Source organism: Myotis myotis, unplaced genomic scaffold (genome assembly GCF_014108235.1).
Source record: "Myotis myotis isolate mMyoMyo1 unplaced genomic scaffold, mMyoMyo1.p scaffold_m19_p_39, whole genome shotgun sequence".
NCBI lineage: Eukaryota > Metazoa > Chordata > Mammalia > Chiroptera > Vespertilionidae > Myotis > Myotis myotis.
Genome location: NW_023416345.1, coordinates 933699 through 1005787, shown reverse-complemented (window position 1 = coordinate 1005787; position 72089 = coordinate 933699).

Genomic DNA, 72089 nt, shown 5'->3' with positions numbered 1-72089 from the left:
CAGAGAACCACCCTTCTCGGTCCCTGGTGGGCGTGGGGTTCGGCGGCGTCTCTGGAAGGAGCGCTTCCGGAGGCCCCGCGGGAGGAGGGGATGTAGCAAAGGCTTTGCTTTCCGAGCTTTGCTTTCCTGGGGTTCGCAGTCCCGCTCCCCTGGGCCCCGTCCCGGAAAAGGTGCGGCTGGGGCTGCGGAGCCCGAAGCAGAGCCAGCGCCCGAGCTCCTGCTCCCGGGGCAGCTGGTCCCGGAGCATCAGGCTGGTCTCAGTCCATCGGCCCCTGTGTGGACCCCGCGTGCCGGGAGCCACGTGGGGAGGGCAGGGGGTGTCCCTGCACCTGGAGAGCCAGGAGCCCGTGGGCAAGGGAGATAAGCGCTGGAGGGAGAACGCCTCTTGTCAGGGGTTTAAATGCTTTAGACCAGTGGTTCTCAACCTTCCTGATGCCGCGACCCTTTAACACAGGTCCTCATGTGGTGGTGACCCCCAACCATAAAATTATTTTCGTTGCTACTTCATCACTGTCATGTTGCTGCTGTTATGAATCGTCATGTAAATATCTGATATGCAGGATGTATTTTCATTGTTACACATTGAACGTAATTAAGGCATAGTGATTAATCACAAAATAATATGTAATTATATATGTGTTTTCCGATGGTCTTAGGCGACCCCTGTGAAAGGGTCGTTTGACCTCCAAAGGGGTCGCGACCCACATGTTGAGAACCGCTGCTTTAGACGTTGTGCCCTGGCAGTGGCCATGCCTCCTCTGGCCACTGACTGGCTCCCAGGGGTGACTGACAGGTGAGGCTTTTCCCACATCATCAGCCCTTGCTGGTCACCTTCTCAACAGCCTTTGTCCAGCCCCCCCTCCTCCATTGCTCTGCGGGGAGTGGACGTGATGGGTTAAGTGCAGCTTCCCGGCAAAGCTGTGTGGATGGTGGCCTCCATCACTTGTCTCCCCTTCACTGCTTTCCGGTGGTTAACAACCAGGCAACGAACGGCGTCACTTGGACTTGGAATTTTTGGTTCTCTTTTGATTCCATTTATTCTCTCATCCTGGCACAGCTTTTCCTGACACGCGTGTGCGTGTCTTCATGGCATGTACTTGCGTGCCTCTTCGTATCCCCACCCCGACGTAGGCTGTGTAAGAACGACTTAGGTTTCCTTTCAAAGCCCCTCGGAACTCGACCTGCACCAGATGTTGGTCTGCTGACACTTTATGAGAGGAACCCTTCTGGGTCTGAGATCTCAGTTCTGCTGCCTACAGGTGAGCGTCCCTGTGAGCTGGCTGAGGAAGGGGGACCTTAGCCGGACGTTGAACTAGTCAGGCGACTCCAAAGAATCTGTTTGCAGCTCCTTTCGACTCTCTTCTTCTTCGAGCAGCTTCTAGAATGTTCCGGGTCCAGGCCCGCCCGTAGGAGGCCTGAAGCATTTAGCAACACTGCCTTCTCCGCTTGGTGCGGCTGGGGATGGGCGTCCGGGATAATGTTGAAGAGGAAGGGCTGCGACATTCACTCGGTGTGTCTGTGTGTTGCTGGCTCCTGGAGGTGACTGAGCAGCTCTCAGCCCAGCGAAGGCGAGGGGGTTTGCCACGGGACCCCGCACTCCTGGCGCCCTTAGGAGCCCACATCCAAGCCCTACCTCCACCTCCACCTTTGGCTTCTGTTCAATGTGTGGAAAAAGGGGGGCACAGGGGGCCGTGGCCACGGGAACAAATGCATTAACAGAATGATTTTCAAAAGACCTTTCTCAGAGGACCCTCCTTGGAGTTGCCTCAGAAGCCATGTGGGCGGTGGGGGACGGGGTGCCCCCAGAGCTTGGGGACCTGACCCTGGTTTTGTCTAGAGACGTCCCACTTTTTTATATTTTTGTGAGAATTTTGCATGCCCCAAACTACTGAATAACAACAAGATCAGAAGCCATGGCAAGACCTCTGGTGGTCTGTCCGTCTCTCAGTTCCCTTCAGACCACCTGAGACCAACCTGGCCGGCCTGGCATTCTTGCTGTGCTGTACTTTGCGTAATTGGCTAATAAATCTGAAACTAATTTGGACTAAAGTGTTAATGGCTGATAATGATTTAACGTGTTTTCCCGCCCAGGGAACACATTTGCATTTTAATGGAGGTCTTACTGGCAATTTTCTTAACTCAAGTGAATGACTTTAACGGTGGGCATTTGGGGGGCAGCAGGGACCGATCGTGGCAGAACTGTGTCCCCGACATCAGACCACGCGGTCCAGGCGGCCAGTGTCACTGCACCGGTGCCTCGGGCTCCTTCTTGTGGGAACTGTTACTCTTTTTGCAGCCTAGCATGTCGGTCAGGTGCGGTTTCTGAGAATTGCACGGTCTCATCTGGTACACGTCGGTGTAATGAACCTACATCCAGATTAAACCGCTTCCAAATACACAGTTAGGGGTGATAGCCGTCTGTGCACCTCAACCCGGGGACAGAGGCCAACAGAACTGAAAGAGACAGAGAAACAAGACAAAGGGAATATTACAACTTACAGTGGGGGAAAGGGTCGCTTACCAGCCCTCAGACCTGTGACATTTCACCCACTGCTGTTAGAGAAGGCAGTTCTGTGTCCACTTCTCAGAAATAAATCATTCCTCGTTCCGAATGCCCTGCTGTTCCAAAGCTGGCTCCTGCTGCCCACTGTTCTCCCTTCTTCACTCGTGGGGCAAATTTCCGCGCGAGCAACCGGCCGTTTCTGATTGGACATGGAAACAGAATGAATTAACACTCACTTCAGAGCGAGAGCTGGTGTCTGTGTGAGCCTTCCTCTGGGTCCTCACGGGGAGGTCATGATGGCCGATCCGCTGTGAGCGTTCTCTTAGACCCGTGGTTGGCAAACTGCGGCTCTTTGGCCCCTTGGGTGTGGCTCTTCCTAAGCCTTAGGAGTCCCCTAATTAAGTTAATAACAGTGTACCTACCTATATAGTTTAAGTTTAATAAATTTGGCTCTCAAAAGAAATTTCAGTCGTTGTACTGTTGATATTTGGCTCTGTTGATAATGAGTTTGCCGACCACTGTCTTAGACCCGTGAACATTGGGAGAGGGTGGGAGTGACCGCGGGAAAGCGATGCTCCCGGCACTCGGGCACCCGCAGCCCGCGTGGGCCTCAGCGATGTTGAATAACGAGGTGGTGCTGGAAGCCATGAGTGGAGGGCAAGGACGGGTGGGTTCACAGGCAGTTGAGCCCAGAGAAATGAAATGGAAGAGGCTCAGGGGCCCGTGTCACCCACGTCGGTCACGGCCAGGCCCACCAGGTGGGCTCCGGGAGGCGGTCATCTCTTCATGGCGCTTCATGTGCATTTTGTATCGTTCCTCGTGGGAACATGTCCTCTAGGCACCTCCCTGAAGCACATCATCTGCGTCAGCGGCTGGAGGTGGCGTGTCCCTGGAATGAGATGGATTTGCTCAGCACCAAGCCCCTGGCAGGCCCTCATGACCCCCTGCTGCCATCTGTGGCCTCCTCACCCCCTGTGCCCAGTCATAGTTGTTGGCACAGAACATCCCCCCCGCAGTCCAAGGTGCTTTTGTAGCTGCTTGCATCCTGTCATGCAGGTGAGGTGGGGGTGGGTGAAGAAATTTCTAGGAGAATTCTTTCAGAATGGTTCTAGGCTCAAAGCCTGTACAGAATTTAAAAAGGAAAAAAACAACAACAACAACATACCACCGTCAGGAGTCATAGGTGCATTAACGCTCTTCCCACAGTGAACACAGTTTGTAATATTTCTCATCTCACATTTAGGACGAGCTTTGTTCTGTTCCCGCTTTTCTGCTCTTGGTTGAAAAACGAGCACATTTTTCTCTTGTACCTATTTTAGAATGGTTGTCCCAGAATAGCTTCTCTTGAAGTCAATTTTGCTTTGCAAAAATGAAAAGTACTATTCATATCTCTTTTTAAAATATATTTTATTGAATTTTTACAGAGAGGAAGGGAGAAGGATAGAGAGTTAGAAACATCGATGAGAGAGAAACATCGACCTGCTGCCTCCTGCACACCCCCTACTGGGGACGTGCCTGCAACCAAGGTACATGCCCTTGGCCCTTGAGTCCAGACTCTATCCACTGAGCCAAACCGGCTAGAGCTATTCATATCATTTTTAACAAATGCAGCGAACCCAAATCCTTTTACCTTAGAGTCAATGCGAGTAAAACCTCCTGCACTGTGGCTACAGCTTCTTGGGGACAGTCAACTCCGAGGTGTCCTCTGGCCTCAGTTTGTAGGATAAATGGAAAACGACTTAAACGCAAATGACGTTATGAGTGGAATCATTCCTGCAGCCTGATTTATAGTGAGATTTGCATCTTTTCCTTTATGTTTGACTTCTGGGACGTGGCTAATAAAAGAGTCGTATGGCAAACATTGAACAGAATTTTTTTCCATTTTCCAAAGACTTCTCTTATAATAACACTAGAGGCCCAGTGCCCAGATTCGTGCACTGGTGGGGTCCTTCAGCCTAGCCTGCACCCCTCGCCATCCGGGACCCCTTGGGGGATGCAGTAGTACGCGAAGCAGCCGCTGGCCAGGGAGGAGCCAGGCTCGGACTGGGCTCCACTCAGCTCCCACTCATCCTGGCCCTGCCTGCTTCCACCACTTGGTAGCACTGCCGTGGAGGCAGGAGAGGCTCGCACCGCCGCAGCTGCGCTTGTCAGCCGTGAGCTCGGCATCTGGCGCCCGTCGGTCATCTGAGCGGCGCCTCTGCTGTGGGAGTGCATTGACCACCACGGAGCATCTCCGCACTGAGCATCTGCCCTCTGGTGGTCAGTGCGCATCATAGCAACCGGTCAACCAGTCTTCCCGTTGTTCGGTCGGTTAGGCTTTTTTACATATGTATACATACACACATATTATATATATGTGTATGAAACTGTTTTCTGAAACACCATGCCACTGTTCTCCTGAGTTTTCTGTTTTCAAAAAAATTAAATTCTTTATTGTTTAAAGTGTTACATATGTCTCCTTTCCCCCGTGGACCTCGATGGTTAAGGAGCGCCAATGCCTGAGGCCCACTTCCCGTCAAAGCAGATGTTGTTCAGGCTCACGCCCCAGGCCGCGGGGCCAGGCGGGGCTGCTGTGCGAGGACACGGGCCGTTTCATGGGAATAAACCGTGTTTTAGCCGTTTTACCTTTACCTAGTGCCTCCCCTCGATGTGCCCTGGCACTCTCAGGGGACGCATTTAGAAATTTCTCATTTTCGCCTCCATGCCTTCTGACATGTTTTCAAAAATTACTTTCTACCTCATGATCTTCCTGGGATGCATGTTCTGGGCTTTTCTCAAAATTCTCCAGATCCCCACATGTCTAGCCAGCGTGGTTGCCGATGCGACTCTCCAGTGGCGTTTATGTCGTTAACCACGTTCTTATCACTAGGATTCCTCCGTGAGCCGGCACTTTCTTCGAAGGCTTTGTTTCTTCTACGGTTTCCAGCCTTCCAAGGCTTGGGCAATGCGAGTATATTTATTTTCAATTTTGTTCAGATTTCGTCTTGAGTCCATGCTTTAGTCTGCGGCCTGGGAGGACGGTGTCTCTATTTCCCCAGCTGCTACCTCCCCCGGGGCCTTTTCTCTCTCAGCGGTCAGGGCACTGGCTGGCGCCCCTGCCGTGGGGGCCTGGCTGTGTGACCCCCGCGCACCTTAGCCCTTGGCCTAGGGAACGTCCCCCAGCTCAGGGAACGTTTATTTTTGCTGGGTCTCCAGGAGCTCATTGCTCCCTGCGTGTCCAACTCACTGCCTCCTGCATGAGTGTCTTCCTCAGTCCTGGAACCTCCATGCCATCCTGTGAATCTTCACTTCCAGTCGGTGTGGCTCAGTGGTTTAATGCCGACCTAGGAACCAGGAGGTCAGGGTTCGAGTCCCGGTCCGGGCACATGCCCAGGTTGCAGGCTTCATTCCCATTCGGGGGCGAGCAGGAGGCCACCAATCCATGACTCTCTCTCATCATTGATGTTTCTCTCTCTCTCTCCCTCTCCCTTCCTCTCTGACATCAATACAAATATTTTAAAATAAACGAGGACTTAACACTCTTACCGCCTGGGATTGCTGTGAGACCTGAAGTCAGATGGCAGGTGCACACTTTCAGGGGGTTGGTGCCCCAAGTGGAAGCTGTTGTTCGGTGATGATGCTGACCCAGGTCCCTCTGCTGCTGGTACTTCGTGTCTGACTCGTGTTCACAGAGCTGCTGGCCTCTGTCCCGTTCAGACCTGACCATGCCAGGTCCCAATGTCAAGGCCAGTTCCTCTGCAGCGGCTCTGACTCCTCAGCCCGACCCCCAGCCTCGCCTCCCCTAGCCCCCCCCCACCACCGAGCCCCACCTCCCTGAGTCCTGGGTTCTGCCTCCTGAGCCCTCCTGGCCCTGCTTGCTCCCTGCAGGCGCCCACCCAGGGCCCTGCCTCACGCCCATGGCCGCTGTGGGCTCCCGGGCTCTGCACGGGGCACTTGCTGGATGCTGGCGGCGGCGCATGTGGCAGCAGACGTGCTAAATGCCATCCATCGGCTTAAACCTGTTCTCTCTGGCTCCGTCCAGTGCAGGATGGACCCCGCATGGGGAGGGCCCTCATGCGGAGGGGACTTGTTGGCTCGGTGTGTTCCAGGGCAGGTGGGTGGAAAGGGAAGGGAGAGTAGCCAGAGAGACGTAACTGCAGGGTGTTGTGAAGCCGTCAAACAATGACCACCATCCACACACCCAGAGCCAAGTGGGCCCGTCTGAAGAAATGAATGAGGCTTAGTAGCGATGGGTAGGCCCCGGCAGAGATTGATAGGGGATCCCTGTGGGCACGGGAGCCACCCCTCACCGGGGTTCCTCGTCTCCCACTGAGCCAGGAGCCTGCAGGTTCCAAGTGCACCCAGATTCTCACTGCTGCAATGAGTGCTCCGATCCAGGGTTCGTATTGGCAGTAATTGGGTGCGGGGGCTTGGAGAGCACATTCAGAAAAGTATCCCTTCATTCGATGAGTGATCGCTGGTCGCCTGCTGAATTCAGTCGGATAGGAGCTGCTGGACGGGCTAGACAGTAAGAAAACAATCCACGCCCCAGGCGTGCCTGGAGAGAACACAGGGTTACGGATGGAAAGTGTTTACATTGCCTGTGAGGCACGACCAGCACGCTGACCGGCACAGTGGATGGACTGTAAAGCTCTGTGGGGGGCGGGGGGGGGGGAGAGATGAATGAGCAACGAGGACTGGAACTCCAGGCAAATGGTCAGGTCACTTCTTATCCTAACCCCTTCTTGTATCCGCATGCGTTCAGGCTGAGTGGGGCTACATTGAGGTTTCTTAGGCAATCTTTTAAATCAAGGCTGTGGGAAAGCTAAGTCACCTGTTCCTCATCCTTACTATTCACTTCTCTATAAATATACTAGAGGACTGGTGCACGAAATCCGTGCACTTGGGGGGCGGTCCCTCAGCCCAGACTGTGAGACGGCGCAGGCCAGGCCGAGGGACCCCACTGGCGCATGATCGGGGCCGGGGAGGGATGCAGGAAGTTGGTCAGCCGAGGGTGGACCGCGAGAGGGCTCCAGGGTGTGTCCGGCCCATCTCGCTCAGTTCCGATTGGCCGGACCCCAGCAACATGCGAACCTGGTCAGAGCATCTGTCCCCTGGTGGTCAGTGCACGTCATAGCGACTGTTCGACTGGCTGACTGGCTGCCCCCTGGTGGTCAGTACACATCATTGCAAGCGTTCGAGCGGCCTTAGCATATCATTAGCATATTACGCTTTGATTGGTTGAATGGCCAACCAGACAGCTGGACACTTAGCACATTAGGCTTTTATTATATAGGATAGAAACCCCTAGTCGGAACTGACTAAAATACTTCCTGAATATCAAACATCGTTCACTGAGTTTACTTTATTCCTAATTCATGTCCAAGTGGATAGAGAGAGATGTCGATTTTAATAACGGTGATGAAGCACCGTCCTTTAAGGAATTATGACCCCACATGCTGCTGCCTGCAGGAAGCCTTGTCACGCCCAGGCTGTAAGGGCCTGCAGGCGCCTGGGCACGGTTCACGCCCCTCCCCTCCCCTCCTGCCCCCAGACCTGTGCGTCCTTCAGAAGCCGGTGCGGTGCACGGTGTCCTTCACGCACCCCTCTGCTCCCCAGGTGCTGGTAACACACACCCTTTCACTGTTCTCCCCACGCCCTCCCCGCACTGCGCCAGCACTCGGAACCGTGGGCTCACACCACGCAGGCAAGGGCATCGAGCTCTCCGTTTTGCAGAGAAATGTTGAATCTCTTTCAATGGTTGTGCGCACGTTTCTCGTGTGTTTTATTTTTCCTGCCAGATTTGTCATCTAATTGATATCACTTATTCTGGCACGGCCCGCAGATGCGCATTATACATGGTATGCAGTGATTCAGACCATCGCCATGTGTGACCATCAGAAATAGAAATATCACCAGATTTTCCCCCAGAATTTCAAATGCCAGTCCATTTTGGGAAACACATATTTTCACGGCATATTTTGAAATCCTGGGGGCAATTTCTCATTTTAAAAATATTTTTGAAACTATACAATCCATGATGAGAATATGTCATTAGTTTTCAAGATACTTTCTACCGACGATAATACACCTGTTTTAATGCTGCCTCCGTTGAACGTATGACAATGAAAGAGGGTATTATGGATCCCTAACATATTGTACACCTTGCCCCCTGTCATTTTTTTTTTCTGGACATGACGCCCTTTCGTTTCTCAGAATGGACAGGAAGTCCCGCATTAAGGGATTCTGCGTATCGGCCCCTGGAAGAGGCCGCGTTGATGGTGATTAGCAGTGTTTCCTGGGAAGCCTTCCTCGTGATGCTAAGCGTGCTGTTGACCAGGAGTGGCGCTCACTCTGTGACGGGCAGGGCGTCCTCGTGCTAAACCGACCAGGTACGTCCTCAGTCAGGGATGAACGTCCTGTGATGTTTTAAGCCCCGGAATATTCCTATTTCTTGTGTCACTAAAGTGAAGTGACTTGACGGGAGGAGGCTGGTCAGCCGGCCCCCGTCACCTCCCATTCGGCTGAATCTCTGTGGGCCCCACGTGGCTGCGGGTTCGTGGCGGTCCCCACTTTCCTTGGGAACTTTCTCCGATTCCCTAGTTCCCATGATGCTCCGTTAGCCATCTGCCATTGTGCCATTTCCGTCCATCGTTAAGATGGAATAAACATATTTGAAATTTTAAACGCGCCTGTTTCATGGTGTCCTCTGATGAAAATGTCAAGACTTCAGGTTCGTGTAAAAAGGCGGCCATATAATCATTCTGTTGGTGAAGTCAGATTGCAGACGTTGGCCTGACTCTGCTTACTGCATGCCTGGTTCACAGCATGCATACTTCTGCTAATCGCAGACCCCTGGATTTAGCATGTACCCTGTTTCTGGAATTCTCCACCATCACATAGATAACATTTTCCAAGGAGTGTCAGACAAAAGATCCTAACGTACTAACCCATACAAATCTAAAAATCAAAGAGTCTGGCATTTCCTCAAATTCTGAGACCATCTTGCCTCTTTAATCACTTAAGATTCTGAGCGTGCTAGCAACACTCCTCTGTGTAGTCTGTGCTGCAGGAGAGAAAGTGGGCAGTAGCCGCTTTAATTTTCACGTAGCTTTTTACTTTAATTAGGCCGTAAAGTGCTGAATATCCCTCTCCAGGAGGGGCCAGGGCGTCTCTGTCAGTGTTTATGATTTCCTGGTGCCCTGGAAAGGGTGACAGGCCTGGACTGGGACCAAGCGAAGGGGACGTGTGATGTGTGGACCAGTGACTGCCCTGCAGGGTGCGCCTCAGTTATGCGCATGGCTGTCAGCGTGTCGCTGTGGAAGGAAACCCTGAAACGGAGCCAGGGACCGCGGGCGGGATGCTCTGCCCTCCTCGCCATGGACCTGCACTGTGCCTCAGGCACAGTCTGTCCTCTCAACCCGTTACTTTTGTTCATTTATTTTTAATTTGTTTGCTTTATGTTTAATGTGATGATGAGACCCACGTCCTGAAGGGGGCAGGTGACGATGTTTGTAGCGAGTCCTTGAGTGGAGGTTTCCCTTTCAATCTGCCTAATGGTCTTAATCATCCTTGTAGACCTACTAGGGGCCCAGTGCATGGAGTTTGTGTATGGGGTAGGGGGTCCCCTCAGCCCAGCCTGCACCCTCTCCAATCTGGGACTCCACGGGGGATGTCCAACTGCAGGCCCAATCCCTGGGCCTAAACTGGCACTTGGACATCCCTCTCACAATCCAGGACCACTGGCTCCTAATAGCTCGCCTGCCTGCTGGCCTGATCGCCCCTAACCACCTCTGCCTACTGGCCTGATCGCCCCTTAATTGCTTTCCTTCCAGCCTGATTGCCCCTAACTGCTCTCCCCTGCCGGCCTGATCTCCTTAACTGCTCTCCCCTGCCGGCCTGATTCTCCCTAACCACCTCTGCCTCAGCCCCGCCACCATGGCTTTGTCCAGAAGGATGTCTGGAAGGTTGTCCAGAAGATGTCTGGTCTAATTAGCATATTACCCTTTTATTAGTATAGATGACGACTAGTAAGGAAGGCACCGTAAGAGGCCCCAGTGGAATTCCATAGAGCAGTCCCCGTGTTGTCAGCTGGAAGCCTCTAGCAGGTTAACAGGAGACAAATGTGAGGTAGAGGAACGCGTAGCAGAGACACTCCCTGGGGTCTCATGGGTCCAGGAAGCCAGACGAAGGTATTTGTCAAGGAAAAGATGGCTTTGTTTTGTTGCATCCGACCTGTTGTATCCCTTACATCTTATTTATTTATTTATTTATTTGTTTCCTGAACTACAAAGAATCTGATGGAATATGTCCTTCAGCTTTTCAAAAACTATACTGTACCATGAATATTCATAATAATGCAGATGGCGCTTTCAACATTGTCCAAGAATGTGTCTGGGAGACATCTCAGCAAGCAAAGCTGTGGACCAGCCCTTTGCTGCTATCATTTATATGCAGTAAGACATGCTTCCTCGCTTCTGATGAAATATGCAGACACGTTAAAACTGGCACTGTGGCTCTTCAAAGTTATTCCCAATGCCCAAATGCGCTTTCCTTCCTATCCAAAGTGGAGAAGCCGGTAAATCGTGTTTCTGTTGATGCTGTCATCCTCTGGTGATTATGTGCAAAATCCCCCAACAGCTAGGCCTGAGGAGACCCCATATTCATCCCCAAATTCCAAGATTCAGAGCCTGCTACGTATGTTTGCTGAACCCAGGAATCACGAGATTAATAAATTATCTCGCGTTTAGAGTAAGTTTATCAATACCTGCTCAGTGCATTCATTCGCTGCTTAAAGGGGATTGTTTTGTGGACACCAGGATGTTGTATTCATGTGATCAGAGGATTTAGTTCTGTCTCTTCCCACGGGTCATTGAAATCGAATGAGGAAATGGCTGTTTCCTGAAAAATTGGAATGTGAGTGCTTGAATGGCCTCCACTTTGGGGTGTGCTGTGGAACGCTGTCATAAGCTAACTAGTGTCTATCAAACTGTGTTTCCCAACTAAAACCCATGGGACACTAGGCCTCTGGTGCTGCGGAGGGAACCAATGGCGGCGGGAGCTCCAAGGCCCGGCTCCACCCCCAGCTCCGTGATTGACAGGCTGTGCGAGGTGGTAGGTGGCATTTGTAAAGCACTGCAAGGATCTCCTGTGAAAGGAACCATGTAAACAGGAAGCATTGTTGCTGGGAACAGTCCCCGTGGGCGTCACAGTCAACATGGCATTCAGGGGAATGGAATCGAGGGAAAGCTCGTGTTTTGACGGTTGCTTAGCTGGAGACCATCCCACTAAGAACCATTTTAGAGGGTCTCCCTCGGTCTTTTATGAAATTCAGTCTCGCGGGCTTATTGTCACAGTGCGCACGCTCCTCCCTGTGGGCACAGGGGGCAGGGATCGCCCCTCCCTGGCCCGGCGCCGTGGGCGCATGGCACTGGGCCAGGCCCAGCATCACGTCCAGTCTGTGTCCACATCAAGCTGCTCAGCCTGAGCCCAGCCTTTTCATTCCTGTGGAGGTGGGTGCGCCTGTTAGGCCGACGTGCACCAGGGAACCTGCATCTACTTCAAAAGTTAAGACCTAAGGACTGTTATTTAGCACCACGGGCGTGGCTCAGGCTCCAGCATCAGCTTAGGAACCAGGAGGCACCATTTGATTCCTGGTCAGGGCGCTTGCCCGGGTTGCGGGCTCGATTCCCAGTGGGGAGTGGGGTGTGTAGGAGGCAGCCGATCCGTGATTCTTTCTGCCTCTCTGAAATCAATAAAAATATACTTTTTAAAGAACTGCTATTTAGGATCCGAAGAACAAAGACTCTTCCAGGTAACCTCAGAGCAGGCTCCTAGAGTCAGTGCTTGGGAAAGGGTAGTTCAGTCCCCGTTTCTGGTGATTTTTAGGAGACCGAAGACCTAGGGGAGAAAGTGAACGGACTCTCAGGAAACTTAATAATCAGTGAAATATCGTCCCGTAACGGGGCAGCATTTTGAAATGCCCAGCAGATGGAACCACGCAGAGGTGAAGGAGAGCTTCGCACGGACAGGGTGGCACTGTCGGGATGTGGGGCATCAGCCCTCCCATTTCACACAAGGCCTACACTCTCCCAGGTGGGCCTGCCTCAAGGCCTCCGGAGAGAGGAGTGTGTGTGTGTGTGTGTGTGTGTGTGTACATGCGTATGTGCATGTGTATGTGCTAAAGGCACTAGCGAGGAGGAGAGGACACGGTGAGAGAGCCAGAAACTGCAGAGGAGCCCAGAGTGAAAAGGGAAGAGGACTCATCTGCAGGGTCAGGAGTGGGAATCTGCTTTGGCCGACACTGACTGAGGTCTGAGGAACTTCGTTACACATCACGGAGGAAAGTAGCTGCAGATTGAGTGCCCTCTGGTTCCGTTCGTACACTGCTGCTGATACTCACTTTTTGCAGATTTTATTCTCGTTGCCCCAGAACTGATGCCTGAGCCCATGTCGTCTGGAACAGCCTCCACACTTTGCTTCTAACTCGCTGGTTGGAATCAGGATTGATATCAATCCACACATTTGTATGAAGGCTCTTTATTTCCTCTCAATTTGAATACGTCTTTTTCCTCTGACAGTTGCAGGATAGAGCGTATTACTGAAAATCCTGAGGCCAATTAAATCTGGCTTCGTCATCACCCCCACCACCCACCTGACTGACAGTATTTGCATAATGAGTCTTCGGTGAGGCCCCCACCCCCTTTATTCAACATGCAAGCTTCCTATGGGGACAGGGACCAGGACCAGGGTCTGCAGGGGGCCCATCCTTGCTTCTGGATGTCCCGCCATGGCCTCCGCCTCTTTGGGTGCTCATTCCTGCTGAACCCCCATCATCTATTGTTACTGAAACTCTTGGAGAACAGAGAGCTGGCCTTGGTGGGAATGGGCCATGGGAGCCCAGCTCAGGAGAATTCTAGCGTCAGCCACCTGCCAGTCCCACCAGTTCACGGCCATGTCCTCGGGGGCCACCCAGGACTGGGCACAGGTGACCTCCACCTCCACGTGCTTCTCCACTGGCCGGCCCAGTGTTGGGAGGGCACAGCCGCTCCTCTGACTTGGGCCATAGTCCCCTCATCGGTCCCCTCCCACCCTCATCCACACCAAGGGTCCCTGTCCTCCCCTTCCAAAGAGCGCAGGCTGGGAAGGGTGTTTGCAGGCACGTTTGTCCTAAGCAGCCCCTGGGAAGAAGGGGTCTGTTAACCTTTATAATCTTCATACCTGCCACCAGGAAGCACACGGCCCCTCAGGGAGCAAGGCTTTCTTCCTGTGCCCGTGGAGGGAGAAGCCCGTGCGGGGGGGGGGGGGGGGGGGGGAGAGAGGGGTCAATAGCTTATTCCCACAGGAAGCTCCGAAGGACAAGGTGAATGAGACCCCGGAGTATCCCGGGTGGAATGGAATTGCTAATTCCTTCCCTTTGGAAAGTAACCTGCGGGAGTTAGATCGACAAAGTCAGGTTATGAAATGCACAGGCTCTGCCGTCTTCACTCTTGGTGATAAAGAGCTTCGCTGGGAGAGGCCCACCATTCGCTCCCGCATCCGGGCACCCATGGGAGAACCGAATGCCCCAGCCCAAAGAACCTGCCTCCTTACCAAACTAGAGATCAGGTGCTGTTCTCACCCACGGGTCGGAAATCTCATTCTTTAAATTTATCCTCACTGTCGAGAGTTTACAGATGTCCCCTTTAAAAAAAAAGTGTGTTAGAGTTTCAATGAGGATTTCAATTCATTAGACTAAATTTAAAATGTAATTGGTCATATCATCCTCTCAGCTTAAAATATTGACCAGGTGGTCATCATATATTACATTATATAATGTTCATGTTATATTGTTTTCATTTTATACACACACACACACACACACACACACACACACGCATGCTAGAGGCCTGGTGCATGAATTTGTGCACAGGTGGGGTCCAGCCGGCCAGGGGGAGGGGCGGCGGGTGGTTGGCCGGCTGGCCCTGCCCCCTGGTTGAACTCCCGGTCGGACTCCCGGAGGGGACAATTTGCATATTAGCCTTTTATTATATAGGATATATGTTTTTCCCACCTGTCCATTATGTTCTTACCTGCTTCTATTTCCACTTGAGATCCCATCCCTTTCTCCTCACTAAGTGTGTTTATCATGCGTTTCTGGGGTTCCCGTGGTAGGTTTTGTTTTTACTGACATTTGTGGCAGTGAATGTGGGGGGAGTAGACAAGGGTTGTTCAGTGACCCCTGAGGCCCCCGGTTCTCCCTGTGCTGGTTCCCCACTGTTCCCAACTGGGGGGACTTTTATTTCAGCAATTGGAGGTAATTGGTAAAATTTAAAAGGTGTTATTAGTACTGAATTTTATAATTTTGTGAAGTGATTGATTAACGTAAGAAGAAGAAAACTTTCGGTCTGTTATTTTTACATAAATAAGCAATTATTGTTTTTTTCACTTAATGTTTTCAAGAGCTGAAGATGCAGAGTCAACTCACCAGTAGTTTATGATGAGTTCTTCGTAGTTTAAGGCAGGTTTACATGGCCACCCTTCCCCGGAAGGAGGCAGGAGGCCAGTGTAAAGGCATTTTACTTACATTCTGCTACTTCGTCGCTTTAACAATCCTTAGACTCTGGTCCTATCAGCCTTCATTTACACAAAAGTGTTAAGTGGGTTATAGATTAACTAGGACAGAGCCCTGAGTGTGTTCATGGCAAAACCTGGGCTTGAAAATAGCTCTCTCTGTACAGACAGCTCATCTTTGAAAACCATGGCAATGTGGGGGCGAGGGGGAGGTATATGTCTTACCTTCAACAATAAAGATAAATTTAAAAAGAAAAAGAAAAGAAAAATCACTACAAAAAACATTGCAAATGAATCTAATCCTTAGGGAACATCCATGACATGGGGACCCCATCACTGGCAACAGGCCCATCATGGTACAAGCTTTGGAAACGCACAGAAACGAGACGGGGAAAAGGCAGCCTGTGTGTGACGCAGACAGAAAGCCTATGCTGCCAAGTCATCTTTCCTATTTTTTTTTTTTTATTAAAAATCAATATAAGCTTTTTATGGAAAGATTTTCAAAATATTAAGCAGAAAACAAGTGGTATCTGCAACGTTCTCCCTCAGAAGCAGCGTGCTGGTCCCTCAGGTAAGTGTGCCCTTTCGGTCGGTGCCTCCGGAGACGGGGAAAAGCGCTTGTATACTCTGCTTTTTCCTGTAAACTTGGTAAACTTCCCCAGATTTTGTCTTTTTGAAAACATCAGTTTAAGCCTTCTCACATGCTACCGTGGTGATGCCCAGGACTGTGTTTAGGCGACATCTAGTCGGTGACGTGAGCACTGCCCCGGATTTCCCCGAATAAAGAGCCGTCTGGGGGAGGCCTGTGCATGGCGCTCTGCTGGCATCACCGATTTCTCCGGGCTCCTGAATGGGATCCATGATCCCCAGGGCAAAGCTTCATGGTCTGGAAAGCTGGTCTCTACGCGTTCTGGTTTTCTCTGTCATTCTGCAAATGTTTCAGTAAACTTAGGATCTAGAGCAGTGGTTCTCAACCTTGGCTGCACATTAGAATCACCTGGAAATCTTTTTAAAATCCTGATTTCTGGGCCTCATCCTCCGGAAATTCTGTTTCTTTGTTACTAATGTTGTGGCCTCACCCCATAACAAAGAAACAGAATTTGGAGGATGAGGCCCAGAAATCAGGATTTTAAAAAGATTCCCAGGTGATTCTAACGTGCAGCCAAGGTTGAGAACCACTGCTTTAGAGCAGCCGTGGGCAAACTATGGCCCGCGGGCCGGATCCGGCCCGTTTGAAATGAATAAAACTAAAAAAAAAAAGACCGTACCCTTTTATGTAATGATGTTTACTTTGAATTTATATTAGTTCACACAAACACTCCATCCATGCTTTTGTTCCGGCCCTCCGGTCCAGTTTAAGAACCCATTGTGGCCCTCGAGTCAAAAAGTTTGCCCACCCCTGGTTTAGAGGAACCTGGACAGCAGGAACAGGTCTGAGCAAATTGCACAGGAAGCTGGGGCCCTGACTCAGCGCACCAGGCTGCCCGGGGACCCGAAGGAGACTGTGTGCTGGCCGCCTGCTAGTCCCAGCCTCAGGCGGCCTCGTGTCGGGGTGAGGGTGGGGTCCTGACCTTGGCCCTCACTCAGCTCCTCTGAGAGTGGTCTGATGGGCCTTGGTTGCTTAGGTTTAGTCTCTCGTGGAAGTGGGGCCTCTGGGTCTTGACTCCATCCCTCCGGCCTGGAGGCTGGCAGCCTGGGAGCAGGTGTGTCCTGGGTCCATGTTCACGTGTGGACACAGGGCTGCACTCGGAGCCGCTCAGGGAGAGGGTGTTGGCCTGGAAAGCACCTCCCACTCACCTGGTGGGACGCCAGTGAGCCGTCCCGTCTGCCGTGGGTCTGCGGGTTTGGTTTGCAAGGACATTGCGTTCGCCGGCATGACTTTTCATCTGTCTTTTGCTCTTTTGATGAGTTGCCTGGAAAGGAGAGCGGGGTAATTAGACTCTTTTTAGCAGTAATAGCTGTTCCTGGGCCTAGACCCGCAGAAGGAATGACAGCGGCTGAGACGCATCGCCAGCTCGGAAGGAGCTCCCTCAGTCACGGCCTTGGTCACGCGCCAGTGAAAACCTTCCAACGGAGTTAGCACTTCCCTTTCTTCCTAGGGCTCCCACACGGAGGCCTTGAGCAGCTTGATTACTTTACAGCCGAGGAGAGTTGAGGGAGCTTGGGTGAGTGTGATGTGTGAAAATCAGCATCTATTAAAGAACACTCCACGTCTAGGAGACATGGGAGGGACTCTCTCTGAAAAATTCCCAAAGTTATTAGAAATATTAGTGAAATATGCATTTAACACTTGTTAGAATTCAAATAGAATATTTTAATATATTGGACACAGTGAAAAATCATTATCTTATACATATTAACTTAAATGCATGTATTGAAACCTTAAAGATTGGTTTTTTTTAGAACAAGGCATGCATTGGACCAATATTACCAAATTCAGAAATCTTTTCATTGGAATAAAGTGCTGCACACAGTTCTGACCTATAGTACCCTGAAGTCCGAAATGGACATACTTTCTCAAAGCCTTTACATTTACATAAAGGGCTTTACAGGCAGTGTGTGCTCATGTATTATCTTGTTTGCTTTTAAATGTTTCTAGATAGGAACTACAAAAACCATCATAGGAAATAAATAATTCTAATTTGAAAAGTACCAAATGTGTAATTAAGGTCATAAATATATAAACAAGCGATTTCCTTGCAACTTTCTGACCAATCAGAGGATGTGTTTCTCAGGAAAGGCAGCTTGAACAGCTAGTCCATGGCTGGGTCTCCACGGGGAACAGGGAGGGAGGAGGGGAGTCATGGTTGACGGGGCCCCACCACGTGGCAGGGATGGGCCCACAGTGATGCCAGTGTGGGGGCAGAGGTCATTGTCTCCCCCTCACCACGGCACCGTGACCACCTCAGCACTGACATCTGCTTGGTCTTTCCCAAGGACCTGCCTTTCTTGGACCTTCCGCCTTAACATGTGGGGTATGTTTGCGGAGAAGGACAGGGGTGCAGTAGGACTGGGCTGCAGGCGACCAGTGGCTCAGGGAGGGCCCCCAGCTTCTCAGGCCACCCTGGCACCTGTGGTGTTTTCCACAGCAGGAATCAGAGGACACGCCTGAAACCGGCTTAAACAGCAAGGGCACACGTCGGCTTACATGACAGCCGGGCTTCAGGCAGGGCTGGAGCCCGAGGATCGGGGTGTTCAGGGTGCCTCCGGGCTGTGGCTTTTTCCCTGGGTCCCTCAGCTCTGCCCTCTGCGTTGGCCAAGGGCCACTCCTCCGGCTCTGCTCACAGTGGAGAGGGGCTGCTGGAAGCTCCAAGAGCCACAAGATACCACACACACAGCCACATAGTAGGACCAGTTTAGGCCCCACTCCCGGTCACAGGCACAACCATGGTGGGACCAGCTTAGATCACAACTAGTCACATGACACCCGACCCCTGCAATTGGGAGCGTGTGGCATCTTGACGGAGTAGAGACACCACAGCACCAGTGGAAGGTGTGCCTGTTGCTGATTGGCTTACACTCTCTCAGGCCTCTGTACCTGGGCACGGGGGTGTTCATTTCACCGAGGCCCACTGACGGGAGAAGGGGGGTTTGGGTGAGAAGAAGAAAAGAGGGGACTAAATGCAGGGAGGCAGCAGGGATGCGCATTGACATCAGCAAATCGTTTGGCAGCTTCAGCTGTTCCTAAGTCAAACATGTCGTGCCTCTCACCAAATCCAAGAAGACCGAGGAGGAGTAGACAGCAAAGCGCGGTAGCTTTATTCATCTGGACGTCGAGGGTCTTGTAGCAAATGACCTCTCATTTCTTAACAATAATTCATTCGTCAAGGGCAGATTGCCTTTAGAAGACATCTTGTTGGAAGTCATGCCTTTGTCAAAAGTTTTTGTTTTCAGAGGAGACTTTCATTGTTTCTGATAACATAGTCACAAGATAATGTTTCTGAACTTAAAAAAACAAAACATGCCGAAAACGGTTTGGCTCAGTGGATAGAGCGTCGGCCTGCGGACTGAGGGGTCCCGGGTTTGATTCCGGTCAAGGGCATGTACCTGGGTTGCGAGCACATCCCCAGTGGGAGATGTGCAGGAGGCGGCTGATCGATGTTTCTCTCTCATCGATGTTTCTGTCTCTCTATCCCTCTCCCTTCCTCTCTGTAAAAAATCAATAAAAATATATTTAAAAAAAATACTAAAAAAAACCCCAAAAACCAAAAAACAAAACATGAATATGTGTGTGCATTCCTGTATCCACTCTATTTATTTTTTTATATATATTTTGATTGATTTCAGCAAGGAAGGGAGCGGGAGAGAGAGATAGAAACATCAATGATGGGATAATCATGGACTGGCTGCCTCCTGCACACCCCCTACTGGGGATCCATCCAGCGACCAGGGCGTGTGCCTTGACCCGGAATCGAACCATGACCTCCTGGTTCATAGGTCCATGTTCAAACACTGAGCCACTCTGGCTAGACCTGTATCCACTTTCAAAAGGCTGTAGACACGTGTTGGCCACTGTCAGTGGTCAACAAGTCCATTCCTCCTCCCGCCCACTCCCCGTAATTGCACACGCTTACCCAGGTGGAGTTGAGGGACCCAGCTCTCAGCGTCCTGTTACTTCCCCACTCTCTGGGAGGTGGCCTTCTCCTGTGAAACTCAGGGACGGTGTAGCCTGCTGTCAGAGGCAGCCGATGGCAGGCCCCTGCGTGCTGGGTGCCCAGGCTGCTCTGAGTGGAGGCTGAGCTCAGGGCCGGCTCAGAACCCACCCTGGGTGCCTAGGACTGCCCTTCACCACACACTGTGCACCTCACAATCATTAGAAACACGTGTGTCCTCTTCATGGCGTGTCTTGTATTCACATCACTTCCGTGTGTGGTCAATGTCGGAAATCGCCGAAGAATCTTCAAACAGCTTGCAAGCTCCTGTATGTACTGTTCAGGAAATGCGATTCTAAATCCACCTTTTGTAGATAAAATCCCTAGTCATTACTTTGAGAAATGGCCACAATATATAGATAAAATAAGTAGGAATTAATGGAGAAATGGCCATCTACTTTTGAAGTCAGGCAGTGAGCATTTCCACCTCGTATGCATTTTGTATAATTTACACGCATGTTATTTACGCATAAAACTTCACTTGCGGACATCCAGTCCTGCCAGAAGGCGGTACGTTTCCGGACGTTTCCGGTCCAGCAGCGTTTGTGGAGCGTGGGGCTCTTTAGGTGTCGAGGGGCCCTCTGAACCCCTCCCTGGGACAGCACCTCCTCGTGGGAAAATTGTCACTACAGAGGGCGGAAGGTTAAGGGGCCGTAGGGCAGTCGTGGCAGCAGGAGGACATGGTCCCAGCCCACGGCGGGTTCAGGGCTGCTCAGCCGTGACTCTAGGACAGTGACGCGTGAGTGTGGGGGGAAGAAGGACGGTCTGAGAGTAAACGGCTGAGTTACTTTCATTGTAGGTAAATATGACATCTTTCAGATTTGGAATTTCAACAGCACTCAGGAAACGTTTAACATTTTAATGTTTATCAAAAGTGAGGATGTGCTAAAGACAGTGGTAAAGCATCAATCAGTAAGAAGGTCGGTTTTTTAAAATATATTCTTACTAGAGGCCTGGTGCTTGAAATTCGTGCATGGGTAGGGTCCCTAGGCCTGGCCAGTGATCAGGGCTGACCTGTGGGGTGACTGGCGGGGCAACTGGCTGGGCGATCGGGGGTGGGGGGTGCTATCACCCTCCTTGGCTGGCCTGGGGCCTGTGGGCTGGGGACAGCTCCTGTGTTGAACATCTGCTCCCTGGCGGTCAAGGTGCATCATAGCGACCGGTCAATCCACTAGTCATTCCGCCGTCTGGTTGATTTGCATATTAGGCTTTTATTATATAGGATTGATTTCACACAGGAAAGGAGAGGGAGAGAGAGATAGAAACATCAACGATGAGAGAATCATTGATCAGCTGCCTCCTGCATGCCCCACACTAAGGATTGAGCCTTCAACCCAGGCATGTGCCCTGACCGGGACTCAAACTGTGACCTCCTGGTTCATAGGTTGATGCTCAACCACTGAGCCACGCCGGCTGGGCAGTAAGAAGGTTGTTCTGACATGAACACTGTTTACCCAGAAAGTGCGCACACGGCTCCTAACATGGCCGCTGGGGGCAGGGCCGGGGACCTGCGAGGCCCGCACCTCCTGCTCGCCTAGGACCACCTCGAGCAGTGGGGTGCATGTGTTCTGAGAGACCCCTGCACAGGGACCAGGGAAGTGAGGTCACAGCGGAGCGCTCCTGGCCGATCCCTGCTGCCCCAGGTCGGGGTGAGGGTCCGGTGGTGCCGGCTCCCCTGTCCCTTTGCTGGGTTTGTAGTGTTGTCTGGTCCAGGCCCTTGGTTCCTGCCTGGAGCATCGTGGTTCTTGCCTATTGTCAAGGAGAGGATGACGCCCATGCTGTGACTGTGAGCAACCAGACCCTAGTCCAGAGGTGGGCAAACTTTTTGACTCGAGGGCCACAATGGGTTCTTAAACTGGACCGGAGGGCCGGAACAAAAGCATGGATGGAGTGTTTGTGTGAACTAATATAAATTCAAAGTAAACATCATTACATAAAAGGGTACGGTCTTTTTTTTTAGTTTTATTCATTTCAAACGGGCCGGATCCAGCCCGCGGGCCGTAGTTTGCCCACGGCTGCCCTAGTCCAATATGTATCAAAAGTAACTGTAAAAATCTGCTGAGAGACAATCCTGCTGTTATTATTTTTTAATTTAAATTCCTTATTGTTTTAAGTATTACCTGTGTCTCCTTCTCCCCCATTGACCTCTCCCCAGGCACTCCCACCCCCAGCACATGCCCTCACTCCCTACTGTCTGTGTCCATGGTTTATGCTCACATGCATACAAGTCCTTTGGCTGATCTCTTACTCACACCCCTCCCTGCCCCACCCACCTTCCCTCTGGGGTTTGACAATCCATTCGATGCTTCTCTGCCTCTGGATCTATTTTTATTCATCACTTTATGTTGTTCATTAGATTCCACAAATGAGTGCGATCACGTGGTATTCATCTTTCTCCGACCGGCTTATTTCGCGCAGCATAATGCTGTTATTTTTGAATTAACTCTGTGGTTAACGATTGGCTTCCTCACAAGTCTGTTCTCCAAATGCCTGATGTTGAAACGTCATCACATTATCCGTTTCCAGAATAAGTCTGTAGGCAGCGAATGTCTTTAATGGCGATCTCTGTACTTGATTTATTGCTACACTCTTGTTTCTGGCTATATTATCAGATTCCTACCATGAAAAGCATTCTTTCTAAATTCACTGGTCATGGCTTTACAATAACATAAGAACTGCCATGTGTAGTTGTCCGGCTTCGTATGAGACAGTAAGCACATGGTAGTTCTTAAACTGCTAAAACATTTCCTCTCCCTAGATATGGTGACTTCATCCAGCCTGACAAGATAGTTTATTCAATGCACGCATGTGCATGTGTGTATTTGTGTGTGTGTACGTATGTGCATGTGGGTGCGTGAGTATACTGTTACTAGTATAGTCATCATGTATTCTTATAGTCTTTCACTTATCATTGCCAATGAGATGAAAGGATTGTGTCTTATTTGATTGCCTCTAGTGCTCTATACCTAGGGAAACAATATATAGTTTCACCAATCTCTAGTTACTCTGCAACATCGCAACGATAATGATAATATATCATTTTAAAGACTTTCTTTAATTTCCATTCGTTCTCCCTCTTGTCCAGCTATCCTTCCTCCTTCCTAACGTCTTTCCTTGCATTATTCTTTTACTTCTTCCCTCCCCCATCCTCCCCTCCCTCCTTCCTTTCCTCTCTCCCTCCTTCCTGCCCTCCCTCCCTTCCTCTTTCCCCTCCCTCCCCCCTTCTCTCATTTTTCTCTCTCCCTTCCTCTTTCCTACTTCCCCCCTCTCTTTCTCCCCCTCCCTCCTTCCCCTCCCTCCCTCCTGCTCTCCCTCCTTCTCTCACTCCCTCCCTCCCCCTTCCCTCCTCTCCCCACAGGAATTTCATGAGTGCCTGTCACCTCAGTGGGGCCCAGGATACAATGCTGATTAAAAGCAGGTCTCATGGAATTTACAGTCTAGCTGGAGAGACACTGATTGATGACCACAGGGAGGAATGTAACATTGCCGCTGTGATGATGTGATAAAGACAAAATATGCAGCCTATGGAGGCATCAGAGCAGGTGGACTCCATGGGGTCTGGGCTATAAGGGTACATGCACTCAGAAACTATGTGTATGGGAATGAGGGGGTGGAGAGAGAGCCAGGGAGATGGGGTGGGGAGGAGAGAGACAGAGACAGTGAGAGATGGAGACAGAGATGGTGGGAGAGAGAGAGGAAGAGAGAGATAGAGAGGGACAGAGACAGAAGTGGAGAGGGAGAGAGACACAGAGATGGAGGAGGGAGAGAGACACAGAGATGGAGGAGGGAGAGAGACAGAGATGGGGAGGGAGAGAGACACAGCGATGGGGAGGGAGAGAGACAGAGATGGGGAGGGAGAGAGACACAGCGATGGGGAGGGAGAGAGAGGAAGATAGAGATAAAGAGAGGGACAGAGACACAGGTGGGGAGGGAGAGAGACACAGAGGTGGGGTGGTCCCGGAAGGAACAGCAGCACCAGCTCACAGGCCTTTCATAAAGTGGACAATGTGGGAAAAGGGAACAGGCAGTCTTAGTGCTCAGAGAACAACACGGTAAAGGAACACGGAGCGGGGGTAGCCCTGGAGACACAGAGGAGACAGACAAGGGAATGGCCTTGGTGGGCTGTGTAACCACAGAACACACCGTTCTCATCCTCTGCCTGTGGCTTCGATGGCGGAGTCTGCAGACAAGGAGCAGGGACGCAGGTGTGTCGCTGTCCCTCACTCAGAGGACTGGGAGCCTCCTCGTGGGCCAGCTGGGACTACTGAGGCATAGCGACCATGAGCTCCAACATCTGCAACCAGGAGCCAGGAAGGACAGGTGCCGCCAAACCAGGGCGTCCAGGACACAGCTGGCTCACCTCAGCCCGAACCTCCCGGCTCTTCTTTTGGTCTGACCATGTAGCCCCTTCGCCTTGAATCCGTTAGGCACCTTCATAGGCTGCCCAAGGGCACTGACCGTGCAGCTCTGACCCCCACTAGGAGGGACTGTGGGTCCCAGACAACCGGGGCCAGAGGAGGTTACGGCCAAACATGTGAAAACACACAGGGCCTGGCTGGGGCTCAGTGGTTAGAGCATCGTCCCATGGACTGAAGGGTTTCGAGTTTGATTCCTGTTCAAGGGCACGTACCTGGGCTGCAGGCTGGATCCCAGGCCCTGGCCAGGATGCTAATGGAGCCAACCAATCAATGTGTCTCTCTCACATCGATGCTTCCCTCTCTCCTCTCCCTTCTCCTCCCTCCCTTCCACTCTAAAAAAAAAAGAAAAAATCAATGGAAATCCTTGGGTGAGGATCAAAAAAGAAAGAGACTCAGTGCCATCAAGTAAGTCAAGAGTGACCGGCCTACTCATAAACTGCGCAATCAAGAGAGAACGACACTTAGAAACGAACAAACGAAATTGAAAAAGACTCGGGGACACGGAGAGCAGACTGTTGCTTGCCCGGGTGGGGGGCAGTCTGGGTGAACCCGGTGAAGGGGCTGAGAGTACAGATTCCGGGTTACAGAACAGTCACAGGACGTGAAGGCCAGCGATGGAATCAAGCCCGTAGCATAGTGATAGCCGCTCATGCTGCCAGGCGGGGGGGTGGGGGGGGTGGGGGGGTGCTTTGCAAGGTTTGTGATTGCCTGACCTCGATGCTGTGCCCCCGAACTAACACAGAATAATATGGACTGTGAACTGTCATTGGACCGAGACCATTTGAATTGCCTACCAATATATCCCCAGCCCCCCGTGTCCAAGTGGCCAGCAGCCGCCTGCTGCCCCAGAGCACGCTGGGAGCAGGCCGGCGCCACGCTTCGCAGGGTGTCAGTGGGTCTGCCTCCTGCGTGGGGAGCAGGAACTCACCCCGAGTAACCTTCCCTTCTGGGAACTTCTTGGTCTCCCTCCTGCCTCTCATTTTGGAGGCACACTGTCCCCAGGTTTCGGCCCCACCAGGCGTCCTGCCACAGAGCGCAAGCTGCGGGCTGGTCTGCTTCAGGAGCCTGCGTCCCGGGACCAGGCCAGAGGGCTCCTGGGGACAGGGAGGCGGGTGTCTGTGCAGGGCCGGGGGTGGGGATGTCCCTGAGACAGACACAGGGCAGGGGGCCGGGGAGGGGGCCGGGCCCCAGTGACCCTGGGTGCTGAGCCCATCCTCACATTAGCATCGCCAGGCCCCGGGCAGTGCTGGGCACAGATGGGCTTTCCAGGATGGGAAGGCGCCAGGCTCGAGGCAGAAAGTGCGGGAAGAGGGAATAAAAGAGGGGAGGGTCATTAAAGGCAAAGTGTGTCCACGTGGGCTTTCTGGGAACCCTAGTCCTTGTCCTCAGCAATTTCCAGAGCAACACCTGCTCCTAACACGGCCCTGTGTCTGCACTGTCCTCCTCGGGCCACGGGGGCTCCTGTGCTCAGAAGCCCCATTGTTGTCTGCCAGGCGAGGGGTCGCAACCATTCGCCATTAACCTTGGAGCAGTGGTTCCCATGTGACTCTGAAAGTGCCAGGGATTGGAGGCGTGCGGAGGGAGGGAGGGAGGGCCTGTCCTTTGCGCATTGCATCCCGTCTGCTTGGGAAGTCAGGGAGTTGGTTGTGGGGCTTGTCCCGCTCCCAGTTCCTCTCTTACAGTCTAAACACAGGCATTTGATGGCTGATGAAGTGTGAGCTCACCTAGCAGAGAAGCGATGGCGCGATGTCACAGGGACACAGTTAGTGTGACTGTAGAACTGCTCTCTGCTCACGTGACCGCCTTAGAGGGAGCGCTGGTGAGCACCCGCATTCCTTCTTACGGAGACGGCACTCTTTTTCCGTCTCGGGGCTCACACTGCGCCCAGGCCATCTCTGTCTCCTGCCAGCATATTCCCAACCCCCACGCTGTCTTTCGGGTGAGCAAACTCAATGTTCTTGGGAGAAAGAAATCCACCTTCGTCTGCTCTACCCGTCCTGGTCAAAATGGCTGTTTTGAGAAAGATTAGGCCACAGGTCGTTACATCTACATCTATAATTTGCCAATGACCACTGCTTTCATTATTCCGTATTTTTCTGGTGTGCTGTGTGTTTGTGTGTGTGTGTTTCATTCGTCTCTAGGTATTTTTAAATTTCCCTTAAGATTTAACCTGTTGGATATATTTCATGTTTTAAATTGGTTGTTTTATTTGGACCTATTTATGGGTTCCTGTTTTCCTTCTGTTATTGATTCTAGCTTAAATCCATGATTACTTGAGCAGAGACTTTTAATTATTTCAATCATTTCAACTTACGTAGACTTCCTTGTGGCTTAATGTACGGTTTGTCCTGAAAAAGATTCCATTTGCACATGAGAAGAAAGCCGTTCCGGGTGGGAGGGCTCTGCAGAAGCCACTGCATCTCCCTGATTCACAGGCTGTTCGATGCTCTGTCTCCTCATTGGTCTTCTGTCTCGCTGTCCTGTTCATCATTCAGTCTCCACACGTCATTGTGTGACTGCCTCTCTCTTTTCATCCCGCCAATATTTGCTGCACATGTTTTACAGCTCTTGTGTTTGGTGCGTATATGCCTATAATTGCCGCGATGAATTGATACTTTTATTAAAGGTTTTATTTGTCTCATAACAGCTTTTGAATTAAAGTCTATTTTTGCTGACATTAGTATCTGCTGCCATCAGTTCCCTTTTAGTTGCTGTTTGTATGGAATATCTTTTCTCATCCTTTTATTTTTCAACCCATTCTTGTCTTTGGGCATCAGTTGAGTCTCTTTAGGTTGGATATAATCTGGTCAGTTTGCTCTTAAAAATCCATTTTGTCAGTCTCTCCCTTCTGAACAGCAGAGTTTAATCCATTTGCATTTAAAGAAATCAGCAGTAAAAATAATTTGCTTTTGACACTTACCATTTATGCTTTATTATGAGTTATAACTTTTTGGTTCCCCACTTCCTTCACTACTGCCTTCTCTTATGTTTGATGAATGCACCGTATCATTGTGATTTCCCTCTCGTTTAATTTATCTGTGTATATTTTTCGGTTGTTTTCTTAACGATAACTGTAGAGATTATAATTAACATCTTAAAAAGTTAGCTACCTAGTTGGAATTGATGCCGACTTAGCTTCAATAGCGTGTACCGGTTTTGGCCCTTATACAGTTCTGAAACTTCCCTTCTCACAAACTATGTCTTTATACATTGTTTGGTGCTTAAATTTATAATTGTTTTATACATTTGTATTTTACATCATGTAGTAAAAAGGACTGCAAAACCAAAAATAAAATAGTAGTAACTTTAACATCCTTTATAATAAAAGCCTAATATGCAAAGTGTCTGGCTGTATGTTCAACCAATCAAAGCATAATATGCTAATGATATGCTAAGGCTGCTCAACTGCTCACTATGACATGCACTGACCACCAGGGGGCAGACACTGAATGCAGGTCCTGCCCCCAGATGATCAGTGTGCTCCCACAAGGGGAGCACCACTCAGCCAGAAGCCGGGCTCACAGCTGGCGAGTGCAGTGGTGGTGGCAGGAGCCTCTCTCACCTCCGCTGCAGTGCTAAGGATATCCGACTGACGGCTTAAAGATGTCAGGGGAGCGGGCCTAAGCCGGTAGTCAGACATCCCCCTATGGCTCCTGGACTGCGAGAAGGCACAGGTTGGGCTGAGGACCCCTCCCCACCAGTGCATGAATTTTGTGCACCGGGCCTCTCGTTTAGTTATATACCTTTACTGAAATTCTTTATTTCTTTGTATGACTTACTGTCTAGTTTCTTTTTATTTTACCCTGAAGGCCTCCCATGGGCATTTCTCCTGGGGCACGTGTACAAGCAGCAAACTCTCTGATGTGTTTGCTTATTTGTGATTTTTTTTTAATTTCTACATTTTGAAGGGCATTGGGCTGTAAGAGCACACATTGTTGACAAGTTGTTTTACTTTCCCCAGCACTTTAGAATATCACCCGCTTCCTGGTCCTCTGGCTCCTGGGGAGACAGACGCTGCTTTCGGTCGTGTTGAGGAGTCTGTGTCTCTAACGGGTTTCTGGTCTCGTGCTGCTTTCGAGATTCACTTTGACTTTCAGCAGCTTGAGGATGATGTGCCTCCGCGGGAATCTCTTTGAATTTATCCTCCTTGGCGCTGGCTCAGGTTCTCAAACGTGTAGATTCACTTCTGTGAGCAAATCTTGGGAAGTTTTGTCATTGTTTCTTCAAATATCCTTTCCCCCTTTTCTCCCTCCTCCTGGGTCTTCACTGCACGTCCTGCAGTGCCTGGTGGTGTCCATCTGCCTCTCTGTTAGGTGTGTTCTCTGAAGGCTTTGTCTCTGCAGCTTGTGTCCAACTCCCGCTTTGTCAGAGATTTCCCTGAATGCAGGGAGGGAGGGAGGGAGGGAGGCAGGAAGGGAAGGAGGGAAGAGAAAAGAAAGGAAAGGAACAGTAAAGAACAGAAAAATGAGAAAAGACAGCCGCTCCCAGTCTGCAGATCGGCGCTGTCTGGCTGGGATACCCCTTCAATGCTCACCCACACAACTGTTTACTCTCTGTCTTTGCTTTCCCTTCTTGCATTGACTCTAACGACCAATAGAACATGGAAGACAGGGGTCTCCTCCGGTGTTTCCCGAGACGGCACCTGCCCAGCCACAGCACGACTTCCTAAATCCCGTTACGCACAGACTTCTGAACGTGCCCACTTTCCAAAGACACTCTCTCTGCAGCCCCTCTTCCCAGGCTTTTTCATGGTGTGTTGTTTGCCTCAATATAGCGCTTCCCCAGGTGCCTTTGGTTGTTCACTTGCCTTAAAACGGTTTGACATTTCTCCATCCTTTTTCTGCCTTGAGAGTAAGTTGGCAAAACAAAGACCAGCCCTGCAGGTCAGTCCTCAGGTAACCCCCCTTTAGAGTCAGACAGAAAAAATAATAACCTGTTTGATGTGTTCAATGATTATCGACTCTCTCAGTACACATTAAAGCCAAAGATATTAGAGACTGTTATTGATTTGTTCTGTAATACATTCAAGTAACTTTCTATTTTCAACACTCAGGTTTTAATGAAATGATTAGTAGGTGTTCTCTTTCATTAGGCTCCTGGTGGACAATGGAGTTGGCATCTACAGACACTTGAACTTTCCAATAGGAAGCTCTTGCATTAGCCCATCTTCCTTTCCCTCGCCCTCATGAAATTCCACCGGCACCTTTACAAGAGCACACCCGCTCCTGGACCAGCACAGAGGAACGCGTGCTGCCTGGAGGGGGAGGGGAAGGAGCGGTGCTCCAAATTTCTAATTCCCCCTGGCAACCCCATCAAGCAAATACTTACCCGACTTCTCCTGGGGCCGCATGTGTGAGGGAAGGAGAGGAGAGAGACCAGGGATCCATACTGTTACAGAATTTGCCAGGCGACCGGAAAATACCCAGGAGTACTTGGAGATACAGGAAAACCCATGTATTTTCAGATGTCCCGCATGTACTAGTACAGTGACTCAGGGAGACGGTTTCTCTCCAAATCCTGAGCAAACCAATATGGAGGAAGCTCCCCCTTTATCCCCTTTTGTTTCTTTGTCCCCCAAATATGGGTGAGACTTCCGGACCTTTTGCAGGCTTTGCAAAAGGCCCTGTGTGTGGGGATGGGGGCCGTGCGACCACACCTGAAGGCCTGGCCTGGCGCCAGTGCTGATAGCGCCTCCGGGGGTTGTGTGTTGTTCATGGACTGTGGCCTCTATAAAATGGGAGCATTTAGGTAACAGGTCTCGCAAGACCAGATTGTGGAGGAAAGGGGCAGTGACTTAACTATAGGCCATAGAGAATGTGCATTAGGCTCTTGCACAGATTCAGATTGCCAGCCCCCCAAAATGTCTTATTTCCCCATCAATACAAAAGGGGTCCCCTCCATGCAAGGAAGAGGCATCCCAGAAGCTCTGGTGTCCTCAGCACCTGCGTCTGCATTTGAGTTTTAACTGAGACGCTCTCCAGCTGAATTCCTGAGGATGTTTTTAGATGCTTCGGGAGTCCTAGACCCAGGCCAGCCGAGAGCAATAGTTTAAAGAGGGGACGTCAGGCAGTGCCATGGACACATAGAAATGCACCCAGGAAATGGGGCGTTCTCCCAGTTTTCCCAGGGAGAGGGAGGAGCTGCTGAGCTTTGCGATGGGATGTGGGTGGGGTTTGTGAACCTGGGTGATTGCAGACACATGCTGTGCAGCACCCACCTTGAACCTTCGCCATCAAAACCCTGATCTCGATGAAAGGCACACAGCTCAACCCTAAAATGCCCTCAAGGGCATCCTTGGAGAAAAGGGGCCCTGAGGGGTTGTGTATGAAGAGCTACGTGAAACATGTGAGCCTTCGTCAGGGTCCTGCAAGCCTTCATCAGGGTCCTGCAAGCCTTCGTCAGGGTCCTGCAAGCCTGGCACTTGACAAAGACCCCTGGTTTGCAAATCTTCCATTCACTTTCAGAGTGCTATTTACCAGGCTCTGGAGTCCCACAGAGATGTGTTTGCAAATAGGTTCCCCCCATCGGTCCTTTTTGCCATTCGTGATGATTGTCTTCAGCCCGGGGCCACTTCTCCACCCGAATACCGATTGGGATCAGGACCCCGCGGAGGAGCGACTTCACTGAGCTGTTATCTGGGTCCGTTTTAATGTCTGTCATCAATCACAGAGAAAACGCTCTATTTTGAGACAAATAGAAACAATCCTTGTCCATTGGTTGTGAAGGTCTATTTTAGAACGTCTGCTGCCTGTAAGTCTTTGCTGCTTTTAAAACAGATTTTAGAACTCGCCCAGAGAGAAAATGGCAAGTTGCTGTTGGGCATCAAACCACAATTACACTGTTTCAGCCGCAGGAAGAAAATCCTGCATTTCATGTGTTTTCGGTTTTTGTTTTTAAATATATCTTTATTGATGTCAGAGAGGAAGGGAGAGGAAAAGAGAGATAGAAACATCCATGATGAGAGAGAATCATTGATCGGCTGCCTCCTGCACGCTCCTCACTGGGGATTGAGCTGCAACCTGGGCGTGTGCCCTGACCAGGATCAAACCTGGGACCCTTCAGTCCCCAGGCCGACACTCTATCCACTGAGCCACACCAGCCAGGGCCATTTCATGTGTTTTCACTGCTGCGTGAAAAATGACCATTAATCCTCATAATGATCTACTGAAAGCGGAACTTGTCGTTTATCTGTGCGTTGCTGATGGTCCCCTTTCATTCCGTAACTTCGTTGTCCTTGGAGTGGATCAGATGAGCCCCACCCTTTGCCAGGTTTTTGCCACTAAGAAGTGTCACTGCGTCTCGGAAGCTGCCAGCTGGTGTCGTGGCCAGACAGTCTACTCTGCCCGGTGCCATCGCCAGGTAGTCTTCTCTGCCCGGTGTCCTGGCCGGGTAGTCCGTTCTGCACAGCTTATTTAATGGCCTGATCTGCGGGGAGGAAACAGCAGGAGCTCCATCTCATACACAAGTCCTCTGACATGTGTGAGTGTGATGGGGTCGGTCTGTCCCCCTAACCTGGGCTGACTCAGTCCTCAGCCCCTCGGGGAACCTCATTCCCATGGGAGGAGGGACTTGGCCCCCTAGTGGCAATGCCCACCGCCTCCCACAGCAAAGGAGCCACTGCGAATCAGAAAAGAAGCCTCATTTATAAAACCCTCCCTGAGAGTGAGACGTTAGAGCAACAGGAAATGGCTACCTGTGTCACACGGTCATCTTCAGTCTGCAAGCCTGAGGGGTTGGATGTTTGTTCTGTGTCACCCCTGCCAGTCCCCTCCTTCGATGGCCGTGGTTCATTGGAAGGGTCCTAGTACAGCAGCCTCTTCTTCATTATTGGGGATGGAAGGCATCCTTCTCCCCACTGGCTGAGCATTGACCTATGAACCCGGAGGGCAGGGTTTGATTCTTGGTCGGGGCATATGCCCGAGTTTCAGGCTGGATCCCCAGTGTGGGGCGTGCAGGAGGCAGCCGATCAATGATTCTCATCATTGATGTTTCTCTCTCCCTCTCCCTCTCCCTTCCTCTCTGAAATCAATATGAATATATATTTTACAGAAACACGGAGACAAAACAGCCCAGCAGGACAGAACGCATCCTCATTCCTGTGGGTGGGCGCTGAGGCGGTTGACCAGGCGATGTTCCATCCCCCAGGTCCCGAGTGGTCTGTGCTGGGAAGTGGCCACGGCTTTCTTTGGTTGGACCCAAAGCCCAGGGTCCCTCTGCATCATGTTCCTCTCACGTGTCTCCTGAGAGGGGTAGTCACTGAATGACTGGGGCTGTGAGCTGTGAACGGACCATTTCTCAGTGGATGGGAGCAAGGTGGGGCCACAATTAACTCGAGACCCTCCCGGGTGCAGTTCCGAGGAGCCATGGGCGTCACCGCACGGCTCTGCTCAGGCTGCTGGCCAGGCTCCTGCCCGCCCTCCAGGGGGGCAGGCGGAGACGGTGGGCTGCAAGGACACCTGGGAGGAAGGGGCTCCAAATAATGCAGAGACTATGGGTGTCTCTAAGGAGCTGCCAGCGATCAGGCTGCTCACCCTGCGGACTGAGGTTGCCGGCTCCCTTTTCTGGGATGAGAATGGCAACCCCAGGCTCTGAGTGTTCTAGGTCACCCCTGACTCAGCGCAAAGAAGTCCCCGCCAGGCCCACTTTGTGGTATTTTTACAGATGCTTTCCACACGTGTGCACTTAGATTTAATTCAAGCCACCGTCATCGCTACCTCCCCACACACGCCCTGACTCAGCCGCTGGCCTCGGTAATTAAACCTGAGTGCCGGGCGCTATTTCAGGCCCCTTGTGAGAATAAAGATTGTATCTCCACTCTTGGAAGGGTGGCATAAGAGTTACAGAGCAGGAAAACAGTCCTATATAATAAAAGCCTAATATGCAAATCAACTGAACTATGGGACACTGGGCAGAATGACCAGGCGCTATGATGCGCACTGACCACCAGGGGGCAGATGCTCAACGCAGGAGCTGCCTCCAGCCCACAGGCCCCAGGCCAGCCAAGGTGGGTGCCAGTGGGGGCCCCCTGATCGCCCTGCCGGTTGCCCCACAGAGGGAGGCGACCAGCAGCCGTGGCGTGGTGGGGCCGGTGAGTGGCAACATCAGGCCAGCCAAGGCAGGTGCCAGCGGAGGCCCCCCAACTGCCTCTCCGATGGCCCCAGAGTTCTGCCCTGATGGCTGGCCAGGCCTAGGGACCCGACCTGTGCACGAATTTCATGCACTGGGCCTCTAGGTCAGTGGTCGGCAAACTCATTAGTGAACAGAGCCAAAATATCAACAGTAGAATGATTGAAATTTCTTTTGAGAACCAAATTTTTTAAAATTAAGCTATATAGGTAGGTGCATTGTTATTAACTTAATTAGGGTGCTCCTAAGGCTTAGGAAGAGCCACACTCAAGGGCCAAAGAGCCACATGTGGCTTGCGAGCCGCAGTTTGCCGACAACGGCTCTAGTGAGTAAATAAGCCAGTGAGATATTTTCACAAAATGACCGCAAGGGCACAGCAGGGAGCAGGATGGGGAGCAGGGAGGGAGGTCGGGGGCAGTCAGCCTGCCACCCGAGGGGGAGATGTCGAAAGGAGACCAATGGGGAAGAGTATGTGCATAGGCCCTGAGTGGGGCCACGCTCAGCGTGCTCCAGGCAAGGAAGGAAGGCAAGCAGATCAAACCTGAGTGTGGGGACCACAGGCTCTCGTCTTGTGGCATGAATGGAGGCTGCTGCTATCCACACGGTCTGGAAGAAACCCCATTTGCTTTGACCAGCAATAGAAACGAGGTGTTCCTGGCTCATTCGCAGCATAAGCGCTCCCCACAGGGCCTCGGGGGGACAGCCGGGGCCTCAGGGAGGACTGGCCCTGGTCCCTCTCTGCTCGGTGCCGCTGGCTTCTCCACCTTCTCCGCTGCTCGGGTGTGAGCCATCCTCCCGTGGGTGCGGGGATAGACCTGAGCCAGGCACCCTGAGGCGCCAGCCACCTGGTCACCTGAGAGACAAAAGCGTTCAGCCTCCCTCGGGGGTGCTTCCTGGGAAATGCCGGGACGTCAGTTCTGAAAGACGTCATGCAGGGTCTAGGACACGCATTGCACGTGCGATTCCTCTGCAATTCCCTGTTTCCCCTAAAAGGCAGACCCCGACGTCATTGACAGACCCGGCGGAGACAGTGCCCAGCTTCCTGCACATTGGCTTAGCTGACTGATTCCCAAAGTCCTGCCGGGACCACGGAAAGATCCACGTCCATCCGTGCGCGTGGGGAGTCGGGCGGACCCACCTAACTGCAGGGCCTCTCCTTCGTCCTTAGAGCAGACGGACAGTTCACGTGGAGAACACAGGGCCCTTTCCTCCAGGGGAGGTGTCTGCAGTGGCACAGCCACAGAAGCCACGGGAGCCACGGGAGCCACGGGAGCGGCCACTTCCACCCGTGGCCAACCTGCAGCGTTCGCATAGCTTTGTCACAAAGGTCAGAACAGGGGGCGCATCTGGGGTCAGAAGCAGCCTTTCATCTGTGTGGACGTCTTCCTAAACATGAAGAATGTGAAGTGTTGCTTTTGCAAGCGGGTGTGGAAACAGGATGGCCTCTGAGTGTCATGGCTTGCTGTTCTCCCCTGAGTGTGTTGCTTTCTGAATAAGCCCGGGCGGCCCCTGAGGCCTGCTGCAAGCGGGTTGTGAGATTGTTCATCTTCTGCGTCTCCCATGAGAGAGACAGTGGTGCCGACAGTGTCACTCTTCACACCCTGTACTCACACCCGAGTCTACTTGCTCCTTCAAATATCCGTCAGGCCCTGGTGGGGGCTCCACTGATGGGAACATTCTCCCATAGACCAAAGGGCTGCCGTTCAATGCCCAGTCAGGGCACACACAGGAGACCACAGACTGGTGTTTCTCTCTCACATCAATGTTCCCCTCTCTCCCCCGCCTGCTTCTCTCTCTAATATATATCTCATCGGGTGAGGCTTACAAACAAAGAAGTAAACATCACTCAGGCTGCGGGAGGCCACGGCATGCTCCCCGGCTCTGCTCACCCCTGGACCCTCCTCAGTGGCCCCTTCAGCACGGGCCGTGTCACTCGTCCCCTTGTGGGAGGGTTGGGTACAAGGACCCTCTCCTGCGGGCTCCCTTCACCTGCTGGGCAGCACCCACCACATCTTCCTGCAGCCGCTGGGCCAAGCCACGTGGTCGTGTATCCCTGAGGGCAGACCCCATCATCTCAGAGAGATGGGGTTCCCCCCAGGAAAGGCCCCACACTGTCACCAGGCTCCGCCGGAATAACAGCCGGCCCCGTATGTGTGACCCCTTCACCACTGACCACCCCTAACCCCTTCCCTCAGTTGACCCCTCACTGCGGCCAGGTCTGTGAGCTTCTGTTTGTTTTTCTTGTTTGTGCACTTGTTGCTCTCAGTGTCCGACCCCACGCAGGAGTGAGGTCACGTGGTTCTTAGCTTTCCTGTGCGCCTCACGTGGCTCAGTGTGATGTTCTCACAATGCATCCTTGCTGGCACACGTGGCAGTGTTCCGGCTTTCCTTACGGCCGAGTAACAGCCCAGCGTGTCTATGGGCCACACGAGACTGACGTTCCAAGCAGGGGCTCCTCAAGGGACACAGGGAACCTGTCCTTCCTGAAATGTGTTCCTGGCCTTGTGGGGGGCAGCCCTGTCCAGCCGCAGGAGCCCCCTACTCACCAGGACTCGGTGGCCACCGTGGCAGGACGAGCTGTCGACCTTCTCAGAATAAACCCAGCACCAACCAGCCAGCCCAGCACGACCCTCCCGGATCAGCCCTCGGGCGTCCTGCTCCTCCCGCGGGGCTGGCCAACCTGTGGCCTGGACACGCTGCCCCCCGTTGTACATCAGGGAGGCAGCATCATTGAAAAGCATTAAGTGTGGCCTGGCCGGGGTGGCTCGGTGATTTGATTCCAGGTCAGGGCACATGCCTGGGTTGTGGGCTCGATCCCCAGTGTGGGCGTGCAGGAGGTAGCTGGTCGATGACTCTCTCTCATCATTGATGTTTCTCTCTCTCTCTCACTCTCATTTCCTCTCTGAAATCAATGAAAATATTTTTAAAAAGCGGTGAGTGCAGATTAGAAACGTGTCAGGAGGCTGATGGCATCATTGTCTCTGGGCTGGGGCACGAATGTTTTCATATTCTCGAGTGGGGCTTTACCCTTTTCCCTGCCAGGCGCTGGTTGTTAGAAAGAAGGGCTGCTGTAGAGTTCCTGAACCCCAGGGTCCATCCTGGTCATTTGGGGGGGTCTGAACTGGTCACTGTGACGGACACGGGGGTTGGGTGAGTCCTTGCAGGGGAGGATGGCTTGTGGGCCACGTGGTACTTGTCTCTAGTGACGCAGCTGTGATTTGGTGGAACAGACACTAGTATTTGGTGTCAGAACACCCCACTTTCCTTCTTGGAATCGTGGGCCAACCACTGCGCTGCCTCCTGCATGCCTCAGCTGATGTTCAACAGGGAGGGCAGCATCCTTCCGTGTGCATCTCACATCGATGCGGTCACGTGGGCCTGCTGCCGTGGGGGACTGAGACTCTGGGGGGATTGCATGTGGAAGCACCGCCTTGCTCTGAAGTATGAGGCAGCAGGGAGATGATGCCGGAATCCTGTGTATCGGGAGTTGTGGGGCCGGGAGCTCTGGGATCGGAGGAATCTAGGCTGAGTTAACTCTGTACGAGTCCCCGGAGCCTAATGTTCTGTTCATCACGTCAGAGATAGACCAAGTATCTCATCAGGTGCAATTCAACTGCTGGGCGATTTAGACAGCAATTTCCCCGGCTTCGCTGAGACAGAATCTATATATACAAAAGGATAATATGCAAAGTGTCCCCTCGGGAGTTTGACCAGGAGACCAGGAGTTCGATCACTCGCTATGACGTGCGCTGACCACCAGGGGGTGGCGCATAACAAAGGGAGGCCTCTACCAGCAGGTGGCAGCTGGGGAAGGGAGGCCCCAGCCAGCAGCCAGAAGGCCATGATTGGTCCTGATGGCCGGCCAGGCCTAGGGACCCTAACTGTGCATAAATTATGTGCACCAGGCCTCTAGTTAATATATAATACGGTGACACCAACTTCTAAAAATTATGCCAGGTACTGAAATTTTCTGATAACAATTTGCTTGAATGATAGCAAGTGAACACAAACATGCATACACTTCTGTGTGATGTGTACTTATGGTGTACGTACAGTTTACAAGCGGACTGCACATATGCTTCCTGTTCTCCCAATGGCTTTGATGTTCCAAGGCAGCTTCCATCCTCAGAACTTGTAGAAAGACCATTAGACATTTCCTTCCATAATACTTGGGTTTCCAGGCCTGCGAAAAGAACAAGAGTTTCACTGAAATATTAAAATTCTCCCAGGAGCCCTGCGGATTCGTTCCTTGCCCTTAGGAAATGTAACTGGCAAAGGCCCTGCCTGCAGATTCCTGGTGAGCAGTGTGTTAACGCAAGGTTATAATTGCAGGATCTAAAGGTCTGTTCATTAAAAGTGTTTCCAGCTAAAATAATCAGCTTACTTGAAGCTGTGTTTCAGGCCAACATGGAAATGGAGCATAGATATCAGCCACTTGGAAGGAAAACATCTGTAGGAAGTCTGAGGGCTCTCTGCCTTGGGGGGCCCTTAGAGTGCAAGTACCGAGGGGACGGTCATAGAAGGAGACCTGCTGGGAACCTGTGCCGAAAACCCAATCTTGGCATTTGCTGGGGTCGGGGGAGCAAGCCCCATACTCTGTGTGAAAGTGCATGTAAAATAGGAAATTGTACACCCATGTCATCTATAATCTACTTGCTATGGATTTATTTATTCAACTAAAATTCCTTATCTCCATGGAAGCAGTCATTTAAAAAATATATATATATATATTTATATTTATATTTATAAATATATATATTTATAAATATTTATATTTATATTTATATTTATATTTATATTTATATTTATAAAATATATATATTTATATTTATATTTATATATTTATATATATATATATATTGATTTCAGAGAGGAAGGGAGAGGGAGAGAGAGATAGAGACATCAATGCTGAGAGGGAATCACTGATCGGCTGCCCTCTGCACGCCCCCTCCTGGGGACTGAGCCTGTGACCCCGGTATGTACCCTGACTGCGAATGAACCATGACCTTCTGGTTCAGAGGTTGACACTCAACCACTGAGCCATGCCGGCCAAGAGCAATCTTTCATCTCAGACATACAGTAGCATGCTCTCTGGATTCAGTTCTGGGCCCAACAAAGAAGCTAAGTGCTACCTCATTTACATTCATTAATTACAATCACTTTACCTCTTGGGACTTCCATTTGGAGACCATTTTCATTGAACTATCAATGGCCTCAGCCAGGATTTTTGCGAGTGTGTTAGGCAGCGTGAACCTTATATGGATGCTAACGATGCTGAGAGCCACGGCTTTGGGGTAATTGTAATGAAGGAGGCGTCCTCCAAGTCAATTCGGTATAGATTTTCACTAATGCGGCTCACGCTAATGGACGCCGGTCAATGCCGCCGTAGGGCTATTGCTTATACAAGTGATTATTTCATGAGGCTCGATCTTTTTTGAAGCCGTGACACTATCTTGAGTCTGAAGATATTAAGTTGCCGGAACATCCGCATTTTCCTGGTGGGTCCGAAAGTCACAAGGAGTGAGCAGAGCCACGAGGTGGGCTTGTTGCTTCACACAAACCCGGCTTTGTCTTCCTGTCGCACACGGTCAGGACAGCTAGGGCCTGCTGGGCCCTGCCCCGGGGACGAAGCTTTGGGATCTTTTCCATTTCGTGATCCATCTGTCCCTTTCCAATTTTAGAAAAGTCCTTCTCCGACGCTGAATCTCCAGCGGCGTGTGATCTTTGCTTTCTGTTGTGTTGCCTTTTTCCTATTGATTTGCAAGCTTTCCCCATCACGTTATGACCGTGTCCCTGGTTGGATCTGTGGACTGTGAATGTGTCCTACTTTCCTGGAGTTCCTTTCACTCTTACTTTCATGATGGTCACTCGGTGTGTTCCCGGCAAGGCACCCGGACTTACCACCCGGTTCCGAAGACGCTTTCTGATGGGTTCCCATCCGGAGGTTTCATTGCTTCGCAGTTCATTGGCACCTGGGTCTGCAGTTCCTCGGGAGGAGATGTGTGTCTACCTTGTGAGGTAGGGACCAGTCTTCCTCGCCCGTCTGGCTGTCCAGTCGGCGGCACTGTCGGTGAGAAGACCGCTGCTTCCCGCACTGAGCCGGCTTTTCATCAGCCCGCCATCTGCATCCGTGAGGCTCTAGCTGAGGGCTTTATTTTTTTAAAGATATCTTTTTATTGATTTTTAGAGAGAGAGGAAGGGAGAGGAAGATAGGGAGCATCGATGAGAGAAACATCAAGATTGATCGGCTGCCTCCTGCGTGCTGCCTGTTGGGGATCAAACCCACAACCAGGCATACGCCCTGACCCGGAATTGAACCATGACCTCCTGGTGCAGGGGTCGATGCTCAACCACTGAGCCACATCAGCCAGTTGCGGGGCCTTTCTGTTCTGTCCCACTGGCTCTTTGTCGAGGTTTGCACCCACTAAACGCTGTGTGCATTGCTACAGCTTTGTAGTAAGGCATGATATTAAGTAGCATAAGATCTCCCTGTTCATCTTTTTCAACCTCGTCTGGGATGTTCTTGACCCAGACCATCTACCTCAGATCTATCTCAGGAACAGACACCCGCACACTCCGCCACGGTTGACTGCCATGTGCAGCCAAGCCAGAGAGTCCCCGTCTAAGAACTTGGGAGAAGTTTGCCAAGTTCCTAACAGGCCCCGTGGAAAAGTCTACCTACTGATCAAAAGTGACTCATTCTGCAAAATGCATTGTGCTAATTGGTCCCCAGAGACAGCCTGGGCGCTATTCCCTGGAGAAAATCTCATTGATCACCTGGTTCACCATCACGGCCTGTCACCGTGAGCTGCTCCCAGCAGACACCTCTTCTCTTCAAGGCATTCATTTACTTCCTTCCGTTTATCATCACCTCTTCCCTCTCTGACTCATGGTGAAGTGAGAATTGCTAGGTAAACCAGGAAAGCTCTTTTCCTGAAAGACCTTTCAAACCCCACAGCTTTAACATCCACTTGCTACTGAGTTATTGTTAGATTTAGATTTAGTGGAAAATGGGCTTCCTATTAGTCCTTTGGTTTTTAAGCTCATAAATCCCTTTCATTAAACCCTTTTTATGAAGATTTAGCGCACTCCCACAGCACTTGATAATATCGCTGTGAACAGCTCGAGCTCACCAAGAGCTACTGTTATGAAATGGGTTCTAAGAGCAAAACGTCCTTGGCAATCATTTCCTGTTTGAAGTGGGAGAATAAAAGCCTGGATGATACTTGTGCTCAGGTACCTACACTACACGCAATCAGCCAAGTGTCCCGGGCTCTCCGAAACTTTCTTATTCTTACCGTCAGACATTACCATTAAGATCCTTTGCCCATTTTTTAAATTGGATTCTTTTTGTGTGTGTATGTGTGTTGAGTTGTAAAAGTTCTTTATATAAATTTTGGATATTAATCCCAAACAAACACAAAACACTAATTTGAAAGAATATATGCACCCCTATGTTCATTGCAGTGTTATTTACACTAGCCAAGATGTGGAAACAGCCCACCTGCCCATCTAGACGATTGGATAAAATGGCTGTGGTACCTCTACACCATGGAGCACTACTTGGTGGTAGAAAAGAAGGGTCTCGCCCTAACCCGTTTGGCTCAGTGGATAGAGCATCGGCCTGCAGACTGAAGGGTCCCAGGTTCGATTCTGGTCAAGGGCATGTGCCTTGATTGCAGGCACATCCCTAGTAGGAGATGTGCAGGAGGCAGCTGATCGATGTTTCTCTGTCATCGATGTTTCTAACTCTCTATCCCTCTCTTTTCCTCTCTGTAAAAAATCAATAAAATATATTTAAAAGAAAAAGAAAAAGAGAAGGGTCTCTTACCCTTTGTGACAGGAGGGACCTGGAGAGCCTCACGCTAAGTGAGATAAGCCACTCAGAGAAAGACAAGCACCATGTGACTTCACCTGTATGCAGAATCTAATGAACAAAATAAATGAATAAACAAAATAGAAAGAGACTTAACAGATACAGAGAGCAGACAGGCAGCTGTCAGAGGGGAGGCGAGAGGGGGCTGGGTGTGAAAGGTAAAGGGATTTGGAGAAAACACACACAAAGAAACCTCCCAGACACAGACTGCATTGCAGAGATTACCAGAAGGAAATGGGGGGTGGGTAGGAGGGTAAAGGTGGCTTAAATGGTGATGGAAGGTAACTTGACTTTGGGTGGTGAACACACAATGTAATATACAGAGATGTGTTTGAGAAGTGTACATCTGAAAACCTGTATGTTTTTATCAAGCAATGTTCACCAATATATTCATCACATCCTATATAATAAAAGCCTAATATGCAAATAGACCAACCGGCAGAACAACCAGCTGCTATGACATGCATTGACCACCAGGGGGCAGACACTTAACATGGAAGCTGCCCCCAGCCCTCAGGCCCCAGGCCAGCCAAGGGGGGTACCAGCAGGGCCCCCCCCATCACCCTGCTGGTCGCCCCACAGAGGGAGGAGACCAACGATAGTGGTAGGGGGTGGGGCCAGTGAGCGGGTGGCACCAAGCTGGCCCAGGTGGGTGCCAGTGGGAGGGGGGGTAGGCCCTGATCGCCCCGCCGGTCGCCCCACAGATCAGCTCTGATTGCCAGCCAGGCCCAGAGACCCAACCTGTGCATGAATTTCATGCACCGGGCTTCTAGTTTTTTTATGAAATTAAAAACACACACACACATTTTACTTCATTTAAACCTATTGGTGGGAAATGGCCAGATACAGAAAATAAAACACAGCTAACAGTATTTGGTGGCTACTTAATGCTAACCTCAGACGGAGAGAAGTGGGAGTGGTGTGATAGCCGTTGTTTTGTCCCCTCCCATGACGGCTGTATTTCCAGCTGACGGCGAGTCAGGCGTGTTAATTTGACAGCACCGATGGTCACTCCGTCTCAGTTATGGTCTCCACTCGGTCGTCAGCCTAGTTGACCCCGGTGTGGCCCTGACAGGCACATGGGGAGGTAACAATGGGTAAGAACACATTCCCGCAACACAGGGACCAGATTCCCCTGTCCTGAGGCCTATCCTCAGGAAGTGGTACCTGGGCAGAGGAGGGGGGAGAAGCAATAAGCAGGGCATAGCGCTGGCTGGTGGGGCTCAGTGGATAGAGCGTCAGCCTGTGGACCGAAGGGTCCCCAGTTTGATTCTGGTCGAGGGCACTTGCCCGGGTTGCAGGCTTCATCCCCAATGGGGAGTGTACAGGAGGCAGTCGATCCATGATTCTCTCTCATTGCTGATGTTTCTATCTGTCCCTCTTCCTTCCTCTCTGAAATCAATAAAAATATGTGTTTTTTAAAAAGCAGGGGATAATGGCACAAAGGAGGCAGCTGTGGGAATATTTCCCCAGTTCTCCCCAAGGTTAGGTCCTAACCTGCTTCTTGGTGTAGGGGCTTCTGGCACCCAGCTGTCCTCCCCCCCCCATCGACTTATTATTTGGGTTTTGCACCCGATTCTACCGTGGAGTGAGGGGAGGGGTCCCCACATCCACCCACCAACAGGCAATGCTCAGGACACCAGCTGCGGGTCCTACAAGGCATTTGGTTGAGGGAGCATGAGATTCCCCAGGTCAATGGCTCAGTCCCCAAGACCCGCCTCCACCTCAGAGACCCATGGCCAGGCCAGCCCAGGCGGGATGCTGTGCCCTGACCAGCGGGTTATAAATCAGGGGTCGCCACGGCCCCTCCTCAGGCTCCACCAACTTGCTGGAGTGGCCCCCAGAGCTCAGGACCCCCCCGACTTGCTGGTTCATTACTGAGGATGTGCAAGGACATGCGGTGACATAGGGAGACACGGGGCCGCGTGTCCCTTCCTCAGAGTCTCCACCTGCTCACCCGCCCAAGGCTCCCCAGCCTGTCCCTCAGGTCTTCCCAGGGGATCCATGGCACGTCATGGCCATTCCTGCCTCCGCCTTCTCGTTAACAGTGCCCTCGGGGACACGCGTCTCTCTTCTCCACTCAGGAAATCCCACCCCTGCCAACAGGAAGTCGTTGATGGGGCGGTCCCTCGTCATTCTGGGCTGCTCCTTCACGTGGGGGGATTTGATTTCTCTTCACACCTTTCATTTTAAACCAGACTGCATCCCGGTGGCCTTGTTTTATTCCTCGTCTTTGTGGAGCCTCCGCCTGCAGAGCTGCGAATCGGTAGTTTGGGTATGGCGTGGGCTTCCTCAATTATTCAAAACAACGCCGAGGGCACCATTGAGGAGAATTAGTGTGTGTGTGCATGTGCGTGTATGTGTGTGCGTGTGTGTATGTGTGTGCATGTGCGTGCATGTGTGTGTGTATGCATGTGTGTGCGCGTGTGTGTATGTGTGTATGTGTGTGTGTGTATGTGTGTGTATGTGTGTGCATGTGCGCGCGCGCGTGTGTGTGTGTGTGTGAATAGTTTTATGATGTTTATTTTATCTGTCAACTTTGTTACCCCCAGAAACTGAGGGGCTGAGTTACAAGGTGAGAGTCTGCAGGTGGGCGGCCGGGTCAGGTCCTCGCACAGGTGGCCTGGTGGGACGGAGCAGCATTTGAAAAGACAGAACCGGTCCCCCACGTGCCCACCATGAGCCTGCAGGTGTGGGGTGCGCCCCCTTGTCTTCTGTGTGGCGTGTCATTCCCTCTGGTTCGGGCCCGGGAAACACCATTGCGATTTACCACTCAGCGCAGGGCGGGCGAGGTAGGTCTGCAGTGTGTGCAGGGACAAGGAAACGACGACTCCTCAGCAACAGGAGGAGATGACACTGCTTCAGTATTCACACTGTGAACCTACTTTTGCCCCTCCTGAATGATCACAAATAGGTCATCATAAAATTTGGCCAAAACGGTTGGGAATTAAAAAAAAAAATCACAGATCAACAACAGCCAAACTAAGATGCTGGTTTTTGTGTGTGTGTTTCCAGGTCAGAACTGCGGAGGCTTAGTCCAGGGCCCCAACGGCACCATCGAGAGCCCCGGGTTCCCGCACGGGTACCCCAACTACGCCAACTGCACCTGGATCGTGCTGACGGGCGAGCGCAACCGCATCCAGCTGTCCTTCCTGGCCTTCGCGCTGGAGGAGGACTTCGACATCCTGGCGGTCTACGACGGGCAGCTGCAGCAGGGCAACCTGAAAGTCAGGTAGGGCTGGCGCTGCGCGGCCGGGGCCGGGGCCCTGGGTGACCTCCGTCCCCTAACCTGATTGCAATGCATAGCTGAATGCCATTCTGAGCAGGAAACTTTCCTACAGGCGCTCCAAAGGCGGGTGGAGACTGTAGCTGCAATCACAAGTCTCCCCATAGTTAAAAACCTGACTCCTCATGAAAGCAGCCATTGACTGCATTTATGAGCCCCGAATTGCTCAGGATCTGGTAAACAGTGTTGTCAAGGTAATTGAAGGAACATGATCACACGCCATTGTTTTTAAGCAACTGTGGATCTAAGAGAAAAGGCACAAAGATAAATGAGTAAAATCGAGTGCTATTTCAGAGTGCAATTCAGAAAAACACACAAAAGGAACCTTTATATTGTCAGAGAAAACATTCAATAAGAAGAACATGAAAGAATACTGCAATCTTTGAAGAACTTTTGTCTTACACAATCATAATATACTGCATCCCCCATTGGCTTTCTCTGTTGCTCTATGATTTGTACGATGGAGAAATGGAAATAAGTTCTGGAGGATTTTAACTTACATTTTTCATTTATCCACATAGAAAAATTGCAGCTGTACAACTATTCCATTTTTTAATTATTTTGCAAAGGGAAGACAAATATCTTTTCAAAGAAACTGGAATTTCTTAGCTAGCCTGATGGACATACTTAAATGCATACGTATCTATATATAAAGAGCCAGGGGCTGTCACATCCGAAACAACCAAACGGATGACCGAACAGGCTGCGTGGTTAGTGAGGGACGACCAAACGACTGAGCAGCAGGCTGTGTGGGGCGACCAGGCCGGCAGGGGGCAGTGAGGGCGACCAGGCTGGCAGGCAGGTGAGCAGTTAGGAGCCAGCGGTCCTGGATTGTGAGAGGGATGTCCGACTGCCGGTTTAGGCCCGATCCCCACCAGTCGGACATCCTCTGAGGGGTCCCAGATTGGAGAGGGTGCAGGCTGGGCTGAGGGGATCCCCTCCCATGCATAAATGTCATGCACCAGCCCTCTAGTCTATATATATAAACGCCTAAGCGGCCGTTATAACCGGTGAACCTGGTTGACTGGTCGGTATGATGCGCACTGACCACCAGGCAGCAGATCTCAATGCAGGGGCTGCCCCCTGGTGGTCAGTGCGCTCCCACAGCCAACCTTCCATGACTGGCCAACCTCCTGAGATCCCTCCCCCTGGACTGGGCGAGACGGCCCCCATAGGCCCCACTCGCCGGCCAGGCCGAGGGACCCCACCCGTGCACGAATTCGTGCACAGGGCCTCTAGTATGCAAATAAAGCTTAATCCTCCGGTTTTAAATGTTTTGTATTAATTAGAAGTTAAGTCTTTGACTAAGTCACATAGAAAATCGGGTAATAGGCAGAAGAAATTATATTGCTCAGACAAATAACCTGCTGTTAATGCCAAGTTTAGCAGTAATGCACACAATCTTGTATTTTATTCAAGATTGTGTGGACTGAGAAGGTCTCTAGCTATAAAATTATGCAAGTATCCATATATGTCTAGTTAATATAAATATATATTAACAGTATATGAGCTACATTATATTACTATATTCCAAATATATTTTATTTGCATTTTCTTTTCTAATTAAATTTTATTGGGGCGACATTAGTCCATATGAACATATAGGTTTCATGACATTTTCAAATGTCAAGCATCTTCTGGTGTTTTCTGGACCCTCGGAGATACCTGCTGTCTGTTTTGAGAAGCAGTTTCCGTTTGTGCCTGCCCTCTATCCTGCACTGCGCACGTTGTGTCCGTGTGAATTAGGTGAACTTTGTCCTCCTCGTCTGACATGCAGGGTCTGCATTCGGTGTTTGGACAGAGCATCTGCCTACACAATCCTGGCTCATTGGAGGCAAGCGTTCTCCTCTTTCCTGCTCTTCTAAATACTAGTCACTCATTTGCTTTTATTTTACATAAAGGATGCCGGTAGGGAACAGTGGTGCATTGTAATAATAAAAAGAATTGTGAAAGAAACTGCAAAGAGTTATGATGAAAGAGGGAGTATCGTTTATTCACTTATCAAGGCAGGCCTGGCTGGGTGCTTTTTGGTTGGCTTATCACCCTGATAGGCTAAGGTTGCGGGTTCGATGTCTGGTCAGGGCACATACAAGAACACAAGAATCAACCAATGCGTGCATCAATAAATGGAACATCAAGCCAGTGTTTCCCTCTCCCCGTCTCCTCCTCTTTCTCTCTCTCTCTCTCTCATCAATGAACAGAGCTCAAGGCAGATGACTCTGGGTTAACAGTAACTCTCTCTCTTTGCAGCTCACAAACACACCTAGCAAAGACGTGCTCTTAGAAATTCTTCTTTGTCACTATTTTCATTTCCTAGAATTCGATCCTAGTCTAAAGGAAACTTGTCGTAAATATTAATTTGACAACGGTTTTAAAATAATGCCCTGTCCTCTGTTGTTCTCATGATGATATGCTTGCTTTATATGGTAACGACTGTAAAGCTGAGCAAACAGTGATCCTTAACACAGTTGGTGTTGTGACGAGGTCAGCCCCGGGAATGTGAAGGTTAGAACCATCCGGTTCACCACACGTTAGTGGAGGCTCTGGGGACAGAGTATAAACTGACACCGGGGCCTCAGCGAGCTTTATAAATATCGGTGACCTACATGGTGGCACCGTGATTCTTTTACTCGCTGATATTTATTCCAGAGAAAGCAAGGAAGGCTGATAGGAAAGACACTGCTGGGTTCATATAAATTCCTGCCAACTACAATTTCTCATTTGAGACAGAGGACAAAGATGCCATATTTCTGCCTGTTTCATGTCCTTAAATTAAGGAAGATGCTCTCATCCCTACATGACACTATATAGCTTGTGCCCAGTGACATGGCTCCGTGATTGATGAACCAGGAGGTCACAGTTCCATTCCCCGTTAGGGCACATGCCTGGGTTGTGGGCTCGATCCCCGGTGTGGGGCGTGCAGGAGGCAGCAGATCCATGATTCTCTCTCGTCATTGATGTTTCTCTCTCTCCCTCTCTCTGCCTCTCTAAAATCAATGGAAATATATTTTAAAAATTAAAAAATCAATATAAAACCATATTAAACCCCCCTAAGCTATATAAATTCTCCTCCTTGTCTGCACTTAGAACCCCTTTTTGAGTGGACGCTCCGTGCGTGTGGAGCGGCTCTGGGCACGGTGTTCACTGGCCGGGCTGCCATAGCACATGGGGGAGCAGCTCAGAGCAGGTCCCTCCAGGGCGCTGAGAGCAGGGTCTTCACTCATAAAAGCATGGATCAGCCACGGTGGGGACTGAGGTCTGAGTGCTGAGGGCGCACACCTCGGAGGCCGCAGCACGCCCACGTCAGCCGGGGCCGGGACTCAGGACCGGCAGTGCAGCCGCCGCACGGAGAGCCTGCGGGGTGTGTTCCCACCCTCCCTGCAGCAGCGGCAGGTCTCTAAAGGCAGCTGGCTCAGAGCGCCTCCAGGGGCCGGAGGGCAGCGAGGGCCTTCCATGGAGGCTGGTGCAGGCCCCCAAAGCCCTTCCTGAGACGGCCGCCGGCTCCTGTGTGTGTCACTGCTGCTCTGACGTGTTTTCAGCAGCGAAAGGTGCACCGACAGCCAAGTGAACACCAGCTGTGTCCGAAACAACTCGAGTGTTTCTGTTACAACGCATTTCTCCTGTCTCGCCACAGGAAGACGAATTTTTCCAAATTACATACGATTTAGATCCGATCCCCAAATCACAAAACATGGAATTTGGAGATTAGAATGATTGATGTTTACATGGCGACTTGGTCTTTACTGAGAAATAGATTGTTTACCCTAATTAAAAAAAATCTTTAAAGATAAAACAGTCATGCACAGGTCATGTTGTCATCTTGAATCGTTCTGTTAGGAGCACACGAAGGCAGAGTGGTGTACGCCCCGTCACTGAAGTCAGTGCTAACACGTGGCTATTGGGAGGCTAAGACCTCCCTGACGCACAAGAAGGCTGCGGCCCACAAAGAGAAATAGGAATCTGTCGAGTTACCTGCAATTAATGCCACTGATTGGATGAGCTGTCACAGCACTGCTGTTTTTTTAAATATGTTTTTATGGATTTCATAGTGGAAGGGAGAGGGAGAGAGAGAGAGACATCAGTGATGAGAGAGAACCATCCATCAGCTGCCTCCTGCACACCCCACACTGGGGATCGAGCCTGCAACCCTGGGCATGTGTCCTGACTGAAAATAGAACAGTGACCTCCTGGTTCATAGGTTGACGCTCAACCACTGAGCCATACTGGCCGGGCTCCTGCTGTTGTTTAAATCTCTGGCCTTTATTGACCCTGTGCCTACTCTTGCTTCTCAAATATCCACAGAGGTCCAGCCATGTGGCCATAAAATCCTACACTTTTGATTCTGCAGCATCTGACAGTGTTCTACGGCAGGTGGACTGGTGCACGTGGGTTGACCAGTACACCAGCACCTTGCTGTTCCGGCCCACGGCTCACCCCTCTCTGACCCTGAGACGCTTGCCACAGTCCCGTCTCCATTCTGTTTTGCCTGTAAGAGGAACGTTCCTAGCAAGCAGGGCCCTGATATAGAAGGAACTCGCCGTCTCGCTGTAAGCGGCACTCCTGGCCTTCCCTCTCGCCCGTGTCTTCCCTCTGTGCCCCGCCGGCGTGGCTGCGCTAAGCGACTGCTGTAGCCGGGGCGTCTTGTTTATTTCTTTCTCAGAGCTCTGGAGGCTGGGAGCCGACCAGGGGCCTTCCCATGGTCCATAGGCGGCATCTGCTCAGAGTCTCCCCCGGCCAGAAAGGCAAGGGGACTCTCCGCCTCATTCCCAGGAATGAGGACTCCACCCTCCTGGCCCACCACCTCTAGGCAGTGACCTTGACTGTCCCTCTCTAACTTTCCCTGAATTTCCCCTCAATTCCTGCAGTGATGGTCAGGCTCCCCCTGCAAGTCCCAACCCATTGGGTGAGGGTTTCCGGCTGTGAGTGTGGGAGGGAGGCAGACGTGGAGTCTCTAGCCTGGGGGACAGCTCACGTTTTAGTTGGATGGATGGATGGATGGATGGTCTAGTCCAATATGTCAAACTCAGAGGCTAACATGGGCCAAATAAATGAGGCATGCGGCCCAGGGGCTGCGAGTTTGACATGCGTGGTCTAGTCCAGTGGTCGGCAAACTACGGCTCGCAAGCCACATGCAGCTCTTTGGCCCCTTGAGTGTGGCCACGAAGTTTCAATCGCACTGTACATGCGCTCCCGCACATGGTATTTTGTGAGAGAGCCACACCCAAGGGGCCGCAGTTTGCCGGCCACTGGTCTCGTCCTTGACCTGCCCTGACAGAGAGCAAGCTTTGCGCCTCTGCTTCCCTGTCCTTCCCGCTGCCACTGAGCCTGAAAGCCGTGCTCCTGGAAATAGCACGGTCTCTGCAGCGGCCCCCGGGGGCTGCCTGGCCCCCGTTCTGCGTGTCGAGCGGCTCGCTCGTCCTCTGAGGCAGACGACGCGCCCCGAGAGGCCTCCTCTGGGAGGCAGGCACCTGACTTTCAAACAGCAGTGATCTCGCGGGCAAGCTTGACCTAAAATACTCTCGACCCCAGCGGCTTGGCTCAGGGGACAGAGCGTAGCCTGCGGGCCGAAGGGTCCTGGGTTGGATTCCCGTCAAGGGCACAGGCCCAGGTTGCAGGCTCGCTCCCCACTGGGGGTTGTACAGGAGGCAGCTGATGGATGATTCTCTCTCATCATTGCTGTTTCTAGCTCTCTCTTCCTTCCTCTCTAAAATCAATACAAATATATTCTATAAAAATAAAAGACATAAATAAATAAAACAGTCTTGATTCAGGGACCTGGCTGGTGTTCTCAATGGGTAGTGCATTGGCCCACAGACTGAGGGGTCTCCGGTTCGATTCTGGGTCAAGGGCATGGACCTCGGCTGCAGACTTGATCCCTGGTTGGAGTGCATGCGGGAGGCAACCAGTAGATGTGTCTCTCTCACCTCCATGTTTCTCTCTCTGTGTCTCTCACCCTCTCTTCCACTCTCTCTAAAAATCAATGGGAAAGTTATCCTCGGGTGAGGACTAACTAGAAATAAAAGAGTAAAATACTCTTGATTCAGGGCGACACACCCCTGGCCTCTGTGTCTGTGTGTGTGTGACCCGACAGGACCTAGTAGAACCATCTAGAAGGGGATGAGCATCTGTCCCACACAGCGCCTGCTGCCCAGACCATGTTCTCTCCCGGTGAAGGGGGGTGGAGGTGGCTCAAAATCAAAGTGATTGACGGCGACCTCGCTTTCCCACTGCGATGACATTATCATGTCAGACTGACAACGGGAACTCTCCTTGTGAGCTCAGACCGTGGAAAAGGCGAGCGAGGGAGGAAGACCCTGCCACGGGACGTGGGAGACCAGTGTGCCGGCCCCACGTGGCTGTGGAGCGCGAGCCCAGGAAATGGCTGGCAGGCACTTATCCTGTCTCTCGGCCTCTCTCACGTTCCCAAAATTACCCCTAAAGGTCTGCCGTGAAGGTGATGAAGAGCCGACAGATGAGTATGAGAGGGCCATTAGAACCAGGACGTTATGAGCACATATTGCTAAAATATCACAGTTTTCTTCCCAATATTTTTATAAGCCGCAGTAATGTGTTTGAATGCATTAATACCTAACTTCGAGCCTATGTATTATTAACGACGGCTGGTGATGTTTATAACTTGCCAACTGTTAAGGGCCAGGAAGGGTCTGAGTTGCATTCCGATGAGATGGGAGGCCTGGCCATGCTGACTTCTGCCTTCCTGCCCCCACGCTGGCGCAGGCCCGAGGGAGCCATTCGCAGGTCAATAGTGAGACAGAAATCAAAGTGCCCTTTTATTTTTAGCTCAGCTGGTGACTAAGGCCCCAATTAAGATCCCAGAAATGTAGGGTAAAGTGTGGCTAAAGCTCCTATAGGAGGAGGTCTCATCCTAACCACAGGCACGTCTCTGGACATCTTATCACATCCCCCGCTACGGGGAAGGAAGGAATGAGCAGTGACTGGGCCAGCATGCGGAGTGGGCGGGTGCAGAGGGATGGATCTCGGAGCCTGAGTGGGGACGCCCTGCTCCCCGCACAGAGGGGGTGTCTCAGCCTAGAAAGCCAGAGCCCACCAGGGCCTCAGCCTCTGGCTGGGGAGGTCCCGGACCCTCATGAGGACACTGGGGGGCGGGAGGCAGGGGCCGTGCTTGGTCCTCTCATCCCAAACTGTCGCATTCCCATCATCACGTGACTGTGTCAGCCATGCTCACTATTCTGCGTACACATTTCAAGATGATGAAATTAAAAAATAATTTTCTTTGATGCATCATTCATCTTCTCTTTTCTCAAATAGGCTTTAAAATTAACAACTCATAGGCAAGCCCAGTAGTTACTGGGTAAGGCTGAGTGGCTTGTTTTTACGTTGTCTCTCTACAGTTGACTAGATGGGAGATACGACCAATTAAAGGAGGCATTTAAGGCCTAGACATTGATAAATGTAGTATAGATATAGATATAGATAGAGATATAGACATAGGTATATAGATTAGATGTAGATATGGATATGGATATAGATATAGATATAGACATAGACTTAGATATATAGATTAGATATAGATATGGATATGGATATAGATATAGATATAGACATAGACTTAGATATATGGATATGGATATAGATATAGATATAGATATAGACATAGACATAGACATATAGATTAGATATAGATATGGATATAGATATAGATATGGATATAGATATAGATATGGATATAGATATGGATATAGACATAGATATATAGATTGGATATGGATATAGATATAGATATAGATATAGATATAGATATAGATATAGATAGATATGGCTATGGATATGGATATGCATATAAATATGGATATGGATATAGATATAGATGATATAAATATAGATGATATAGATATAGATGCAGATATAGATATGGGTATGGATATGTATATGCATATAGATATGGATATGGATATAAATGATATAGATATAGATATGGATATAGATATAGATATAGATATATAGATAGATATAGATATAGATATAGGTATAGATGATATAGATATAGATGATATAGATATATATGGATATGGATATAGATATAGATGATATATATATGGATATGGATATAGATATAGATATATAGATTGATATAGATATGGCTATGGATATGCATATAGATATGGATATGGATATAGATATAGTTGATATAGATATATATGTAGATATAGATATAGGTATAGATGATATACATATAGATGATATAGATATAGATATGAAGATATAGATATAGACATAGTCATAGATATGGATATATAGTTAGAGATAGATAGATGATAGATTTCTCTCCCCAGCTGATTTGAATATTCAGCTTTGATTGAAACCAACTATATATATTTTTCATAAAAGTCATATTTATTAACAAAAATGATGAAAGTGCTAGTAATTAGAGATCTTGGAGATAAAGTAATAAACATGTAGGAGTGAGGCAGGACTGTCCGAAACACTGCAAGCGGATCTTAACGTGGACTTGAGTTCTGACGCCTCCTCTTCGTGCGTGGGTGGTCTTTCGCAGTCGCCAAACACGGATGGTTCTTTGAAATGTCCTGCCATTTTCAGAGCAGCAGAGCATAGTCACCTGGGCAGACAAGCCAGGGTAGTGCCGCTTGCATGTGTAGAGAGACTCAAAAACTCCCCCTTTCTGTGACGTCACATCCCCATCCCCCTTCTTTTCACATATACATAGGACTTAGCATCTGAATGTCCTAACAGTAATCCACAAAGCACGTGTTTGCCTTAGGAGGAGTCTCAGTCCAGCCTTTTAAAATGTTGCTGTTATTCTGGCACAGTTTTGATATCTAGACATGTTGTGAGTTTGCACTTTTAACCGGCTAATAGGACTTTAAGGACGAATCGCAGGAGCAGTGAAGAGTGGTGGCAGCCCACACCTTTACACCTAGAAACGTCCCCCAACCGTCCCCCAACCTTGGCTTCGGGGAGAGAACCTGCCCCTCTCCCCAAGCCCCCTCCTCGGGCCTCCACCTGCCCTGCAGCTCTGAGAACCCAAAGCTTCAGGTAGCAGGTCCCGGGGTCAGCGCTGGGCATCCGGCGTGGTGGGCGGAAGTGACGCAGCCTCCACAGCTTTTTGGACGATGGGTGAGGCCGTGGAAGGGCAGGCTGCCTCTCGGCCTCGGGAGTGGCGTCGGCCACACCGTCCGCTGGAACCGGTGGGTCCCGGGGGACCTCGGGCGTGAGTGTCCTCCTTGGTTCATGGAGGGGCGAGGCGGGGAGGGTGACGCGGCCTGTGGTGGGTGTGGGCCTCGGGGAGGTGGTGTTTGGGGAGTCCGAGCTCAGGTCTGGAGGAGGGGAGGGAAGTGGACGGGGTGGAGGCCCGGAGGCTGACAGCCTGGGGGGTATCAGGCAGGCCTCCAGGCAGGTCCCCGCAGGCCCACGGCCTCCATCTCTGACTGACAAATAAAGAAGCAGCGCAGGCCCAGGAGAGCGAGCGGGCAGCGCAGCCAGTGAGCCCCGCACAGTGAGGTTAACTGACATGTGTGCCCGTCAGCTCCAGGTGGCGCCAATTCCAGGAAAGGCCCCGCCACAGCTGCCCCAGCGTGGCTGCCGCGGTTCCAGGTTGTTCCTTCGATTTGGAAACAGATCAGATGCTCTCAGAGGTGTTTCTGGAAGGAGCTCAGCTTCCCCATTTGACCTGCTGTCGCGAGGGTGTGGTCGGACGGACCAAGAGTGGGCGCGCTTGCTGTCTGTCTCTCTCGGGACGTGTGAATGACGGTGAGGGAGGCGATGGGCCGCGTTTGGTGAACACCTGCCCTTGGGGTTTCCTGATGAGGACCTGGTGTGTGAATGGACCTGCGGAGGGTGACCTGCACGTCTGTGCACAAGACACAGGGGGTTGTACTGCGGGCGTGGCTTTAAGATGCGCCCCAACTCTGCCTGAACTCGGTGCGTCTGGCCCTTTAAATTTTCACCCTTCTAATGGGTGTAGAAAGAAATTATCTTACTGAGGCTTAAGTTCGCGTTTCCCCGATGATTAGTGATGTTAGCGTCTTTACCTGTGCCTGCTGGTCACTCGGAGAGCTGCCTTTGCCACGGTCTGTGAACGTCTTTCCCACTGATCTACGTGTGACAGGTCATTCCTCCCAGATTCATTCTCTCCGTGGAGCATTTTGAACGATAAGTGGTTCTTTTAATCCTGATAAAGCCCAGTTTACCAACCTTTTTTTAAATTTTTGTTTTTATGATTTTCTGCGAAATATATGCATATTCTGAAATCACAAATATTTTCCTCTATGTTTTCTTCTAAACGTTTAGTAGTTGCGCTCATTGTTGGCCCGTGTCCGTCCTGAGTTAATTTTTCTACGTGATCTGCGTTAGGTCAGACATTGATCTGTTTGCCCGTGGCCATCCAGCCCTGTCCGGACCATTTGGACAATCAGCGTTCCGTATGAAGTTGACGTTTTGCGTGTGAGGTACGTGTTGACGCTCGGGAGTTTGGAATTCAGGTGCCTGGCATCGTGTTGGAAGGGCTTGTTTTCCTCCCTGAATTGCCTGGACACCTTTGTTGAATCGATTCCCGGTCCGTGGGGGGGACTCTGTGCTCTCTGCTGTCCCGTCGATCTGTTTGTCCTTTTGCTGGATTGATTGTCATGGCTACAGACTCACGCTTGTTCAGGGAAATAAGAAATAAAAATGTAAACATGAAAATAAATTTATTTTCCTGCCTCCTGACACAAAATAATGCTCATGCAAAAAAAGGTGCAAGAAATGCTGCTTAGAAATTGATCCTTCTAGTACCTTTTCCCCGTCAAATTGCTGGGGTGGCTTCTATCTCCCGATGGATCTTGGCTGACATGTTGACGGTACATTTTTTCATAAATGTTCTTTATCAGTTTGAGGGAGTTCTCCACTGTCACTGGCTTGCTGAGGGTTTTATTATGAATGTGTTAAACTTGTGAAATGGTGATCCTGCATCCACTGAAATCGTGGTGCCTTTTAATTTTTCTATTAACAAGGTCAGTTACATTGATTTGTGCTTTTGTTTTATGTTGGTCCAAACTTTCTTTCTGGGGTAAGCGTCATAGATGATTTTATATCTCATTGGGTTGGATATCTTACATTTTATCATGAATTTAGGTGTATGTATGTGAGGGATTGTGGTTTTTGATATTTTGGTAACCTTTTCCAGGTTTTGCTGGGAGGATTGGGGCAATCTCTACCAAATGGAAGAGGACAGTGTTCCCTTCTCTGCAGTTTCTTAAAACGTTTGTGCAGTTGGTGTTGTTTTGACAAATTTCAACAGGGAAACACCTGTGTCTGGACTTTGCTTTTGGGAACCTTTTTATAAAAAATTCAAAGTATTTTCTTAATGTAGTGCTATTTAGATATTCTATTTCTTCTGGTGTCAATTTTGGTAAATTGTATCTTTCAAGATATTTACCCACTTAATCTCCTTCATCAAAAATTTATTAATAGCACTAATTTAAATCTTCTTAAGGTCTATAGAGTCTGGGATGATAAACCATTTTTCATGTTGATATTGATAATTTGTATTCTCTCCCTTAAAATTTTCTTGATTTTTCAAAGACCACACTTTAGCTTTGTTATATTCCCAATTATCTATTTTTTGTTTCACTCATTTTGTTTTCCCCAATTCTGCTTCTTCTACTCATTTTGGTTTATTCTGCTTTTTCCCCCCAGCAATTTAAGGTAGAATATGAGGCCACTGATTTAGCTCTTTCTTCTTTTATAACATGAATATAAGCTTGTAACCATGCACTATTTTATCTGTGCCATATGTTTTCTATTAATTTCACATAATACATTTTCATTTTATCTTATAATTCCATCTCTGACAGATGAAATATTAAGAAGAGTGTTGTTTGATTCAGAATATTTGGGAGTCCTGGCAATTTTACTGTAGTTCACTCCTCATTTGAGACTGTCGTCTTCAGAGAATACACTGTGCTTGATTTCCATCCTTTTATATTCATTGAAGCATGTGTATTTTATCAACTTGGGGTAGCTTTTTCATACTCGAGCCATCACTACAGAGAGGAAACCATCACCCATGACCACTTACTACATTTCAGACTGTACAAGTCGCTTAACTTTTCAAAGAATACTATACATAAATATGAATTTTTGTTTTAATCATATGTATGTGTATATGTATGTATGCAAATATGTATATATAATCTATATTTATTGAAACAGAATGGGTCTTTCTATAGAGTATTTGTCATTAGCATAATTTTATTCGGTACTTGGTTTTTCAAACATTTCTGGGTAGTGTCTAAAATTACTTTTTGAACACCAAACACAATTGATACAGGATTTTATAGATTTACTATTACAAAAGGAAAAACTTAATAATATAAATCTTCTACTAACTCGCCCTTAGTGATTATAATTTAATAAAATGTACGTGGGAAATAAGTGTTTATGAACATATTTACAATGCTGACTCTTTTGGCTGTCTATGCAAATCTCCCAGTGTATAAAGTATAAATCTATTAAGTCATTTAACATTTTTATGTTATTACCTTGATAATATTTATACTATTATCATTATTTGTCCCCAAATAAAGAAGCAAATAATATAGCTTTATTATGCAGGTACTTAGTCCCTAACAAACGTGTTCCGCACCAAATCCGCCATGTTGCGTCCTGTGGAGGCCAAGGTGGTTAGAACATGCCTGGTTTTCCATGAGCTTCCGTGTGAGGAGGGAGCGAGAGGACACGCGGTCACGCAGAGGCAGGAGCCGAGACTGTGTACCTGGCATGTCTGTCACTGAGTCCACATGGAGTCCCTGTGGCAAGAGCACAGCTCCCTGGGGGCCGAGAGCAGGAAATACCGCAGCTCGATGCATCTAGCCCGGTGGTTCCCAGCGTGGGGCACACGCTGCACAGGGGGCAGTTGGGTTTTTAAGGGGGCAATTCGAGAATGAGTTATTCACAGTGAATTTTTTGCATTTCTTAAACTGGGCCGTAGATACCAGTGTGGCTCAGCAGTTGAGCATTGACCCAGGAACCAAGAGGTCGCTGGTTTGATGCCTGGTCAGGGCACATGCCAGGGTGTGGGCTCGATCCCCAGTAGGGGGTGTGCAGGAGGCACCCCATTGGTGATGTTCCTCTCTCATCGATGTTTCTATCTATTCCTCTCCCTTCCTCTCTCTCTAAATATCAATAAAAACATTTTAAAAAACAAATGTCCATCATTTCAAATAAAATAAAATGGGCCATAATCGGGTCATATCTTAATGGGCCATAGTCGGGTCATATCTTAATGGGCCATAGGCAGGTCACACATACACTGGGCCTTTGATGGGAGGAGGGGTCATGGTGGTGCCAGAAGAGGCAGAGCCAGGGAGCAGCTCAGCGCTGGAGTCCGGTTGACACATGTCCACCTGATGTTTGGGTCCCATGTTCATGGATAGGCATTTGCTTGCCCGGAGGTCAGTCTCATTGATAACAGGGTCTCATTCTGGATGCTGTTCAATGGCATTGGAAACGGGTCTAGTTTCCATTTAATCTGAATAGTGTTTTCTTAAATATCAACATTTGTACTTTATCAAAGGAGAGAAATTAAAGATGATAGCCGCACTTAAAGGATTTTGTTCGTATTGCCTTTCTCCAACTCTTTTTATACCACAGTGTAGCAGCTGATGAAATAAATCAAAATGGCAAAGGAGCAGATGGCGATAAAAAAAATACAGCTTGCCTTAGGTCCTGTAAGAATTCTTAAACACGTTTCAAAAATTTTAAAAAACAACAACAACAGCACAAGTTACCGGTCTGTTTCTAAAATAACAAGCCTAAACGATAATCGATTAACAAAAATTAAAACCCTGGTAGGAGTCATTTATGGAATGTTCAGGAGAACATCAGGTAAAATAAATAAAACTAGTACTGCTTTGAGTCGGTTTGCAGTCAGCCTTACATAGGCCTATTGTATTTGTTGTGGCCAACACAAAGTCAAAACAAGGTCAGCTGAAAGTCAATCAAATGTCAGAGAAAAGAATGAACCAGCTCAAAGACGAGAATGCGTTTCTTGTCTCTCACCTTTTCCCTTGGTGCCTTCACATCGGGGAGAGGGACAGGTGTTCTGGGAAGGCAGTGATGGCGGTGGCCACGTGGACATGACCGGGGCAAGCCCACGGAATCCACCGTCAGTGACTCTCGGGCCATGCGATGGCCACCCTAGGCTGGTGTTAGTTGCTAGACCCTGTTTCTTACACTTTAGGTTTTTTAAAAACTAGAGTCCACGAACATATCACACAAAAACACCATTTTATCAAACACAGGACTTTGCTGGTGTAGGAAGGAGGCCGTCTTGTTATTTGGTGTCGTTTAGTGTCTTCAACACCGAGCGTGCGTGGAGGGCGGCTGCAGCCCGCTCTAAGGTGCTTTGCACACAAATGGAGGAGCCAGGCCCTCCAGCTGCACCGAGCAGGGGAGCGTCCTTCGCCTCCTCCATCCCGTCCCCCTGGGACAGGCAGAGGCGTGGGAGGAGGAGGCGCCGGGCATCTCTGCCGGTTTCCTGACCGAGGTCTTCATTCCCTCAGAAGCTCAGGGTGAGCCCATGGGGGCTCAGTCGCTCCTCTTGCTCTTCCGGGCGCACCCACTCCTGTGCCGAATGGGGAACTTCCCCGAGAAAGCAGGACGGGGGGCCTGCTTGCTTCGGAGATGATGTTGCCTCCGACCATGGGAGCCCCTGGCAGGAGGCCTGTGCAGCCCCGCTCAGACAGGCCCCTGGGAGCTGGGAACACTTAGCATTTCTGCTTCTCCCTTCGCCTGTTCTTCCCATCTTACGACTGTTTGGTTTTGCTAAATGTGAGCTATGTCTTGGCTATTTTGGAATATCTTGTACATTAAGACCCCTGAGAATTTATAGCAGCTAATTCCATTAAACTCACAAGATGTTTAGAGCAAATAAACCAGCTCAATAAAAAAAAAAAAAAAAGAAATCCCACAGAAATTCTCCTGATCTGGAGATGGGTGTGAAGTCGTTAGGCCTCTCCAGTTTAATTTCCAGGCGTAATTACTTTGTGCTCCAAATACCATTGCTTTACAGATAAATCAGAGGAAACTAGAAACATTTTGTGAATTCTCTGAGGTTGGACAATTTTTACTTTAAAGGAAAGATTCAGCTTTTAGTTTCATGTGAGACTAAATTACTTTGTTAAAAGCTGAGTGTTGGATGTTGGAAGACGGATGCCCTGTAGGTGCCATCGATGCAGCGGGTTTCACATGTTCTTAGGAGAGAGACTTTCATCTTTAGCCCATCGAGTGTTTTAAGAAAGTGTCGGCCACATTATCTGAGGGCCTGCGAGTGTAAGTGTGTAAGCCTGAGTGTAAGATGCATGTGCGTGTGTGTGTGTAGTCATGTTCAGCTCACTTCCAGCTGGTGGTCTCCATGGTCTGCGTCTCCATGTTCTGGATGCTCCCACACGGACTGTCTTACAAAACCCTCACTAGTGTCTCAATGACAAGGAGGAGCTCAGGTTGGAGGCAGAAGCAAGTAGACAGCAGGTGATGGGGGTGGTCAGGCTCGCTCTCTGATGTCAGGCCTTGTTCTTGTCAACATGCCCCGCCCCCTCCAACAAGCCGCAGCGCAGGCAGGGGTGCTCCTGGCCGACGGGGCTCTCTGCTGGCTTTTAGCCTCGGTTCCGTCTGTCTAGGCCCACACTCGACTGTAAGGAGACCACATTGGCCTTCGGCCCATTGCGGAGCCTTGCTGACCCCGGGCCCTGCCCCCTCACACACGCGTTTCTCCCGCGCCCGCTCTCCTGTAGTCACTGCCTCTGAGGGTCATTGCCCTGTTGCCTCTCACATGGGCCACCAGTAAAGTCCACGCTCTGATAGTTCTAGTTTCACACCCGCGGCTTTCCGGCTTCCCCTCCCTGTCCTCCAGGACTCGGTAATTAACACCAATCACGCCAGGCCCAGATGGGGAGGATGGGGGGTTCAGGGCGCGAGATGGCCCCTGCCTCAGAAGCGGTACCCTCTCCCCCCACTTCCTGTGGGAGCTCCCCTGTGGCCCCCATGCCAGGCGGAGACCGGTCAGCGAGGACTCGCTCAGGCTCCCACTCTTCCCTCCTGGGGACGATCCCCTGCCCATGGACAGGACATCCACTCTTGGTTTAACCTTTCGTGTTGAATGTATTGGGGTGATGCCAGTTTATACAGGTTTCAGGTGCACAATTCCACATCATGTCACCTGTACACGGTACTGTGTGTCCACGCCCCAAGTCAAGTCTCCGTCCATCACCACTTATCTCCCCGTACCCTCCTCCACCTCCCCCCATCCCCACCCCTGGCAGTTGCCACACCATCATCCACATCCCTGCTTCTCTCTCTTTTTCTTTCCTTTGCAAGCAGCAGGAGCGGAAAGGCAAATGGTGCCCAATCCAGGGCTGCACGCACAGTAACTCACTCACAGCCAGAGGGAGGATGGGTCCAGGTAACGCATAAGCTGCAAACCCAGCGTATCCGGCGCCCCATGCCTGGCGAGGAGCCACCCTTTAGCTGGGATTGAACTAGTCCAGTGCTGGCGAACCTTTTGAGCTCGGCGTGTTGGCATTTTGAAAACTCTAACTTAACTCTGGTGCTGTGTCACATAGAGAAATTTTTTGATATTTGCCACCATAGTAAAACAAAGACTTATATTGTTGATATTTATTTTATATATTTAAATGCCATTTAACAAAGAAAAATCAACCAAAAAAATGAGTTTGCGTGTCACCTCTGACACGCGTGTCATAGGTTCGCCATCACTGAACTAGCGCATTGGGCCCCAGCAGAAGGAGTGACCTTACGGAGAAGGCAGAACCGTCTTTAGTTCTGGTGGAAACGCCCTGAGAGGACTCTAAGAGCCTGTTTTCCTCAATAAAAACGATGTACCTTCCTCAGAGGAGAAAGGGGAGATGGGGGGGAGGGAGGCGTTGATGGAGAGACCTCGGCAGCAGGGGGGAAAGTCGTCCTGAATTTGTAGTTTCACCGGTGGTTCCTCGCTTCCACCTCCACTAGAACCGCGGCCCCTGCGGGCACAGATCCCGCGTCTCCTCACCGTGTCCCCAGGGCTCACAGCCGTAATCCCAGTGCGCGGCCCTCGATACCGGCCAAGTGAGCGGACAGATGTACCAACGAGCGGAAATGATGCCGGAGCAGAACGTTCTAGTTTCAGACATTCCCTTGAGTGGCTGCCCTGGGGCCCAGCACAGAAACTCAACCTGCACTTCCGCAAGTTTCCAAAAGGCAGGCCCCGCACATGCAGGGCGGAGGGAGCAGGTGGACAGTTGCGAGTCTGCAGAGCACAGAGTTTATTCTGTATTATTATTTATTAATTATTGTACTATGTCCTTTTTCCATTGATTTTTAATGCTAATATAATGGTAAGGACGTTCAGGATTTGAGAGATTTTTGTGAATTCCTTTTTCTATTTTTATTTTTTAGATATTTTTATTGATTTCAGACAGGAAGGGAGAGAGAGAGAGAGAGAAGCATCAATGATGAGAGAATCATGGATCAGCTGCCCCCTGCACGCCCCCTCCTGGGGATCGAGCCCACAACACGGGCATGTGCCCTTGACTGGGAATCAAACCTGGGACCCTTCAGTCCTCAGGGCGAGGCTCTATCCACTGAGCCACACCAGTGAGTTCCTTTTTAATGGGAACGTATTATGTCTGTATTTATCCAAGTGATTTTCCACCTGGGGTGGGAGGTGCTATGGTTTCCTTTAGGGCTGCTGTCGATGTTGTTAGTGCACCAGGAAGGGAACCTGAAGGAGAGGTCAGATCAATAGGAAAGGGTCATGGGCAAAGTCCGAGTGAGCAAAGCCGGGCGTGGCTCATTCTACCTTCAGCGCAACTGCCTCCGCCTCCCACAGGGCAAGGTGCCCCCGGGGCTGCCTGGCCCTGCGAGAGCCGAACTGACTTATCAGCTGACAGCCAGGTGCCCTCGCCCCTCTCGGCCTCGGCCTTAGCCCCAGGGAACTGGCATCGGGTGATGTCATGACAGTGAGGACCACAGTGCCCGTCACCATGGCCGGAGGCAGGAGAGCCAGAGCCCCGCCCTGCACAGGGAGCGTCTGTCTTCCTCCTTCGTGTCCTTGTGTCCTTCCCACTTTACGATGCGCCAACTCCACACAGACCCTGGTTTTAGACACAGCCCTTGTCTGAGGCTCCGTTTATTTCTAAGTTCCTTTCTTTTCTGTTATCCTCACCGGAGGATATTTTCCTTTGATTTTTAGAGAGAGTGGAAGGGGGGGTGCAGACAGAGAAACATTGATGTGAGAGAGACACATCGATTGATTGCCTCTCGCACGAGCCCCGACCAGGGCCTGGGATCGAGCCTGCCACCGAGGTACGTGCCCTTGACCAGAATCAAACCCGGGGCCCTTCAGTCCGAGGGCTGGCGCTCTATCCACTGAGCCAGACCAGCCAGGGCCGAGCTATTTCTGCATGAGGCCTGTTCTCTCCTCCTGGTGCTCCGACATGCAGGCGCGCCCTGGCGAGTGGGGCGCCCGGAGTCCTGGATTCAGAAGCTGCACACAGAGGGACTTGCTTCTGTGTCGCCACTGCGACTGCGACGGGCTGCACACCTTCCCCTCGTGCCCCGGGATAGGAAGGTCCTGCACCTGTCAGGACCCGCGGGGCACTGGAGTCTGGTTTGCCCGTTGGCGTGGCCGCTGTCCACCTGGGACACACCAGTCACAGGCATGTTCCCCTCTGTCATCTCTGCCGGGGGAATAGCCCCCACGCAGCTGCCCAGCCTCATGTGGCTGCGTTCCGACTCGCAGCGAAGACACGCAGCTTTGCCCGGGCTGGTTTGACTCTGTGGATAGAGCATCGGCCTACGGACTGTAGGGTCCCAGGTTCGATTCCCGGTCAGGGCACATGCCCGGTTGCGGGCTCCATCCCCAGTGGGGGGTGTGCAGGAGGCAGCCGATCCATGATTCTCTCTCATCATTGAGGCTTCTATCTCTCGCTCCTTCCTCTCTGAAATCAATAAAAATATATTAAAAAAATAAAATAACAAATAACAAAATAAAGTCGAAAATAAAAAAAATAAAACGCGCAGCTTCCCCAGCGTGGACTCTCTCCTCCTGCTGCCATGTCTGGGAGGGGTGGGCGCTCTGAACAGAGCGGGACTTTGTGCCCAGATTTAGAGGCACCAGCCTCCGGAGGAGGGAGCTACTCTGTGTTGAATTCCAGAGACGGAAAGGCAGGTATTGATAAGTGATCGGAAACATCCTAAGAGCGTCTGTGAAGGCAGCCAGGATCCTGGGCGCATTGGGTGGACTGTTCCCGTTTAGCTTCCCGTCCCATGTGGCTGCGTCCCTGAGGGGACTTTCCTGGGGCCGCTGTCCAGCACAGTTCGCTCAGACCCCTCATCATTCAGGGGGCTGTGCAGTGGGGGGCGAAGTGAAGGTGGGGGTCACGGCCAGGGTCATGCTGGGGCCACTGCGGCTCATTCCAGATCCGGGTGCCGTCCTGTTTCTGACAGACGGAGTCAGGTCTACGGGCTCAGCCTCCACGTGGCGCTGAGCCACAGACGCTCTGCGTGAAAACATGAGACGGCAAAGCCGCCCATGCATGTCCTCTGTTCCCTCACGACACCCCTGGCCCGGAGAGAAGGCTTCCCCTCCATCACAGGATCCTCCTGGTGGTGGGACTGACCCACTCATGCCAAACACGGGCTGCCAGACAGAGCAGATTGTTGCTGCCGGTGCCACGGCCCAGAGCAGCTGTCACGTTCCCATGTCCACCTACACCCCCTGGTCCTTGACTGGGGACACCTAGCAGAGCTCACAGCCTTGGTCAGAGAGTTCTGTTTAGCTTCATTGGTTCAAGGAGCCAACCCTGTGAAAATACCCTGTTTTCTTTTTTCTTTTCTGTTTTCTGTAAATAAGCTGCGTTACGCTAACATTACTAGTTAGGACCATTGCCCTATTTGTGAAGTTACCATGCCCATAATTATTGTCATTAATTCAGAGAATATTTGTAAGTACTCTCACTTTGTTTTCTTACAAGTTGTGATGCAAATGATATGATAATTATTTCTGTCATTGTGTGTGTGTGTGTGTGTGTGTGTGTGTGTGTGCAGGTACTTGTTAAGGCCCCGTTAGCTTAGCGGAGCGAGGTGGGAGTTGATAGCCGGCCACTGAACATGCTGCGGGCTGTTGCCTAAGTGCTCAGGACAGCGCCGCTGCAGGGGGCCTTAGTCATTCCTGGCTCAGAGCCTCAAGGACAAATTGCATATTTGGCAAAGAGCTGACAAGCGTAGGCATGACTGTGAGCCCCAAACACAGTCAACAGTAAATCTTGAATAATTACCTTTTGCTATCAAGAATATTCTGTTCTTAACATATTGTTGGCTGAGCAAAAGAGACATAACTCTTTATCAAGAAGCATATTTGTATCAGAACTTCAGAGTTAGCTGCAAACCATGTTTTGTGCATAAATGTTCCTATTAAACCCATATTGTGATCATTCCCGACGCAGGGTCCTCCTCTGGGAGGTTGAGACCAGAGGGAATGATTTCGATTAACTTTCTGTCTGAGATGACTTTAGTTTCATTTATAAGCAAACAGGGGAATCTTCTAGAAAATGCTCATGGTGCACTTAGCTCCATTTTCCATTGACACATTGACGATGTAAAGACTTTCATTCAACTATAGCTATCACCATCATCATCATCACCATCTTCGTCATCACCATCATTACCACCACCATCACCATCACCATCACCATCACCACCACCATCATCATCATCACCATCACCACCACCATCATCACCACCATCATCATCATCACCATCACCATCACCACCACCATCATCATTATCACCACCATCATCATCATCACCACCATCACCACCACCATCACCATCACCACCACCATCATCATTATCACCACCATCATCATCATCACCATCACCATCACCACCACCATCACCATCACCACCATCACCATCACCATCATCACTATCACCACCATCACCACCACCATCATCATCATCACCATCACCACCATCATCATCATCACCACCATCATCATCACCACCATTATCATCATCACCATCATCACCATTATCATCATCACCACCATCACCACCACCACCATCATCACTATCTTCATCATCACCACCACCATCATCACCACCGTCACCATCATCACCATCAACATCGCCATCATCATCACCATCTTTATCATCACATCACCACCATCACCATCACCATCATCACCACCATCACCATCATAACCACCATCACCATCACCACCATCACCATCATCATTACGGCAGAGCTAACGACCACAGAAAAACCCCACACAAAAGTAGCTGCAGAAACACATGGACTTGCCCAACGCCTTCTTTCCTGGAGGCGTCAGTCTTTAGTCTCCACATCTAAGGCCATCCCTGTGGAGAATGTTTCCTGAAGATTCCTATTTTGTCATCGAGACATCCGGGTTCTGTGTCCACTGGACTTCATATGCACTCGTGATAAAGATGTCAATCAATCCAAGCCCGAAGCTGAAGGACAGGGCACTCAGGGCTCAGGCATGCTTTTCTGATTATCTGAGGGATTGGTCATTGATTTACTACTGGAAAACTACATTTGGGATATAAACATAAGTATGAAGAAATTAAAAGCATTTATGTACCCATGACCCAAAGTTAACATTTGTCAGTAAAATTAATATGTGGCCTCTGGTTCCTATAAAATAATTTACATAATTAATGGATTATAAAATAGGCCAACTTTTTAGATTATTTAGATACATATATAAATATAGTATTTAGAAAATCTAATCACTTTGGAAATTCAGTGATACCTGAAATTCTCAAAAGCAGTATTTTTAAATGAGAAACCACTCTCCCAAAGATGTTAAAAATGTGCTTTTTTCTATCAAACATAAAAAATTCTGTTTCATTCCAAGGTCAATGCCACCAAAATTCTCCTTCACCTCCTTCCTGAAGAAGAACCTTCTTGATGATCTTGCTACCCAATACTTAGAAACTGAAAAAAATCACAGCATTTGAGACCCAAAACATTTTGAGGTCATTTTGACTGAGGTGGTGATGATTTTCATTTCGTTTTTACATTTCACACTAAATATTTTGCAAAGCTAAACTGTGAGGTCCCTGAACATGTTTTCTTTTCTGTCTACTGAACTCCTTATGGACTGGGCCGATGCTTATCTTTATCTCTCCTGCGGTCTTTCTAGGGATCACACAGGTTAGCTCATGTACATTTTGAATGGAGAATTGCTTTCATGTATAAGGTTTTGGTATCAGTTATTAAAAAGCTGATGCACTAGAATTTTAAAATGAAAATGAATAAAAAAAGAATTGATTGACAGTAATCATAAAAAGAAAATGAAAAATAAACCTGCATGGTAGACCCTGAGTCAAATTGTAGAGCTTCCCTCTGCGTCCCAGGGTGTTCGTCCACGTTGTAAAGCCTGCGATTGGGATTCATATTTGTTTAAATTCATAAATGCAATCAGAATTCAGATATTTGCCTTAATTCGGAAACATAGCAACATGTTTCCATAAAAAATTTTGGCTCAAACTAGTCTTATTAGAGTTCTTCTCCTTTCATTAGTTACTTAGAATAAGAATCATGCATTTAGTTAATTCTTTAGAATTTTAACTGTAGAATCAATAATATTTAATTATTAAACTACTTCATTAAATTATCCAATCATTCCAATAGACTAGTGTTGCATTCTCTTCCACCAATCTGCATAATTCTCCCAGTAATATGAGGAAAGGATGGTCCTTCTCACCATTCTCCATTAATGCAGGATAAAGTTGACATTTTTATACCAACACAGTGATTCCGGGGGTATCCTCTAGAAAATGCTTATTCTAGATTTTTCTACAGCAGCTCTCTCTAAATGCTGGGCACTTCTTTGTGGGTTACAAGAACAATAAATATATTAAAACAAGACATTTCAAATCAAGAAGTATTTGCAAGTAAAAATAATATCTTTACGAAAAAAAAACACCAGTATTTGCATGAAAATAAAGTAGGTTTTCCAATTCCTCAGAGTGTCATACAAGTCCCTTTCCTTGTGAGGTTTACTTCCATCCTGTCTCAACGGCTGTAATAACAAAGGCATCCCCTGATACTGAGCATTGCATTACACGCGTGCCTACGAGCTCCGTGACTTTCCTGACGTTTCCGGCTGAATTAACTAGGACCTCCTGCGTGCTTCTTATAACAGCCAACACCCTGCTCCCCTGGCTGCCGAGACCAAGATGCACAGTCATTCCCCGTCTTTACGGAGTGAGCACTGGCTCTGCCAGGAGGCATCTTCAGTGCCCACTTACAGCCCCTCTTCTTCCCTCAGGAGCATGCCGGCCCCTGCGCCTCCCCAGCAGCAGCCTGGGGAGCGCAGGGCCCGGGATGTCACTTCACAGGGGCAGCTCTCCTTCGGGGCGGGGCTAGCAGCGCCTGTCTCTGCTCTTCTCTCTGAAGGCCATTGGTCTCTGTGCTGCTCAGCCCCTATCTGGCCCCGGATCGGGCTTCTTTGGGATGCCCGCCAGCGCGTGTCATCTCGAAGGAAGGGCGACACTTCCAGGGCGAAGGTGCTGGCTCCGAGGCGGCCCCTCCACCCTGGACTGGCCTGCTCGGACCCGTGGACCGGCCTGCTCGGACCCGTGGACCGGCCTGCTCGGACCCGTGGACCAGTCTTCACGGCCCTTCAGACTGGCCTGCACGGACCGCCTTGCTCATGAGTGTCTGGATGGCACTGCTCCAGGCTGGTCTTGCTCCACGTGCTTGTCGTTCAGAACCAGGGACGAAGCCCTACCCTGAGCAGGGATGAGCCCTGGGGACGTGCCAGGCCTGGGACAAAGACAGAGAGGTGACACATTGGCAGAAACTCACAGTGTCTCGCATGGGTTTTTGCTCAGATGTGGACAAATCCAGTCACTCACTCTCCAGGGGGCAGCATTAAAGGGGCCTCCGGGAGGCGCTGTGAGCCCCATGTGATGAGCGCAGGTTGTCTCCCTTCACAGGGAAGAGTGGGAGTCACTGTGAAATCGCTCACTTAGGAATCCTGCCATGTTGAGCTCTGGTGGAAAGGACTGCACCCGAATTCAGCAGCTAGGACGCGAGTAGATCCGCGTGGGGCCTGGAAGGCTGTTCACCACCCCTCCTCCTCCTCTCCGGCCACGGCACGCCCGCCTATGGGTTCGCCAGGCCCCGGGCAGATGAGATGAAGGCTATAGAGATGCACCAGAACAGCGGTGCCTGTGCAAATTACAGAAATGTCAGCGGGAGCGGTATTTCCAGGACCCACGGGGGGGGGGGGGCGCCGCTGGAGTCTGGACCCCAGAGACTGTGAGGGCCTTGAAATTCAGGGTGCAGAATGGAGGTGAGGACGAGGGTGCAGCCTTCTGGGGCACCCACAGAGCGATTTCATCGGGGTCCAGTCATCTAAAGGGACAGGGCTCAGGCGCTGAGCTTTGGAGATTGCTGGAACTCCCCGATCAGAACAACTGTGTGTGTGCAAATTATGAAAATGTATCTCATTTGTGATATCTCTCTTCTCCCTGAGTTGTCCTTGTACTTTTAATCTAATTAAGAGGGAAATTGTCTTGGGGAGCATTTGCGTGGTGCATTAATTTTTTTCTTATTAGGAGAACCTCCTTAAAAATGAATTTATGTGCGGTGATAAGGAAATGTTTGCTTAAAAGTGAGATAGAATATCTTTCTTGCGAACATATAAACTGGTCCATTTGGGGAAAATATTTCTCCCAAAATTTCAGGCTACTAACCACTTATCTTACGCATGAATTTTCATAAAGAGCTGATAAGACCACTTTTATCTTTCCCTGAATAGAAAAGAATGCGTCCCCCATCTTTGTGAAATAGTTTTCTTAGCTTCTCATTTAGTTTATGGTAATGTTTGGTATTTAATTTGACAAATACTATATGATGTTGAATTCAGGCCATAGAATTGCTTTCTTTGGGATGAAAAGCACATTAAGAAGTAGTTATAATCCACTGCGTTCAGTTAGAACACACACACTAAAGTGGGTATGCTGTATATTTGGACTGTTATATATATTAACAGAATTTAGGGAAAGGAATTTAGGGAAAGGCACTGATGATCAGCTAAATTGCCTTCTGAAAAAAGACAACGAACATATCTATTGATAGCTATTCCTCCCTATAAAATTGACTGCTCTTTAGAGCTCACGTTTTGCAGCAAATTTCTAGCTGTAATCACATCCGCATCTATACCCGTTCCTCTCAGCTACGTGAGCTCCCAGGGAAATCCTGGGGGTAAAACCCAGCGGGCAGAAGGGAAGGGACAGCCGGTGGGGGTCACTGGGAAAGAGAAAAGGGGCAAAGGGCCCAGGGATGAGACCGGATGAGAACAGGATTCTGCTGGGTGTTTCTAGGAAAAGCTGCGATGTTTAGGAAGAACATGGAGAAGGTTCAACTGCTGCACCCCTAGGGTAGCCTATAATCTGGGAAACATCTGCTGTTGGAGAGGCTTCGAGAAGGAGGTCCCAGAGTCAAAACGGTCCCAGCAAGCTCCCATCCCTGTAGCACATGGTGATGGTTTAGTAAGCAGAGGGAAGGAGGGAGGGATGGATGGATGGACAGATGGGCGGGTGGATGGACAGAGAAATGAAATCAACCACAGTAGGTTATGAGAAGTAAATAGATATTTGAACCTATTCTTTCAGCTATGGCGGATGTATGGAAGGATGGGTGGATGGATAGATGGATGTTAGATGGACTGGTGGATGGACGGATGGACAGATGGGTGGGTGGGTGGATGAATGGAAGGATGGGTAGATGAGTGGATACATGGGTGGAAAGATGGGTGGATGATTGGATGGACAGACAGATGGGTGGATAGATGGATGGATGGGTAGATGGATAGATGGACTGGTGGATGGATGGGTGGATGGGTGGATATATGGGTGGAAATATGGATGGATGATTGGATGGGCAGACAGATGGGTGGATGTATATATGGATGAGTGGTTGAATGGATAGATGGATGGATGGGTAGATGGATAGATGGACTGGTGCATGGATGGGTGGATGGGAGGATGGATGATTGGATGGATGAAAAGAAAATTAAAGTAATGCATGAATAAATAAATGAAAAGGTACCTGGAGAAATTGTCAAAGCAACACAATTACATTTACTATAGGATTTGTGTTTTGGAGAGTCCTGCCTTCTTATTTCTCGCTGTGTCTCCTGTCTCGGAGTTACAGAGTCATAACCAACTCAAGCCAGATGAGTTCTGTTCTCACGTACCTATGTGCTGCCTGTTTCGCAATTAATCACCAACACTGACTGTGGGAGCCAAGCAAGGGTTGTCAGAACGCCTCGGGCCTTTTCAGTGCCAGCTCCGTGAGAGCTGTAAGGAGGGCCACACCCACGCTGACTGCTCTCAGCTTGTGAAACGGTTCCAAGCAAGAATCCCAGAACAGATTCCACACTGTGTCCCCGTCGTGTCGTTTCTTTGGCATCTATTTCAAACAGACCCAGTCACTGAGGTATAATCTGTAATTTCAGCTCAACATTCAAACTACCGTCTCTACTGGATTCATTTACATTTTTGCCAAATAACCAGTTCTGTTCGGCACAATAAACAGTTACAAAAGAATGCCCTGGGCCTCCTCTGTGAGGTGCGGTGCTCCCCTCACTAAGATGGTAGACCTTCCTGGGAGCCTCAGGAGGAAGGACAGCCAAGTGCGCGGGCACTGAGCAGCTGAACTGAAAGATATGCCCTCGTAGACTTTAGGGTTAGAGTGTGGCAGGGGCAGCAGAGCAAAATACAGGTGTTGAAGCTGAAAGAATAGGTTCAAATATATATATTTGCTTCTCATCACCTACTGTGGTTGATTTCATTCCCCTTAAAAGCCCCGTGTGCAGGTCTGAACACTGGTGACTCGGAATGTGATCCTGTTCGGAAGGAAGTCTGATGGAGGTGCTCATGTTAACGTGAGGTGGTGAGCCTGTGGCCTCGCCCAGCAGGACTGGGTCCTCGTGAAAAGGGACCAGCGGGCAGAGAGGGAAGACGGCCAGTGGATCAGGCAGAGCAGGTGATGCGTCTACGGGCCACGGGACGCCACAGGTGCAGGCACACCGGCCGCCAGAGCGAGCGTGGCCCTGCTCACACCTGACTTTGGACGTCAGCGTCCAGATGACCTGATGCGGTTGCTGTAAGCCAAGTCGCCTGTGGTGCTTTGCTATGGCAGCCCCAGCAAATAGCCCGTTTTCTGAAACCTTTTCCATGATGTCACGTAAGCTCCTCCATGTTCCTTAACCTCCCCGAGGATGCTGGCTTCTCTGTAAACTGGACACCTGTGCGCGATAGCGATGGGGTTCGGGTGAGATGAGGAGACCCCGCCTGTGAGGGAGCTGGTACCCCACTGGGCTCGACATGTGGGAGTCGTCACCGGGACACTTTCCAAATAAGATCTTCTCAGAGCTCCCTGAGCCGTGGCCATCGCCACTCCTGGACATGTTTCTGCCATTGGCTTTCCGTGTCCCATTAGGAAGGGAAGTGTGATCATACACAGACTTTTAGTGCCACAAATAATCGCTGCACGAGCTATTTGTAATTGAAAATGAACCCGAGACTGAAAGCATTCACTTTTATTTTGCGATTCCATTAAATAACCATTTCCTATGCTTAGGGATATTTCTAGTGAGAGAAAGAGGATGCCAAA